This window comes from Ambystoma mexicanum, chromosome 2p (assembly GCF_040938575.1).
Source record: "Ambystoma mexicanum isolate Mex_15411 chromosome 2p, UKY_AmexF1_1, whole genome shotgun sequence".
NCBI classification, from domain to species: domain Eukaryota; kingdom Metazoa; phylum Chordata; class Amphibia; order Caudata; family Ambystomatidae; genus Ambystoma; species Ambystoma mexicanum.
The window spans coordinates 874971520-875043608 of NC_090923.1; positions in this window are offsets into that span (position 1 = coordinate 874971520).

Sequence of the window (72089 nt, forward strand, 5' to 3'; positions counted from 1 at the left end):
CAGCTGGATGAGCTTCCAGCGTGTTATCTGCAGCCATTTCGCGTTTACCCTTGCTTGAACGTCTGGTGCTAGGAACGATGCAAAGAATGTTTCTGCAGATGAGAAAAGCTTAAACTGTTGTGGGATTTTAGCAAGGAGTTCTGACGATTTGGACGAAATATAATTGGATCTTTTGCTGCGTGACAACTTGGTTTTCAAAGTTTCTTCTGACAATAGTTTGTATGCTGGGGGCTCTGTGATTGTCTCATCGGGCGCTGTCGATGGTTCAGCCGATTGCCCTGCTGCCGATGTGTCAGTCGATTGGCCTGCTGTCGATGTGTCAGCCGAAGGCCTTGCTGTAAACTGGACGTGGCTCTCTGGTATCACCATTAGTGCTGAGTGAAGTGTGGCTAGGGCACAAGTGCCCCTCCAGGATGCTGGGAGATGCAGGTAAGCTTGTTTGCCTCAGATCCAGTATATGTCCATTAATGCAGCAGTGCCTTTTTTCATGACTGGCATTATTAAAGTCTTATTGCACTGCCGCACGGTTCCCATGTTCACCTTCCCTTCTCCATGGAAGCAAAGTTTGTGCGGTATTTCCTTTTGAATCTTTATTGGTCTCTCCAGGGGTGTGACCCATGTCAGCATGGTGATATGCTGTGTCCAGATGGGGATGCACGTTTCTTTTGCCCACTCGTATGTTTCATCTGGCAGCATTCGAAGCCCCTAGGCTTTGCATTCAATCGTTTCATCATGCCACTTGTCATCTGCATATCCTGTGCCTTTTATAACGAAAAATGGCAGCTGGAGGCAGATTACTCCTTGTCATCTGCTGGTGCAAGTTTGTTCGTTTTCCAATTTTTCCATAGTGACTGTGTGTGCTTGAAATGTCTTTTTTATTCTACACAGCATCAGATGAATCAAACATTGGGCCTCAGACAAGGGTACTTCCTGTGGGATCAACCTTTTTGGGGTTCCAGTTGCGTGAGGAATAAGTGAGCACACGTAACAACCTTCGTTACTTGCTTGCTTTGCTGCGGCGCTCATGTCTGAATACCATTTTTTTGATTGGTCAGGGTGTCGGGGGTCCTCTATTTCATCTAACCCCAGGTTATGATAAATATCGTATCTGTTTTTTCCCACCCCCCTTTTTCTCCTCCTTCTGTTTTTTAATTGGGTACCAACTAGTGGATATTTCAACGGGAATATTCTAGACCATGCTTCATCTATGTAGTTCATTGTGACGTGTGTATATTCACTAGTGGTTTCTGGTGCAGTGTGTGTACGCATGCTTGTATTTCTGGAATCAGTTAACCAATAGTAATCATCATTTACATTCCATCCAAGCTCTATTTCCTTGGCTCCAGTATTATTCAACAATGGAATAGCAGTTTTGTTTACGTGCAATTGTACAAAGGGCAATATTATATTTTTATCATTCAATTCAATGTTATAAGTGTCCTTCAAAATAGCTGTTGCTTCAGTCCATATTAGTTTAGACCCTGGTTTTGTCATATCAGTTCTGCTCCCCCCTTTGTTCATTTCATTTGCCACATATAAAACAACATTATACCAAATAAGATAAAACATCATTATTGCAAATAGTATGGTAGCATATTTTATAAAATAGTTTCGAAAAGAACATCCAGAGGATATAATTTAAATTTCTTGCATTAAGGATTTTATTAAACCTAATGCATTTTTTGTTGTGTGAGTTTAATCACAAATTTATTTTGCACTCAAACAATTATTTATTTAACATAGTAGAAAAATTGTTAAAAGGCTCATCATAATTCCATAAAATTCATACTCTTGAATCATTCACACATTTGTCCTCAGTCATACACCATACATTTACCCATTCATACACAACATCCAAAAATACAGGTTAAAAACACATGAGAGACATCACAATTAATTGACATTCCAATTCTTATACAAAAAATATCTTATATTTTGAAAAAAACAACAGACAAAATGATCACAGTGATTCTTGTAAGTGGTCAGTGGTTCGGATAGGCAAAGAATGGAAGATCTTCACAAATAGCCTTATCCACACTTTCTCTACCGGTTTCGACGTGTTAACATTGTTTGTGTTACGTCTTCATCAGGAGAATTTAATACATTTTCTAAAAGTAAGATAGAACAAATATCAGAAACATCAATTTCCCTAAACAAATATGTAAACAGTGAAAAAGCGCAAATGTGTGAATACACCGTGCTCTAATTAGAAGTAGGTAGGGCTACTCTTATTCTGCATATACACCTGAATGTAAGTTTACATCCAGGGTACACAGAGGGCGTCATGTAAGGAGTGCCACCAAACGAAATCAGTGTCCCCAGGCTAGGCAGGACTAGATCAGGACTCGAAACCCACTAAATGTAATACATGAATTGCTGCATGCAAGGAGTGGCATCCCATGTTGGAACGTCCATCTAATTCTAAAACAGCCACAACTACTAACCTTGAGAGCGCCAACAGGAGTAAATCCGTGGTGTATTATCGCTGTCAATAAGATTTATCAGCCTTCAGGCAAAGAATCCTGCTTTTATGAAAGAGTACTCAATGCTTCAATCTAAGGGGTCAAAAATAAGTTGGGAGAATCAGAAAAGAATCACGGCTAGATCCTGTGTGTGAGGTCGCAAGACCCAAATCTTTAAGCCAGCCCAAGCGTCAATCATATACGAAATCAGTATATTTCTTACCCCAGCGGGTCAGATCATAATGGACCTGTTAGTGGTGCTGGTGGTACCCTTAGCTGGATGTTTGTTCAAAGTGGAAGCTGCTGCAGTTGCCAGGAGAGTGGAACCTGAAGGTGGCATATAAAAGAAAGAAAGAGCGAAGGGAGTTTTTTAGATAGTCATGTGATTGCATAATTACAATCTCTACCTATTTTGCAAAAGAGAGGGAGGGAGGGGACTCCTAGCCTAATTTGCAGTCATAAATTCGGGTCACATAATCATTTCCTAATAATAAAAACCCTAAAAGGATAAAGAAATAGCGGCATTATCCCGATTTCGGGCATAAATATGGATCTGGCTTACCTGAAACCGACAGCCAACAGCGTGCTGGACCTGTCCCTGGACTAAGTCATGCACACAGACTTTGCCCGACCTTCAATACGGACCGAAGAATCGCATCTGAAAGGCCACACTAAGGGAGCATTTAAATATCCGACTTGAACTTTTCACGTGATCACGTGTTGTGCGCGACGCTGTTTCGTGTTGCGTGCTGACGTGCGGTCCAAAACGTGTCAAAAAAACGTGTCAACAAAACACGAGTTCAGCGAAAAAGCGCTCTAAGTAGCTGGGAAAGTAAACGTTAAAGAAATAGCAATGAACCTCAGCTACCCCACAGAGCTAGATAAACTAGCTGTAGGCAAAAAACCCATTGCCAATGAAAAAAGGAGTTTGTTTCTAAACAAACATTAGAAAAATTCATGGAGTATTTTTCTAAAAGCACAGATATTAAATGCTACAACAATCATATATGGTAATGGTATACCGCCAATCTGCATGATTGAAGTCCGGAATATGGGCATGTTAGCTGCCAGAGTGCCAGGGTTCTATAGTGTTAAGCCCTTCTGTCAATGTTTTTAAATTAAAAATCCATAATTGTTCTTTATAAGCTAGATTTTTCGCAAGCTGTGTCGAGTTTTGACCAAATACCTTTTCTACACAAAACCATTCCATCTGGTCTGCTTTATGGCCCATTTCCACATAATGGATGACCATCGGAGCATTTAAGTTCCGTGTCTTTATCTTTGAACGGTGTTCATTAATGCGGGTGCTTACTTCCCTAGCGGTTTTTCCTATGTACATTTTCTTACACGGACAAGTGATTGCATAAATTACATTCTTACTCTTACATGTAGTAAAAGTACGAAGATTCCAATTTTTGTTTGCCATGAAAAAGTGAGTAGTCTTTTTTGAGAATTTGCACGCTACACAAGTGGTACATGGAAAATGGCCAATAACTGGATTTTGATTAAGATCCCGCACGTTAGATGATTTCATATGGCCTCTGCTGGCCCGAGTAATTTGCTGTTTGAGATTTTTACTCTTCTTAAATGCAAAAAGAGGTTTTTGCAATGCAATGCCAGATACGTTTAGGATGCGCCCGTTTTTTAGTATGATGCCTTTAATAATTTCACTGTGTTGGCAAAAGGTTGATACACAAACTAGTTCCTCTTTTTTCTTGACTTGAGTTTTGGGTTGCAATAATGCCTCTCGATTTGTGAAACGAGCTCTTTTTCTGCATTGTTTTATGAGCCTTCTTGGATAACCCCGTTCCAGAAGTCGTTTCTCTAAGATCAGAGCATGTTTAGTGAAGTTATTGATGTCTGTACAATTACGACGAAGCCGCAAGAACATTCCGTACGGTAGGTTCTGCAAAAGACTAGCCGGGTGTTGGCTCTCATATTTTAAAGTAGTGTTTCTTTCTGTTGCCTTTCTGTGTAATTCCGTATGGAGAAACCCTTCTTCGGAAAAGATGGACAAATCCAGAAAGGCAATTCTCGAGTTAGAATATTCAAAAGTGAAGTGAATGTCCACATCTACTTGATTTAGCCATTCTACAAAAAACCGCAATGACTGCAATGATCCTTCCCAAATCATAAATATATCGTCGATATATCGCCGATATATCAAGATTTTTTCTTTGTATGGATTGGAAACATGTAAGATTTTCTCTTCTTCGAGTACGGCCATAAAAATTATTCCTTAAATTTGAAGAAGCTGTTATTGAGAACCAATTGAGCTGCTTTGCATAAAAATTCTGTGGGAACAGAATGTGGAAGTGGTCGCTTATCCAAAATCGTCTTCAGACCCAAAATGGCCCTGTCTTGCGGTATATTTGTATATATAGAGCCTCTATATCCAAGGAGACCAGTATTTGTGTGGATGGATTGAAAGGTTTTAGTTCAACAAGGTTGATTACATCCCGTGAGTCCAATAGGAATGTGGGAGTTGCCATGGCCAATGGTTTTATAAAAAAATCAATATATTTTGATATAGGCTCTAATAGCGAACCACACCCGGAAACTATTGGTCGACCAGGGGGGTTTTCCGCATTTTTATGTATTTTTGGCAAAATGTAGAAAAGAGGTATTCGTTCCTCTGAAGAGTTAATATACTCAATTTCTTTTGTTGAAAGGAACCCTGCATGGTTGCCTTCATCAGTAAGGGCCAGAATCTTTGCCTTAACCGATTTGGAAGGGTCATTAGTGATTTTGGTATAGTGGCCTGGGATGGACAAGAGTCTCAGCACTTCTTGATCATATTTGGAGGCATCCCAGACCACTATACCTCCTCCCTTGTCTGCAGCTTTTATCACTATCGAGCGGTCCTCGGCTAGTGTCTGAATGGCTTGAAACTCCTGCAATTTCAGATTAGGGCCCGATTGGGTCCTCGAGTAACGAATTACTTGTTCAATTTCTTTAAGGACCATTTTTTCAAAAATGATCACCTCTGGGGGAAGGTCATTAGAGTTAGGGGTGAAAGTAGAGGGTCTAGACAGCCCAGAGATACTCGGTTCTCTAGGAATCTCATTGTTCAAAAAGTAGAAACGCAATCTCAATTTTCTTAAAAAACCTTTTATTTCGTTTATTATGGACATAGCACTAGGGTTTTGAGTTGGGACGAAGGAAAGCCCGCGTTCCAAAATCGAGATTTCTGCCGATGTTAAAACCCGTGAAGAAAGATTGAAGATGGGCAAAGTATAGCTAGAAATACTCTGTGGTTGATTATGGTTTACCACCTGTATGCACGGTTGCGAGTCTGGAAATCGCGGTGCATCATATCCTGTCCTGGGGGGGTCTGCAGGGGCATATTGTAATTCATTCGGCCTCGGGGGGCATTTCTGCGGCCTCTTCGGCCGCCCCTTCCTCGAAAAGGGTTCTCACCCAGGGATTGATTATTGGAATCATCATTGCCTGAATTGCTAGATGATGTGTCTGAAAAAGTCACCCATCTTTTTCTATTATTATTGTTCCCATTTGATCCCCCCCATTCCAATTAGCATTGCTCTTCCATGCAGTTTGGGGGTTAAAATCATCCGCCAAGTATGGATAGACTTGTTCCTTCTTAAAGAGGGAAACATCTTTCTTTAATTTTGCAGTCTTTTTTTCAATCGTTAGAGTTTTAAACTCTTGGAAGGATTTTTCTATCTGTTCCAATTTTTGTTTAGCCTCTGTAATTAAAGTGTTTGCCAGGAAGGTTTTTTCTTGTTCAGATAATGTTTCCAAAATCGTAGAGCTGACCCTTTGGGCAGTCGTGATAGTTAGAACTAGTAAATCACGGCTACACTTAGTGGCCACCTGACTAAATGCTATTTTATAGTCTTTGTCATCTAAAAAGAGACAGGGAATAATTTTCACTTGCAGTCCCTGAGGGATAATACTAGATCTTAAATATTCTTTTAATATATGCCCATGCATTTCAGTCCGGAACTGTTTCTTTTTTAGCCTCAAAAGTGCTTCGCCCGTAGACCCTTGACTCTGTGTGGGAAGTTGTAGATTATCAAAAAAAGAAGGTCCTTCTATAAGTTCCGAAATTTGGGCTTCCGTAAAGGAAATAGTATCCATTTCTGCCATGATCTAGAGCCACCAGCCTAAGATCCACCAAAAGACACCCAGAGTGCAATAAATGAAAAGAAACAAAACGAATTATATGTAGTAGTAACAATACCCTAAATCGGGTATAAGCATAGTATATTTTATAACACATTCCAAATTGTTTAATCTACTGGCCCTAGTGGCATCCCTATTTCTATCTAACATTTCAGCTTGCTCAGCCATTTCGTCGCATTGGCTCGTGTTGAACCTATGTGGGCGAGACAAATTTGTTAAGTCATATGAAAAGAAACATAATTGCAATTATTCACTCTTTTTCATTTCTCTACTCAGTTAGGCATTTAACAATTCCTTTTCATTTCATCATGGAATAAATGAGGAAAAGATAGAAAAAACAACACGATTTATATGAGAAGAAAAGAAAGAGAGAGAGAGAGACAAAATATGTAAAATCGTTGCTTTTCCCCTATACTTTCCCTGTCTAAGTTGCAATTTTCATCATGTCAACCTGTGCCAGTAATGGCATCCACACAGTCAGTTTTATTTTGGGGAGGTGTAACACTGTGTGCCCTTCTTACGTCTGAGAGGTGCACCCAGTATTTTAACCCTGTAACCTTAACTACAGTTGGGGTGTGTACACCACTGTATATGGACCATGAAATCTTGGTGAATTCCACCTTCTTACAAAGTTTCTGACAAGAATTTGCTCCCCCGGCATTAAAGGCCCCTCTGGGTTGTCTGCTGTCGGCATGGAGGTGTCTGTTGCTACATCTTCAGTGAATGGTGAAACAATTTGTTTTGCTATGCTGCGTACTGCGCGCGTTAGCTGTGTTAGGTATTCCTTAAACTCTTCTCTCAGCACTGTGGCAGCCCTGTGCACATCGGACGCCCTCCTAACAGGGGAGAGCGGCGTGTGCATTCTTCTTCCTGTCACGATTTCGTGCGGGCTTAAATGGTGATCCTTGCATGGTTGGTTTCTGAGTTGGAACAGTGCTAAGGGCAGACAATATACCCAATTTATTTTCAACGTGCTGCATAATTTCGATAAATTACTTTTGAGCAGCCCGTTGATTCTCTCCACAACTCCATTGGCCATTGGATGATAAATCGAACATAATTTTTGTTTCACCCCCAGAAAGGAGGTTACTTCTTTGAAGAGGTCATTCACAAAGTGCGTGCCGTTGTCTGAACGGATCACGTCACAGATTCCCCACCGTGAGAATACTTCTCGCACAAGGAACTTGGCAGCACATTTTGCATCAGGATGGGGACAGGCGCCCGCTTCCACCCACCGCGAAAAAGGGCATACCACCACAATCAAGTATCTTGCTCCGTTACATCTTTCTCCCATATCGGCGTAATCGATATGTAGTTCTCTAAATGGACCTGTAGGGCGTGGCAAAGTGCCACGCAGAGGTCACAATGTCATTCCTGAATTGTAAGTTTGGCATGTAGTACATTCAATCACAAATTTAGTCAAGTATTCGTGCAGATTAGGAACAAACCAACCCTCTTGAATATCTGAGGCAATGTGTTGTTTTGCAACGTGATCTAGAAAATGCAGTTGTTGGAATGCTACTTCTAATAATTCTACGGGCATCACTACCTTGCCTGTCGTTTCCTGTATCCAAATGAGATCTGTGGCTGATTGCTTACACCCTCGTTTGCCCCACAACTCCTGCTCTTCCGGTGGGGCCCTTCTCTGGAGTTCTATCAATTGTGCTATGGGCGTGTTATTGTATGCATCTGCTGGTTGTTCTGCTGTGGTTGTTTTTACAATGTACTCTGATGTTGGTGTCTTATTGAAGTACGAGGCTTCTTTCGCTGCTGCGTTGGCTGCCGCGTTCTCCAATGAGACGGCGTCTGTGTTATGGGTATGAGATTGGCTTTTAACCACCGCTACTACCGATGGTTCTGCTAAAGCTTCTATTAGTTCATTTAGCAACGTGGCATGTTGTACAGGGGACCCATCTGCTCTTCTGAACCCTCTCCTTCGCCAACGTGATAGCCCTGAGTGAACTGTGGTGGTAACATAGGTTGAATCTGAATATATGGTCACGGCACAGTCTTTGGCTGTGTGTAACGCGCTGATTAGCGCAGTCAGTTCGGCTGCTTGTGCAGAGTGGTGTGAGGGGAGGCGTTTTTGAACAATCACTTCGTATGTGTCTTCTTCCATGCGCCCTACCGCCATCCCCACATGTTTCTCTCCTGTCTCTGAATTTATGGATGCTGACCCGTATATGAAATACATTTCTCCTTCTGTAAGGGCGTTTTCGCTTGCTTTGGGAATGTCATTGCCCTCTCCCTCGTATGTGCTACAATCGTGTTCCTGTAAATCCTCAGTTGTGCATGGCTCTGTAATGAAGGTAGCTGGGTTCACTGTCTTGTATCTGACCACATGTACATTTGGACTTGATATTATTATTTCATAAGCAGAGGCTCTCTGTGTTGTGAGGGTAGATTTTGATCTTTCCAAGATAGCAAATAAGGAGTGTTCCGCATATAGCGTCACTGAACATCCCATTACGATCGTGGCACTTTTCTCAATGGCAAAGGCCGCTGCAGCGAGGGCCTGTTCGCAAGCGAAATGTCCCTGCATTACTGGGTCTAATATTCCACTGTAGTACGCTAATGGTTTGTGGCCTAGTGATGTCTTTTGTGTCAATACTGCTGTCATTAATATTCCATTGCTGTGTGAATACAGGAAAAATTCCCTTTCATAATCTGGATTTGCAAGGACTGGGGCGTCTGAAATAAGGTCTTTTAATCGAGAGAATTGAGCAATTGTCTCCTGTGTCCATTTTATTGGGGCTCTGTTCTTTTGTGCTTCTTTTAGTGCCTGTAGCATTGGCCGTGTGTATGCTGCGTAATCAAGGATCCACGCTCGGCAATAGTTACATATGCCAAGAAATTTCTGCATGTCCTTCACTGTTTTTGTTATGATAATGGGCCTCATTCCGAGTATGGCGTTAAGGGATAGCGGCCATCGGTAACGAGACCGGTGGCGGTGATCCCTTACCGCCATACTCCGAGTTCCCTTTGCACCCTCGCCCTTAACGCCTGCTTTGAGCAGGTGTTAAAGTTGAGGGCGCAAAGGGGCCTCCAAGCCAATAACGGTGACCGTAATGAACGGTCACCGTTATTTGCATCTTCCCCATTCCCATTTAGCCCTATGGGGGCTCATTTGGGAATGGGGAAGAGCCTTGGTGAATGGGGAATTACCGCCCCGCCAACCTTGGAATGGGGCGGTAATTCCGCCATCCACCAAGGTGCTGCCGGTCCGGGTACGGCGTCAACCAAGGCGTTAATAGCGCCATTGGTTAGCGCCGTACTCGGAATGAGGCCCAATGTGTCGAATGGCTGCTGCTCTTTCTGGTAGTATTCTTTTTCCATCTTTAGATATTTGCTGGCCAAGATACACAACGTCAGCCAGGCAGTATTGTAACTTTCCTTTGTCCACCTTGTATCCCTTGGCAGCCAATACGTTAAGCAGTGTTATCGAGTCTTCTCTACACTCTTCTTCTGTTTTTTAATGCAGACGAGTAAATCGTCTACGTACTGTATAATGGTGCTCCCTACATGTATGTTGCCAATGTCTTCTCATACTACTCTGTTAAAAATGCTTGGGCTCTCGCAATACCCCTGTGGGAGTCTGCGATGTTCATATCTGCTGTTTCCTAATGTAAAAGCTGTAAGGTACTGCGACTCTGGCGCGAGTGGCACAGAGAAAAAGGCATTTTTCAGATCAATGACGGTGAAGCAAGTTGCCTCTTTTGGTATACTGCACAATATTGATGACGGGTTAGGCACTAAAGGGAACTCTTTTTGGATGATGTCATTGAGTGGGCGGAGGTCCTGAACCATTCTCCACGCCCCTCCTTTTGCTTTCTTAATCGGAAAAATCGCTGTGTTGCATGGGGAAGTTGATGGCACTAAGATACCTTGGCTTAGGAGTGCATTCACTGTTTCTCTAATACCTTCCTCTGCTTCTTTGGATATTGGGTATTGTTTCACTCTGGGTGGGAGGGCACCTGGTTTCAGTTTTATTTTTATGGGAGTTACCTCATGCAACAATCCTACATCGTGTGGTCCTGTAGTCCAAATTTCAGGTGCTACTCTGGCATGTCTTCTTCATATATTGTCAGAGGGGCCTTTATGTTAGCCATGAGTGGGTTGTGTATTTCTCTGTATTGAATCATAATGTCACATGTTATGCTTATTTCCATTATTATTTCTCCATCCCCTTCGTAGTCAGTAAACAATTCTTCATCAGTAATATCTTTTAGCATTATGTTTGGCTCTATACATAGCACACCTCTCCACTCGCGTCCTTGCGTGTCCAGGGCTATGACCATAATGCGTTTGTTGGAAACTTGAACTGTCTCAATGTCTATAGACATAATTGTGCCTGGCACTACATCTGTTGGTGTGATTGGGCGGAATATGAAGTCGGATGGTATTCTCCACTCTTTTTGTGTTATTTCAGGCACTACTCGGGCTAATACCTATATTCCATAGACGAACATGTCCATGTCAATGGGAATCCCTCTTACTGCAACTTCCTTTGTAATCGTACTTATTAGCAAGAGTGCCCGTACGGGGCATACCCCTTGCGTCGAGCACACTATTCCTCTTTCAGTAAAGGCTATGGTAATGTTTAACTTACTGAGTAGGTCTCGTCCCATCAAATTGATTGGCGCGTCTTCGTAATACAATAATGGTGCACGCACTGTTTTTCCCCCCACTGTTACATCAAGATCTTTTGTATAAGGAACTTTTAAAATAGCCCCAGAAAACCCCTGCGTCTCCAAATTTCTTCCCGAGAGCTGAAACCGCCCTTCTGTAAGGCATGATTTTTCTGCTCCAGAGTCTACTACAAAGATAAACTGCTTGTTTCCTATCTCTGCCGCCACTAGTGGTTCCTCATTTGCACTTTGTGTGGTGGATAGGACTGGACACGCAAGTGCTCCCTGTGGGCTGTCCTAGTCTTGGTATTTTTGTTGACCTGGCATTGAAAAAACGTTGTCACCCACGACCGTTACGCCGCGGTATGGTGCAGGGGCACCGTTTGAGGCCGCTGCAAAAGGGTTATTGTTTATGTTCCCTACTGGGTTTTGTCTCGCCATGGGCTGTAATGCGTTTTGCGGTTGTGGCTGCTGCTGCTGTTGCTGCTGTTGTGGGGCTGGCTGTCTCTGTTGCATTTTGGGGTCATAGCAGTATTGATCCTGTTGTCCCCCCCTCCCCATTGGGGGGGGTGGACAACAGGATCAATACTGTGAATACTCGTGAATAATGTCCCCATCTTCCACAATTCCAGCATGACCCCTGTTGTCCTCCCCTTGGTCCTTGCCCACCATATCCTTTGTTTCCCATTCCTCAGTATCCTCCGCTTTGCCAGCGGTACCCACCTCTTTTTGGGCCGGCCTGTTCTGCCACTGCGATCCTTGGCATGGCTGTTCCTCTCCGTTCCACTGTCCCTGATCTTCTCCAACCCACTGCGCTGCTATCCCAACGGGCCTTCTTCCAGCATTTTCCTCTTCTTCCTTTCCTCTGTCTGCTGTTGCACTGGCAGTAATGGCGGCAACCTTCACTAATTTCTTCTGTACCAATTTTGCTTCGTCAGCCAGCCTCTTTTGCGTGACCTCCTTTTCCTTCTCTTTGATCCTCCTCCAGTGGTGTATAATTATGCTCTGAATTTCAGGCCACCCTTTGGCTTCGATCCCAGCTATTTTGTCCAAGGCCTTCTGCACCTCTTTTGGCAACCCCTTTTTAATGATAAAATAGAATAGAGCTGTTGATTGATTCCATGCCGTACCAGTTTCGCTTCTCCATAAGTCTTGCACTCGCAAAATGAATTGTGCAGGATCCTCGTTCTCCTCCATTGTACACTGCATCACTGCATGTAATCTGGAACGTCTGGAAATGCACGCCGCAATGCATCCCACACTTTCGTGTCTGTCACAGCTCATCGTTACTCCCGGGAACCCTGCCCTTTCCCAGATTGTGTCTGCTTGGTCCCCGATTGCTGAAACTAATAGACTTTTTACATCACCTATAGCCAAAGGCACGCCTGCCGTGTTCTTCTCAAATATATGTATCCACTTACCTGCCCCTCCCGTCAGCGGGGGGAGGAGTTTTGACAGGTTGGTTTTGTCCATTTGGGCCCATGGAATGTAATTTGGCCTACCTGCTCCTTTATGTATCAGTGGCATTTGTAGTTTTTGTTTCTTTCCCATTCTGCTTGTCTTCCCTTTTTTCATTTTACTTACCAATATGTTTCCTATCCTACCTGTTCGTTGTCTTAATCTACCTTGCCATAATGGGGGCGATAGTGTGTCTGGGTAACGGTGGTTTAGCAGTGGGGAACCCTCCGCGGCAACTGCCTCTTCGTATTCATCTAAATCGTCCCATATTTCTTCTATTTCTGACTCTAGCTCGTTATTATCCTCCCAGTTTTCCTTGGGTTCACTTTCTTGTCTCTCACCCTGGTCTCCACTTTGTTGTCTCTCTGGTGTATCTGGGCATATAATTCTCACTGGCTTGTTATTCAATTGGAACAGGAACTGTCCTGACTGCCACCCTTGTTCTTGCCTCTGCTGCGATGACGTCCCTTGCGATATTATAGACTGCCCTGGTACCGAGGCTGCTGGGGTTGCATTGCTTGCTGCCCCTATAGGGGGTGTGAGATCTGCCAGTGACAGCGGGGGTACCTTCCCTCCCCCTGGCAGCATTTGCCCTTTGTCACATAAAGCTCTTAACCATGTTATTTCCATTTGTGCGTGTGCTAGCTGACGGTTCAAATCACCTGTTAAACGTGCTATATCCACAGGAGGCGCACTCGTGGGGCCATACAGGCCTCCTTTGTCATATGGTGGAGGTTCGGGGGGCTGTTGCCCCGCTCTGGCCAGTAGTGGTGGGTGGTATATACAGGGGTTCACTAAACCCTACCGCTGGCCTAGTCATTAAGGGATAGATTTTTGTTACTTTGTTTTCGGTTGTAGTCGTTGAGCATTCCCCTTTTGGTGTCCCACCTACTTCTTCATGGTTTTTCTGCTTTTCTGTCATTTGGCTTGTACCTACCTCTGCCGTGGGGGAAACTTCCTCAAACATTTGCCATAAATCTAACACTTCTCTCCGGTTCTGTAACTGTTTCCCTTTGTATCGCGCTAGCAAATGTGTTGATACTAGGTCCAACACTCTTTTGTCAAATGATCCTCCTTCTGGCCAAATTGGTGTAACCCCGTCTCCTTTCATCTCAGTGATCCACTGATCGTGATACTTCTGTATCCTGTCGCTATAAAGTGGAAGGTGCTGGCAAATATGTGCCAGTGGTGTTACTCCCCCCATGGCAATGTTTCTTTTATTTCTTGTGTATTCCAGTACCTTTGAATCTCTTCCCACCTCTAACTTGGTATGTCAGTTACAATATGTGGAAATAATGCGTTCTTTATCAATGCTTACAATTACCATATGTCACATTAGCTTTTTGAGAGGTGTTACCTGATCATCCCTCACAGTTTATTTCTTCTGCTTTACCTTATATCAATCACATATTACTTGTGTTAAAATACTTTAGCGTGTTCAACAAGACATATACATAAAAGCACACCAACAAACATACAATCATGCAATATACACATGCACTGCCTGCGCGCGTTTGTTCTTTCCCTATTTCCGTTACTGTCCCTGTTTTTTCTTCTTCCTTATACTACCTGCTATTTCGCATTCACTCCCCACCTCTTTCACCTTTATTATTTCTCAAGATTTCTTACTTCACGGAAAAAGAATATTCTAAAAACTACTCAGAGCCTACACGAGACCCCTACTATTTTTCTCTTTATCTCTATTCTGCACTTGGTCGGGACAAATGCTACGCGGCGCCGCCTTCTACCCCCTACGGGTTAGGATACCACTTCTCTTCTTCTTCTCACTTCTTACAACACCTAATGGCCATATAAAAGATAGATCAGAAAAGCCTCACTGTCACTCACGCAGACCCTATTCTTGGCTACCTTCCCTTTGTTGCTAATTCCCTTCTTCCCGTATTTCCCCTTACCTTCCTTTGGGGTCTTTGCAACCGGGACTCCACGTGTTCAGTCAGGTACTCCGAGGGTCGCCGCTCACGGCCGGACCTCGCTCAGGTCCGTCCCCCAACCAAGCCGTGGCCTGCCTTGGCGAGCAGCTTTTTCGATCGGGTATTCGTCAACCGGGAACCCTTGACCCTTTCTTCTTGGTGTGCACAGTCTGGTCAACCTGGGGGGCGCCCTGGATCTCGCTGCCGGGCGGCGCGGGCCTCAAGGCACCTCTCTAAATCATGTCGTGGGGGTCACCAAAAATGTAGGTGCCTTTCCCCGTATTACTACGTGTGAGAGAAAAAATAAAATAGCAGACAACACCCCTTGTCGGGGAAAGAGGCACTGAGACCTGGCTGCAAGAGTTCAAAGGATGGTTTATTTCTCCAGCTAGGAAATAACCCAAAAAACTCTAACTCATTTACATCAATGCCAACCTTTATATTAGTTAAAGTAACTCTAACAAAAAATACTACATAGATCCGATTGGCCAGACGGTCTGGTGCTGTAGGTGTGGGTAGCATCTCTTCCTCCTGGTTGGCTGAGTAGCTGACGGACGTCAAACATCTTGTGCTACATGCGGGTCAGGGTCCGGTCACTGTGGTCACTACCTAAGCTAGTATTGTTACATACTAAATGACAAATTATTTAAAACATTTTATGCTACTTGTCACATTTCTACATAAGTTACACACAATGTTATTGTCAGTATATTTGGGTCATTTGTGGCTTTAATTGAAGGCCTTGACCTTTATTGTGCATGTAAAAGAATCAGGCTATGTTTCTCATCTCTTCCTAGGTTTCAAACTCATTAGTGCAAGTAAAAGCATATTTAATAATAAAAATGCTTAAGGTTAGTAGTGGGTGTGTTGGGTGGGTTTCGCAGCACAGGCAAGGGTCTGGCACTTGAAAGAAATACCTTACAGGGGGTGCAGGATCAGGATGGCAATAAATTGTTCTAATGGGGGTGGGTGGCTTGCACGTTTATGAGGACGAATCGAGCAGAAAGTGCTTAGCTCGTCCTGGTTCACATGCCGGTTCTCAAGCCAACAGTGATCTCAGAGGAAGAAAACTGTAGCATATTGATTGTTGCAACTTTCTCCAGCTTCAGCGTGAGAATGGAAGCGCAGAGCTTTCCTTCGCAGGGGGAGTGCAAGGGTGGGGGCCAGCCAGCTGCCTGCGCGCCTTGTGTGTGTGTGCCTCTGTCCTTGGCTGCTGCAGTGGAAAGGGGAGCTGAGCATTGCTGTACTATCGCAGTGAAGCCTGTTTACCCAAGATCGAGTCGAAAGGGGGCACAAAAGATGGATGCCTCGTGTCCTGCTCAGTAGTCCCATCTATGCAGCAGTCAACCGTGGTTAACTTTACATAAGGGCAAGGGGCAATACCACTACCAGAGGCACGCGGTCCAAGCCTTGTACTGAGGAGAGTACGATGCGAGGGGGCCCGAGGACCCCTCGCTCCCATACATTACCAAGGCTGTTTATTTTTCTCTTTTTCAAAGTAACCAGTTTCAATAGGGCTGAAAACCGCTTGTCGTTAATTTCTTATAGTATGTCCTGAGGTTCTGCATCATACCTATATTATCCAACGGTTATGTACCACAGGTAGGGATCAATCAGACTTCTTGCTCTGTGAGTCTATGGTTCCTATATACAAAAAGACAGTCCTATATTCTATACAGTGTCACTTTAGGTTCTTCCCATAAAAATGGAATTTATTATCACAAAATTTGTATTAATCGCTAATCATCAAATTCATAAAACAATCATAAAAATGATCATCATACATAAAACACATCCATCATGTTAAAACAACACAAGTAGAAGCACCATGCGTGAGTACATTACAGTGACTTTTCAAGGATCTCAAATGTGTATAACAAATAAATGAAATTCTTGATCCATAGGAAGTTGTCATAAAGACACAGAGCTTACCTTTGCAGGCGCGTCTGCCCTCCGCTCTTCATGGGAAACAAGCTAAGAGTGGCACGTGGCAGCTCCGTTCCCCTCCATTGTTGCTCCAATGGCCACGCCTTCCCGGGGGGTTGCCATGGTGCCTGGGAGATGCTGCATGGCGTCAGCGTCTGCTTAGGTCCACAAGGATCCCAAGGGTAGTCTGTGACCTGTCAGAGTCACGTGACACTCGCAAGCAGTAAGTGGCCATTTATTTTCTGTATAACCGGAGACCGCACCAGTACAAAGAGCTTCTCAACCTGTCTTGGCTCAGAGTCCCAGGTAAACTTATACCTGTGCTCCCAAGTACCAGCCAGAGACAAAAGAAACTCTATAGCCAATCATCTGACTGATCCATTTTGAACTATTACATGGAGCCTCTAAGCACTCTCCTCAAAGATCCAGATCTAGCCATCCACCGTTACAAAGCCTATACTCAGTTGTCGACTGCCTACCTCGAACGTAACCGATCCAAGACCAAATTTGTCCTCATCGGGCTCCCCGCTAAACAACAACTTGTCCAACAATGGCTCACTTATATGTGCCGAGAAGGATTTGATACGCAACTCTCTGATTCATCAATATCCCTAGGCTTCACCATTGACAACAGCCTGTCCTTCCAGAAACATATAGCAATGAAGGTCCAAATGGCCGGATCCAAATCTCCACCCTTCACAAAATGAAACCCTTCATTCTGCTCCAGGACTTCCAGACCATAGTGCAGGCTCTTGTGATTTTGCACATCACTGGGGGAAATGCCCCATGATAGTGCACCCTGCCACTCAGTAGGCTCCAATCGAAGTAATCCACCATGCTACAACGTGTCTTATTAGCGCTGCACAGAAATTGGACCGAAGCCCCCATGTCCTACGTAAACTACATTGGCTTCCTATCCAGGACGGAAACGGTTCAAGGCTGCATGTATCATCTACAAAGCAGTCAAGAGTAGCACACGAGCGTGCCTGGTGGCTAAGCTCCACATATCTGTGGCACACACTCCTTGCACAGCAAATCGACCTAGTGGCTTGAATCTCTACTCGTTCACAGGAGAGGACCTGCAAACATTATTTCTCTTGTTATGCACCCATCCCCTGGAACGCGATCCGGGTACCTGCTCTGAATGCCCCCACAATTCTCCAATTTCTCAAATCTCTCAAAACCTGGCTTTTTCAACGAGACATGACCAATGACTAATACCAATGAACACACAGACTGATGAACAGACTGCAACTGTGGTACTGTCAAAAGATGCCAACCCAAACGCTGGCTACCCACACCCTGTCCACACATGACAAAGTTCTCACTCTAGTCATATTTATTGTTATAGGTCCTGATTGTTTGGAATAAACTATCTATAGAACTTAACAAACGAAATTTTTGATCCATAGGAAGTTGTCATAAAGACACAGAGCTTACCCTTGCAGGCGCGTCTGCTCTCTGCTCTTCATGGGAAACAGGCTAGGAGCGGCACGTGGCAGCTCCGTTCCCCTCCATTGTTGCTCCAATGGCCACGCCTTCCTGGGGGGTTGCCATGGTGCCTGGGAGATGCTGCAGTGTGTCAGCGTCTGCTTAGGTCCACAAGGATCCCAATTGAAGTCATGTGACCTGTCAGTCACGTGTCACTCGCAAGCAGTAAGCGGCCATTTATTTTCGATATAACAGGAGACCTCACCGGTAGAAAGGGCTTCTCAACCTGTCTTGGCTCAGAGTCCCAGGTAAACTTATACCTGTGCTCCCAAGTACCAGCCAGAGAGAAAAGAAACTCCCTAGCCAATAATCTGACTGATCCGTTTCTATTACATGGAGCCTCCGAGCACTCTCCTCAAAGATCCAGATCTAGCCATCCTCCATTACGAAGCCTATACTCAGTTGTCGACTGCCTACCTCGAACTTAACCGATCCAAGACCAGATTTGTCCTCATCGGGCTCCCCGCTAAACAACAACTTGTCCAACAATGGCTCACTGATATGTGTCTAGAAGGATTTGATACGCAACTCTCTGATTCATCAAAATCCCTAGGCTTCACCATTGACAGCAGCCTGTCCTTCCAAGAACATATAGCAATGAATGTCCAAATGGCTGGATCCAAATCTCCACCCTTCACAAAATGAAACCCTTCATTCTGCTCCAGGACTTCCAGACCATAGTGCAGGCTCTTGTGATTTTGCACATCACTGGGGGAAATGCCCCATGATAGTGCCACCTGCCACTCAGTAGGCTCACATCGAAGTAATCCACCATGCTACAACACGTCTTATTAGCGCTGCACAGAAATTGGACCGAAGCCCTCATGTCCTACGCAAACTACATTGGCTTCCTATCCAGGATGGATACTGTTCAAGACTGCATGTATCATCTACAAAGCAGTCAAGAGTAGCACACGAGCGTCCCTGGTGGCCAAGCTCCACATATCTGTGGCACACGCTCCTCGCACAGCAAATCGACCGAGAGGCTCAAATCGCAACTCATTCACAGGAGAGGACCTGCAAACATTATTTCTCTTGTTATGCACCCATCCTCTGGAACGTGATTCTGGTACCTGCTCTGAATGCCCCCACAATTCTCCAATTTCTCAAATCTCTCAAAACCTGGCTTTTTCAACGAGACTTGACCAATGACTAATCCCAATGGACACACAGACTGATGAACAGACTGCAACTGTGGTACTGTCAAAAGATGCCAACCCAAATGCTGGCTACTCACACCCTGTACAGCACGGTGCTGCTCTTCAGCTAGGTCAGCGCTTTAAAGAATAAAATTCAATAAAAAAAGAATAAAATGATTCATGTCCTCTAAGCACAGGAGATGGTTCTAGCCTTATCCTTCCTGCGATTGCTGGGTTTTATGGCCTCATGAATTCTTTTAGTGCAGGAAGCCCGGCTATACCTGAGGTTCTTACAGTGGCTTGTCTGTTGTCAGTGGTCTCAGTTTCAGCAATATACCTCAGACCTTTTTCTTGGTGGAAGTGTCCAGAGAACTAGAGTGTTGGCCTCAGAGGGAAAACCTATTGAAAGGGGAATTGTTTTGGAAACCCTGGCTTCAACTGACACTGTAACATTAAGCATAGGGGTAGAGAGTTAATTCAGCCTGTAATGTGATACAGTGCATTGTGGAAGAATAAACTTGTATTAGAGAGGTCAAAAAGTAAAAAAAATGTTTACAGTATATAAATATCCAAATTGTGTAAGACAAGACATGACAGTGTAAATTAACAAATTTACTTGTACCTCCCAGCATCAAAGAGGAGCTATTGTTCACTGGCCACATTGCATTCAACTCTATTAGTAATCCCAGAAGAGCACCTGAAGGGGGGATTGCTGCCTGCAGAGGGGCCAACGCGTTTCCCCACAGTGCAAACTGAGGATAAGAGCTTGGTGCCCATGCAAGAGCCTCACACCTGGCTAGGGAAAGGACAATTCCAGCAACCCCAGAGAATTAAAAGATCGAATTACGTTTCTAAAGACTCTTCCACCTTGCTTGCTGAAATACCAGAAGAATATCAGCTTTTCAGCTAAGCAGAATCCTTTTTTGCTTCTTCACTCTTGCCGGGGGTGCAGGATGCAGCCAATGCAAAATGACTGCAGATCGTGAGGTGGGAACTGGTCCAGCTCACAAATGAGACAGAGAATGGGTTCAATGTGATCAAGGGGAGGTGCGAGCACTAAGACTTATGACAATGCAAAATAGATACATGCTCGATATGTTAACAGCAACGGAGGGCAGGGTTTGGAAGAAATGTGGCGATTCCTGTTGCATGTTTAGTGCACTGATTGGCTGAACATGACTTTTAACTGGGCCCCATCGTGGCTAGGAGCAATCGTGAAGATGTTAATGCCCATCATTGTGCTCATCCTGGTCATTTTCTGCATGTGTCAGCTGGTTCTTCGATGCTGTGCCACAGTGGCACCTGATAGCGCAAGGATGATGGTATCAATTGGGGGTTCAAAAGCACCTCGCCAAACAAAAAACATTGAAATACAAACAGATGTCCCACAGGTTGGCCCGAAGTATGAAATGTTCCCTATCCCTTATGGAAATGAAGCTTATTCTCTATACCACACTATCATTTCCCCACCCCCTGATCCAGAAAATTATATAGAGGTTTGGGTGGACCTGGCGGGGAGTGGAGATGCATTTACATGACCTGTTCATGTGACGAGTACACACATAGGGGAGAAAGTTTGCAATCACTCTGCAGGGCGTGGGTGCCAGTAAAGAAGAATAAGCCATATGTGGATGTAGAAACTGGGGAGTGGGAGCACAGAACTATTCCAGAATTCGTTACTGTAGAAGTAATGAAAGGGGGGAATGTTGGGAAGGGGGCAGCCCCATCCTAGGCACTTTAAGGTAAGACGAGGTGCTTTTGAGGTGCTGTAATGAGCAAAGGGGAAGGAGGGTCCACGAAAGGGATGGCTTCCCGTAGGACCCCATGCTAATATAGCCAATTATAGTGTAACCATAGCAAGGGCGGCATCACTATTTTGCATAGATTTTAACAATCATAGGTAGAAGAAAGGGCTTGCGCGATACGGGCAGCATTGCTTGCACTAGTCCCAAATCCATCAAGTTTCAACAGCCATGCCCAGGCTCCCATGAGAACAGTTTGCACCCCCACCCGCCACACTGTTTGTTCATTGTTCTTAAAAAGTGTTGCGAAGATGTGTCTTTCACCCAAGAGGAATGGGCGCACAAGGCTGTGATCAGAGGCCGGTGCCTGGTGTGCATGTTATCTCACTTTGGCCAAAGCATGACCCGGCCCATTCCTGAGTGACCACGAGTAATAGCCCATATAACTGACTGAACCCTAAAACACCCGAATTCCATGACACCAGGTGCCTTTTGACCACCAACCCCAAAGTAACAAGTTCTGATATGTTCAAAGAGGATGGACAGGATTTATCGTTGCAGCGAAATTTGTGTGATTTGTATTGCGAGGTGCTGGGAGGGATAAATTATAATGCAAAACGAGAGTGGAGACCTTGGAATTGGTGTCACAGAGGGAGTGAGTGAAATGTGCGGGTGAAGGTTAGAGTGCCTGGAACCTCCTGTGTGTTTTTTTTAAGCCTGCCAGGTACACGGTATGTGTGATAAACAAGCTGTATAGTAGGTGTTGTTGTCTGACCTTTGACGTGAGAAGAAGAGGAGCCCTGCACCACCCACATGATGGAAGATGGACGGACTGGGCTGGGACCAATAAACTGCCATCCCATATGGATAAAGGCAGCACCTGTATAGAATCAGCCGTGCAGGTTGTTACTGTTTGTATTGAGTCACTTATGGCAATGTTTTGCTTTAAATGTTTCTGTTTGTACCTCTCTTTGGCAGAACGTTCTTAGCAGCAGAGTTCTTTGCTGTTGCTCTCATCTACGCATGAGATTAAACTTGTTATCTTTACAAGATCAACTTGGCCTTTCTTCCCTAGCAGGTTGTATTCTCTCTGGTGTGAGCGTTCAGAGACTTGCTTTCAAGGAAAAGGATTATCTAAAAATTCTACCTACTGTTTCCCCATCTTACACCTTGCTTCAGAATCCACTATCCCTATTAATGTCCATATTTGGCCCTCGTTTAACCACTTCTTCACAAAAAGCTATTTTGAGACTGGACATTGTGTCTTTTACTTTGATCACGCAGTGCTAAAAATATGTCTCTTAGCCTCCTTTCATGCAAAACTACTGGGCCATTATTTTTCTGCGTCTGTATGACTTTCTCCCCCGCACATGCTTGAAGTAGGCAGACCCCTCCCCAATCAGAAGATGTAATACCTACATCCATAGCAACAGGAGAAGCCATGGAGGCCTTTATTGGTCCTTGGTCATATAAGCTTCCCTTCAACGTGAGACTGTCAATGCCCTGCACATCTGTTGTACATTGGAGCCTTAGATCTTCCAACCAGTACTGAATACTTATACAATAGACAACCAAATGCCTCTGTCGGGTACCAGAGAAATTCAACCTCACCTAATACGAGCAACGTCTATAATTATATCTGCACAAACCCTCGCAAACATGGAATATGTAGTGCTAAGTTAATAACAAAAAGCGGAAGCAGTGCTTCTGTGAAGAGAGTAGCAGAGCGAGAACAAAGAAGTCCCTAAGGTTTATGATTTGTAGATAAGGCTTTCAGTTTTCGTTTTTTATCGATTTTTAAACATAAATACAGATCGAAATCACTCTGCTTTCTCTCTGTATTTATTTATAAAAATGGGGAAAAAACGGAAAAACAGGTCTTTGTGTGTGATTCTCAATGATGTCACTCATACATCGCAGGCCAATCGTCAGGGACGTCATTTCACCAAAGTGCCTGGGGTAGCGGAAGTGACACCACATGACCCTTGAGCCCTGATGACATCACAGGAAGTGATGTCATTTGATCCCGCCCAAAGTGATATCGCGGGAAGCGATGGAACACAACCTTTCACCCGTTGACAAAACAGGAAGTGTCATCACATAACATTGTACACTACGAAAAATATGGTTATGATATCACTATAATGTGATGTACATTTCATACCAGAATGGATCGCCATATGTATCGTTGAGATCAGTGTGTATAGGACCATATTACCAAATTACTGTGAATGCAAGCAGAGGTCCATGACCAAATGATAATGATGTGTTATTATATAGCACTTACACTTAAGAGCCTTATATAGAATAAATATACACCCAATATCACCCAACCTCTGTTTGTACTCATTTATCGACGTCAGAAGGAGGAAAGGCTGAGTTGAGGCGTTTAAGAACAGACTAAATCAGTGACTCACCCCTTAAAGTGTGCCTGAAATAAACCTTTAATGAGTCTAGCAATAATTGTATATAATTCCAGAAAGACACATTATTTGGAATTCCTATTCTTTCTTATTTAGGGTCAGTGCTGAAAGTGTTAGACTTGTGGCACTCATGTTCTTATTTTTCTTTTTTTTTTAAGGGGCTTGAACAAGAAAGCCAGCCACTCCACAAGCAAAGAGCAACATGGTGCTGGCACTGCCCAGGAGCCTGCATTACAAAAAAAAAAAAAAGTGTTTCCTTTTTTTTTCAGAGGTCGCAAGGGAGACCTCAGAGGTCGCAGTTGCGACCTCTGGCAACCCCTAAATGACGTCCCTGCCAATCGCATTGCAGATTGGCAGCATGGAGAGTGTCAAAGTTGTATAAAAATAGCATTAAAGTTCTTAAAATTGCTTGGCATATGCGCTTGCAGGAGAATTGCTATGGGGTGGAAGACATGCCACAAACCTCGATTAGAGGTATGGTGGAAAGATCTGCAGAAATGGGCAGAGGCGGAAACCATGGTATGGCAAGAAGCCAGCAATGCTGGGGCGGAGGAGGAAACTGAGACCCTGATGGCCTGGAAACAGCTGATAGCAGAACTATTTGGGTCTGTGCCAGACTCGACAGACCTCACGGACAGGAACACCCCATCACAAGATGCAGAATAGAACATTAGCGGAAGTAGGCTCGTAACGGGGGGGTGGGAAAAGGGAAGCAGTGAGTGCGATTGAATAATGTAAAATTGATATGTTATTGTATACACTGCAAGTTTGGTTTGCATTGTTTGTTTAAATACTCAATAAGAATGTTTTTTAAAAAAAGTTCTTCAAATTTCTGACAGTATATATCTTAAGGCAGCAGAGGTTACAGGAGCAATCGTTTGTTGTTATGAAAAAAATGGAGCTAGAATGTCTTTCCTATATGGCTGCATGTGTTGCCTTTGCGATAAAGTTGCAGATTAGAGATTGCATTTAGTTTACTGCTTCTATACGAACAATATAGACTTTTCGTTTGAATGTATGGTTTCCAATGCGTTGATCTGGATCAGTTCCTTAACCTTATGCTGTAAAGGATACAGCTATCCTCCATGTGTAAGAAGGTAGTTCCACCCAGGGGTCAAGTCCTAAAAATGAAAGTGGGGGGACTCATCAACAAATGCAATGGGATTTGACGTCACCAGAAATTAGCTTATCAAGGCGAAGTACGCATATTTAATTAAATTGTTTTACAAAAACACCCAAATAGCACAGGCTGAATGGCATTTGCCTTTCTAAAAAACAACACACACACAAAACCGAGAGAGGATATTTTCTTATAGTGTTTTTGAAAACGTTAAAAAATGTGCATGTTTTAAACTTCAAGAACCAATACAAATGTTTTCCCTGGGACTTGCTGAACTGAAATGGGACATTTTACCTTTAGTTGTTGGTTGTTTTTTATCAGGTTATATAGAGCAGTGGTGAAGTGTACAAGCCTGACGACTGTGGTTCAATCCCTGTGGTCGCCTTTAGTCCATACATTCAAAGAGGGCATTCAATGTTTCTCATTTTAGCTGGAGGGGGGGAGGGAACTGAGTCCACACTCTGAAAAAAGTGGGTGGACTGCGTCCCCCTGTGTGTACCCTCGACTTGAGCCCTGGTTCCACCCTCAGGGTTAAATTAATACCTGATTATGCCAAAGTAAGTAGCTCTTAATGGGCATTATCCCAAAATACTGCCAATTTCAAAATGGCACCTTCCACTTTCTCAATGCCTCTCTATCTGCATAGGCAGGGCTGGGTGGGACCACACAGATTGTTTGGTGTGGTGTTGGGTGAAGCAGTATGAAATATTCATTGTGTTATTGATGTCTCCTTTTTTTTATTTTAGATCCACTTCTCCATTCTTCCGTGGTTAAAGCTCCACCACCAAGTCTCTTGTCCACAGTGAATGCAAGACCTGCACTTATGATACCACCCTGGGGCTCCGGCCTTCATCCAATTGCTGGGAGTGCTGCAGGGTACATGTACAGGTCTGAAGACATGCATGCATTCCATGGGACTCCAGGAAGCTCTCTGCACATGCGACAAAACCCTGGAATCCTTTCTAATTGCCCGCCACGTTATGAATGGGTGGCACCTGGTAGCCAACCCCATAGTGCTAACAGGAGACTTAGGTTGCTTGGAGAGCAGCTTCCCCAAACAAGGATGCCACCTGATGTGGTATACCCCCTTCTACCCGTGCCACAGTGTGGCGCATCTAAGCCAAGCAAAGTTAGTCCAGCCGATTTGACCAGCAGTCTCTACGGGCAGCTTCAGCCCAGTGCCAGCAGACAGATTTTAAAGATGCAACCTCCCGATATGATGCCAGCTTGGGACCCATGCACCCAAGGCCAGCAAGTTCCTTTCAACAGTGGAGCAGCTGTCTATGTTTACAACCAACCTTTACTGGGACAACTGGCATCGAGAGAGCTGGGCTCCATCGTGCAGCCATGCACAGTAGTCCCCTCTCTCATGGACATCGAAACAAGGCGTACAGTGGAACATGCTGCTCCACGCAATGGAGTGGTCCTGGTTTTAAAGGAGATTCAACAGACGAGGAGCCAAAAACCTTCAGCGCATCATCTGACTTACTATCCTGTGCAGACCCCATCAGGAGATCTCCGGGCAGATGACCAAGGAGTGATTGGGGTACAATGTAAGTGTTACAGTGTGGTATGAGTGTGGGCCTGAAGTGTTCTGCTTGCCTGTGACATATGAGGTATATCCTTAATGGAAAAAATGGTAGTAGTAGTGTAGTAGTAGTTGCTTAAGCGAGCCACTGTGCCGTCATCTGCCACCTCCAGGACGAAGCTACTTGAATGGAAAACGCCCTAGACTTTCATCCATATTTCATGAAATGTGGCTAGGGCTGTGCAAAGGTAGTCAAGTTGTTTTACATAATTCTTCTTATTGAGATTTTCTGAGCAAGGTAATGCACAATAATCTTCCAATACATGTCATTAGACACCCCTGTTTAGCTTTCTTCTGGGCATTCGTAGCCACTGGTGCGAGGGGTTGATGCTTTAAAACTGAGAGTACATGTAAATTAACGAATTTGGGTTTCATGTTTTGTCTGAAATTAAAAGTACACTATTGCAAAGCATTTTTCATATTGCTATATTGCTAAAAAACTAAATCATATACTTTGCAATTCTTTTTTAAACATATTAAATGTACCACCAAACCAGGGAATACATTGGGAATCTAGTAATGTTCCTAACTCCTCCACCTCCCTTCCAATTTGTGACATTTAAAATCTAAAGGTACCCCCCACCCCACCTGGATAAAGACATTTTAGTGTGGAAACCTCTCCGGTCCTGACCTTTCTTGTCTGCGGGAGCTGCTGAACTCCACAGATCCCTCGAGACTGTTTGATCAACAACTGTGTAAATTACCAGCTAAAGAACTAACACTCCCAAGGGAAAGGGGAAGTGGAGAAAATAAAAAACAACAGACTCTAACTTCTGAATGGCTGCCAATCTGCAGAAGGGAAGGAAAAAGGTTAATCAGAAAACAGCATAACCTCCAAAGTCTTTTATCCAAAACTATTTCATAGGATCAGTACCTGTTAACCATCCATTTACAACTTGGAGGATGTTATTTGTACTTGTAAGTAACTTTGGTTATTCTGATGAGTTCTTAAGATATCCTGCAATTAGACTTGGATTCTTATGAAGGGAAGTTAAGTTCCAAATTGCAGAAAAACACCTTATCCTCTCAAAAGGTGATTATATGACATTCCAACTCCACCATGTTCCTGTCTTGCGTGTAAGGGAAAGCGCATCCAGCAAAACCCAGATCTCAACTCATGAATAAACAGATCAACACCTGGAATCAACCCTGGACATAGTGCCTTTCACTTCCCTTTGAAAGTATTGCAGCAGAGTTCTTAAAATATCAATTAACCCTGTTGCTCTTGCACTGACTTTCTTTCTTTTAAAAAAAAATGCAGGTACGAATGTCTTCTTTCATTCACAGTTTTTAACCACACATTTCTACACTGTTGTAAGCCAGCATGACTTCTACTTGAAAGGATTCTTTGCATGCAGCTCAAATGTTAGGCTCAGTATTCATTCAACATGTATTTTACAGGATGATTTTCTTAGTAAGTATAGTTGATTTCCAGCAAACTAACACTTGACAATGTCTTTAAGAAGTAAACTCTTTGCAGCAACCTAAATACTCAACTCACTAGATACCTAATGAAGATAAGAAACTTGATGGAAAGGTAATCCTCTTTTCACTTGAAACAAACGCTGCGCTCCCCCCAGATTAACTGCATTGCCTGTCCCACATAGTCATTGATCAACTGGAAAGCAGATTTCAAAGATCCCTCTGCCAAATCTTCTCATAAAAACTTCAAATTGGGCCTAAAACCAGGAACTTAACAAAAGCAGAACCTTCCTGCGAGGGAATGAACAATGAAAGGCTGTTTAGAGTGTTAGTGCTGCCCTGAGGCTCTTCACTCCACCAATCAGTGAGCAGCTTCACTTCCACCATGATGACTTGGGGAACTCTGTAAAAGGGAGGTTAAGTACAACAACCAATTATGAATTCCCTTCCCACAATTAACCAATATGTTTACCTAACCCAGATATGCCAACTATCTTACTTCTCACATATACACCTGACAAAACCAAATGCACCCAGTATCCTGTCTCCTCCCATCTCGACCATGGTCCGCCCTCCACTCCTTCCTCAAGCATCCTACCATGAACCCCAAATGTTTCCAAACTTTTCTATCACGGTCTTGCCCCCCTTGGACAACCATGCACAGATCTTAGTCAATCTCCTAGACAACCCTAGCCAATCCCCTAGGAGGGTGTTGACCACTATGCTCCCCTACTTTCGTATCTCATGGCCTTTGTGCACTGTGTTCCTTCTAGATTACTCCTAGCATACTCCTATAGGCACAATAACATAAGACACAAAGAAAACACATGAATCAATTCAATTATAACCATAGAATACATTTATTTATGCACAGCAAAGCATGATGCGAACAATACTAAAACTATTGCAAATATCTAATTTGCACCTTTTATGCTTCTGGTGCAAATCTACCATGCAGTGGATAACGATATGCCTTACAGGCTTCTAATGCAAGCTATCAGTGTCTAATGCAATATACACATGGCAAGTGTCACATCAGCATTCCTCTCCATTCCACAACATACTTCACTCTCTCTATCTAAGACAGTCCCTGTCTGATTTCCCCTTTCCCAAACCCAAAGCTCTTTGTATGAGTGTCTGTTCTAATCAATCAGTTTAGGCCATGAACCATATTTCCCATTTGCTTCCCTTTGTCTTCAGCTCTGTGTGCCAGGGCCAGATCTCTCCTCTCCCGCTACTCTGAAGTCAGTCAGTCAGTTGCCAGGGCCAGGTCTAAAGGTCTGGTCACTCGAATTGCCTCAAGCCTTTGCCAAGCTCTCAATCTTTCCCAAGCTGATCTGCCAAGGCTGCATTACTGCCACACCAAAACGCCTCTCTCTCATTGAACTCCAACAACATGTAAAAACTCCAACAACTAGAGCCAGCTACTCCCCTCTCCCCTGGTTATACTATTCCATGACGTATACAAATCCCTTACTTAGGTTACTTAGTTCTCTAAGCTAAGAATGTCTCTTTCTCTGTCAGCATTTCTACAATGCCTGAAAGTCTGTGTGTGCATGTTCTTTACTTGCAATCACTCTGTGTTCTGGTTGTGTTCTGTCAGCGTGACATTTCAAAGCATATCTACTAACTCATGGCCTTCTGTGCAATGCAATACACCATCTATTCCTCTATATATCCATTCACTCCACTGTTAGGTTTCACGAAATCCTCTCTCTCAGATAAAAGGCCATCTCTCCTCTTATGCAAAAGCACACTCTCCCTCTATCCATGTGGCGCAGCCCCCACCTTTTCTGTCTCTGCGAAGCTCAGAGCCATGCTGATAAGGCTTCCTTCGCCTTGCACTCGGACAAGGTTCATGTTATCTGTCTCTGCCAAGCAAATGTTTACGAATACTTGTACACTGTTAACTCATAACAATCTTTCCGCACTCCGCGGCGCTCCTCTGTGTCTCCATCCAGAAAGGGCTTTAGGGGCCAGCTAAATAGCTAAATGCTTTCTAGCATTTACACTTTCTCTCGCAATGGCAAGCACTATCTAATGTAAACATATTCTAAGTGCACACTCAATGCATGGTGTCCCTACAATGCATACATGTGTACATGTAATTACAAAACAAAACATGTGTCTCTAAATGTCTCTACATGGCACTTCAAATATGACAGTGTTTCATTCTATAAGCAAATGCTAATGCATACAAAGTGGCAGTGTAATAATGTAATATGGATGGTATAATGATGCTACTTCTGCATGTACTAATCAGAACTAAACAGGATGCAATGATGGAATGATGGATAAAGATTCTCTACCAAAGAGTCTAATGATTCTACATTGATAACAGATCAGGCCTCTCAATTTATCAGTTTTTACAATCTCTCCTATTATCATTACATAATCATTCCAACTATATGTCATAACATAACATAGCAATGCGGCATGCTAAAACCAAGCAAAATTGCAAAGGGAAAAACAACATTCTATTTTATGATGCAAAAAACCCTTTTTAAAATGCAAGCATTTCACTCTATCAGCGGCAAGCTAAAATTCAAATGCATAGCTGCAATGTGTCAGAATTCAGAATAGCATAGCAAAAAGTCAAGAGTCAAAAGGTGTCTACAAGCCAAAAGTGTGAAAGTGTGTCTACAAGCAGAAAACGAAAATGCAATGCATAAAATCAATGCATGTGTACTGTGGATTCCGCTGTTTTTCATTTCAATGTGTCAAGCACAAAAATAACAATCGCTTTCACAGGTGTCAAAGCTCATTTCAGATGTCAGTAGCCAAACAGGCCAAGTCAATTCACAGATCAATGCATACGTATCAGTGTATACACCAGTGTATTGGTCATATAGGCCAATTCATTTATATTCCAGTCCAAGTTATTTCCAGGTTCTCACTCATGAGGTATGTGTGCCCTCACATATGCACACACTTCCAAGTCAGTACAAATCCAGTTCTAATGCAAAAAGTTTCAGCCAAGGAATGTCAACAAAGCATGTCAATGAAGCAAGTGTTCACAAATGGATCACAAATGTGTCACAATGATGTCACAATGAGCATATATATCTGTTCAGCAAATGTTTCAATGTACATCGCAAAGTTTTCCACAGCAACAAACGTGTAGCAGATTTTGCACAGAGCTCCAAAAAGGTAGAAGCAAACATCAAGCGTGTCGGTACCATATGTGCCCCATTTGTCCCCATGGGGTGATCAACATAGGTCATTCACTTTTCAATGGTAGCACCGGGAAAACCGTGTGTCAGAACTTTCAATTTGATGCAGAATTGATACAGCTCATACGCTCCCTTTTGTCTAGGCCTCCTTTCCCATTGTTCGATTTTATGTTGGGAACAAAGGCGAGTTTTTGCAAAACAATGCAGATGGCAACTCTCAAGTGGCAATTCCATGCACAGTGCAATTCCATGCACAATGGCCCCTCTCCATAGGCCAAACTCCAGCTTTCAAATTCTCTCCTTCCTTGCCAGGTCATGCTGTTGCCAGTTGTTGCCATGCCATGCAAGTTGCTGCCATGCCAGTCCCAGCTCTTCAAAATAAGGGACCAGCCAAGGATTTCAAAGCACCATGGATCAATGCTCAATCTCTTTCTCTCAAGAGACAAAGCTTCACTGCTGTTCCAACAAAGTCAGCAATTCAAATACTTTCAGAGCACGTCTTCCTGCTCATTCCTGCATTTCTCTCTTTCTCCTCAAGCCCAAACATGTGTCTGGTTCTGGTTCACAAGGTAAGGCATTCCAAATGGATTCTCTTCTCGCTGCAGATTACAAAACAGCTCACAAACAAATTCCCCCTCTCTTTGCTGAACATCTGTTTCACTGCTCTTTGTCTCTCTTGTGGCACAGAATGCTGCAAGGTGTATTCTCTCTATACAGTCAGTCACGATCTTCACTTTCCATGGCAATAGGTGTCATGCCACGAAGTCTGGTAGCAAGCAGGTTTTCTGGGTACATTCTCAGAGCACAGCCATAGGCACAGCCACACTCTAAGGCCTCAAATCGGTCGGTCAGCATTCCCCAAAACTGCTGCTGCAAAGCATAGCAAAAGTCAGATGCCAATGTCTTATCATTGCTGCAAACAAACAGCCATGATGCAAAGTCACAAGGTGTCAGCCATCATGGATCTCGAACAGATGGTCATCAAGGTCTGCTCGATCTGGTCTTGTCAGTATCATTCTGGTCATGCTGCTGTCAATCATGGTCTGGTCAATTCCTGCGATACAATCTGGTCTGTCATCAATGCGATCTCAGTCTGGTCAAGGTGTCTCTCCAGATGTCATGCAAAGAAACCAAAAGTGCAAGTATCAGTCTTCAATCAGATTTCAATGTTTTCAAAGCCAAAAACAAAACAGCATTTCTCATTGTGCGTTACAGTGCACATAGCCAGTTCTAAACTCCCCATGTCTCTCAAAAGACATCAATGCTAGTTCCTCTGTGTCTGCAATTCTAGTGTATCAATGTGTCAGTGCATCTGTCTAACTATGCCTGTCTCTCCATGCCGTTTAATGCATGCATGCTTAATGCATGACTCCTGCCTCCATCTCTATCTTTTTCAAAACAAAACAGCCAATTTCACATACTCCAAAAATTTTACATTAAAAAATGACACATTCAAATGCTGCACCACTGCATATCTCTCATTCAACTGCACTCCATATCCTGTATTTCCACGTCTTCTAGCCACACATTCCCCTTTTTTCATCATTAAGTATTCACAAAGCTGAATTACTCCATGTTGAAAAAACAAATCTATTTCATTCAAGCAAACACTGCCGTGTGTCATACAATTCAGATTCAAACAACAGCATGGCCAGTTGTTGCCATGCCATGCCAGTTCCAGTGGGTCTTTACATTCTGGGTGAGCTCACTATCATATATGTAGAAGGAGTGGGCACCACACCTAATTTACTTAGAGGTTCTTACAATGTATTTCAAAATTCAAATATAATAAGGAGCATCACAGGTAACCTAAGGAGGCCCGTCAGGTAAAACAAATGTTGTATACGACCAAAGAGAAACTCTTCAGTGCATGAAGGTTAAATAACCAATCAATTTAAAACACATCTTCGTAATGAATAAACCAAACGACAACACAGTTGCTGTATTTTCAAAAACATTTGTAATAAAGTCTGTAGCAACACAGAAGAACAACCCCATAAATACAGCTGAAGCAGACACATTCAATTTGGGCAAAGCATTTTTGGAAAGATTCCTTACTCAGGGACAATCTGTAATGCAATAAGGATAAACATAAATAATATAATATAATACCAATCTTGCTGGAGTGGCCATATATGTACTGTCTATACATCAAAATCCTACCTGTCTGCTTGATATGCGATGCTAGCGACATCTTCATTAGGAAACAAGCAACTTCAGAAAGGAAATCTGTAAAACTAACAGACATCAATCTAACACAGCTCAGAAAAACTTAATAGAGAAATGTATACCTGTGTAACTCTTTGAAAAGCGTATGCCCTGGAAGAGCAAATGCAACAAGTAAGCATGCACGTGGTTAGTATTCCACAGAGGAAATGAAACGATGCCAAGATGAAAAGTCCTGGTTTAAAAATCTGAGGAACTTACCAAGAAGTACGCCAAAAGCACACAAAGAGCTTGGCACCTGAACAAGTAGGTGTGCGATAGCCAGAATGGCTACCCAGCAATTATAAAACAATGAAAACCGTTAAGCACACTGGCACTGTGACCTCACAGAAGGAATGTGATTACATCACTGTGTAACAGTTGAAAACAAAGTTGCACAAGGAACTAAAGGCAAGTAAGTACAGATGAAAAAAGTAAACTTAAACAATGTGAAATGGTTAAAGCTAATGTGCCATTCATAACTAATATGAAAAATTATAATGGAAAATTAAACTAAAAAAATATATCTGAAAGAAGTAAATAATACATTTGAAAAAAATACTGAGCCAGATTAAAAAATGTAAATGGTTCATAGGGGAATTCAAAGGAAAAGTATCCTATCAAAAGAGCTCCTAAACCCTAGAGGCGTATATATGTTTGAGATATTAAACAATCCTTTGGAATTAGGAACCAAGAAGCTAAGACCAAAATCCATAAATACAGAAAATGTATATCCCACTGACAAGATAGATGATCATATCGATCTCAGGTTACGCCAAGAGGAATACAATTCAAAACACCAGGTTGAGGGCAAATACAGAAAATCTGGAGTACATATAAAGAAGGTACTAGCATTATTATATATTTACAGAAAGCATAATAGATTGCATTCTTCATTTATGCCTCCAGGGGCCACTGCATCGATTCTATCAATCGAAAATGCTTCTCCTCAGCGTAATGTCCTATTAATATCTTCATGGGGTTTGGCGGAAACGATATCTAATATTGAAAATGTATCTGCGATCAGGGGCCAAAAGAGGCCCTGGAAATATTTTTCAAAAGTGGCTCCATATTACACATTTTCAGCAAGCCCAACCCTTTTCCTATGGGAAAAATTGGAACTACCACACAAAAGAGGCCCAGGATGCAGAGGCCTACTGGGAAATATCCAGAACTCCCCATAGGCCAGTCCACCCCTGTCTGTGATAGCTAATGATGATGCTCTTAAAAATGTCTTGTGATTCTGAGTTCAAGTTCCCAGTCCGAATGTTAGATCTGTGTTCGTCCACCCAAATTTTCGGAGGTCTCTTGGATTGTTATGTTATGTTGATTTATAGCGTGCACCGCTACTACTCAAGGGCATTGCCCATGCACTCCCCCACATAGTATATTCCGTAGTGACACTTGATGAAATACATAGTCTGGGAAGTGCCACAAGTAGCACAATGTCTAAGAGAAATCCTTTTGCTTGTATAGGGATGGTAAACAACGTTGCCCTTGAAGATGTTATTGCAATTCACACAATGAAAATAAGGATAAGTAACACACTTTGGTAGATCTTGGCACTTCTTGTTACCTGCTCTTAGCGTCTGATTGTCTCACTGGTTCTGCCGGGGCTCTTGTGACGGTATATAGATTGACTCTGGCTGGGCGCTTGTCTCCGAGGCCCTGTATTGCTTCCTGCTCTGATGGTGGTAACTGACTGGACTGTCCCTTCTGTAACGGTCAGCATACACCACTACTTAGGATTTTCCCCAGTCTCATTTCATCTCTTTTGTGACAGGCCTGAGATAGCAGTCTCAGCGTAGTTGTTGGACTGCACGGTCCACCCACTACAATCCCACCACCCCAGTACACTCTTCGTCTTTTTGTTGGACTGGCTCCTGGCCAAATTTCAAGATGCTTTCTGATATCCGTTTCTTTCGCCAGGGAGTTATATCGACTATTCTCTGTCTCAGTCTTACTTTAGTCCACCGGACCCCAGGTTCTGCTGTTGTCATGTTGGGCGTTCTGCCTCTGAGCAGGACGCCTTCTCCAGTCTCTACTTCTGCTTCAACTGCTACTAACACTTAGCCTGTGAGACGTCCCTGTGCATTCCCTTGAACCACGCCCTCCACGTCCCTCTCCCAGCTTGCTCACTTTTCCCTGCTGCTGAACAGTTGATCTCGGCCTCCATTTCTGCCTCAATGTCTTCCTCTGTGGTTTCCTCTCACCCTTGCTCTTGCTCATCGTTGTTTGTTTCTGACATCTTGATATAGCGGGTTCCACCATAGCGTATGTATGGGAGGACTGGTCCAGGAGACCCCTCTCGCCTGCGTTTCTTCCCCAGGTGAGGGCTATGGCTCATTGGGCGTTCCCTCATGCCACCCGGGCCCAGGTGGTGGAGGGCTCACCCACTGGAGACATTGCCCACACGTATCGAATGCCCACATGTATTGATTACAACACAAATTTAGCTAGGCCCAGAAACCATTCTTTGCCCGGTAAAGATGGTGTGAGCTCAGCGCACTGTAGCGCGGCCCCCACCCTTGGAGAACATCCCTGTTGCCGCAACACCCTGGCAGATCCGCTGCGAGCACGTTCCCACGAACAAGACGGACATGAGCTAGCGCAATACGCTAACATTGTAACAGTTCACCTCCCGCAGTGTACTATCACTATCAGCATGACCCGGCCAGCAGGCCTGAGCAATGAGAAGAACGGCAAAATGGTCATCTGATGGCAGACAGTCTTTATATATATGTATATATTAATGTCAAGACCTCTTGCAAAGTATGCTTTCTTCCACAAAATCTCCTATATTACAAACGCCTGTAGAATGTATTAAAATGAGGAAGCATGCTCCCATGATATAAGCAATGGCGAGTTCACACCCTTGCAGGTGGATACTAATAATAAAGGAACGCTCCAGGGATCTGTTTGTTGCGTATATCACTAGGCAGCCTACCTCCCATGGTTTTGCGCCATAACTAAAGCTAATGCTGCTAGAATACACGAGAAAGCGAATGCAACTATACTTTGAACTCATGCGCGAGAATGCACTTATAATGTGTGTATGTCTAAGCCCCTTATGTGCCACTACCGTCACGTACAGTGGCGGGTCGTTTACTATGTACTCCACTGATCTAACTACTACCTCATTTACTGCGAGTGTATATGCATGTAACTAAAACACTGTAGCTGCTAGAATATAATGTACAAATCTGGTGTCCGGACTGGGTATAATCGAGACACATCCAGCAAAGGTCAAATGCATGTTTTGAAGTGATTTTAAATAAGTATTATAAGAAAGTATTCAAATGTTTGCGATGTCTTTACCTACATTCAGCAACACACGAGGGAGATACCTTTGTGAATGCGTACAAGGTCTCGATGTATCCCCCTCCCACCCTGCGAAGGCTGCCAAGACATGAGAACAGAGGCCCGCTCTGCGCTATCACGCCTCCCCCGACCCGACTGGAGCCGCTTCAAAGATTTGTAGCCCCACTGCAGCACCCAAGGCCGCGGCCAGCCACCTGCATTATTTACAGCACAGCAGTAAACCTTTGTCTAAACTCAAGCGCCCCCTCGTAAACCCCACAACCCACCGGACTGTCTCAGACTTATGGCCCTGTGCAATCAGGACACCCAACACTTTGACAACACACAGCGAAACATCCATAACCACTTCTAACAAGACAGAAAGACCTGTACCACCCGCCCCAGGCCCCGAAGCTTAGCCCTCGACCTATGGCCCCGGTCAACAGGTCACGAGTAACCAGGCCTCGATATATTACCTCCAGACCCCTCACAAGGTACATTCCTCCTGTGTTGCATTAACCTATAAAATAACCTATTGGAAGATTTACTAAAGAGAATAACACTGTAAATGACTGAATGACTGCGGTGTGCATGGCTGAGGGCAAGTAAGTCAGGAAAGGCATTCGTCTCTGCCACAAGCCGCCTTGGCACACCAACACCGCCCGGATGAACTCAAGCCGACCTGCCAGGCCCAGCCCAACCCACGAGGGTGACCAATGACGTCCTTCAGCCAAGACCAACCACGCCGCAGCAGCACCTATAGTTAGCCGTCGCCACCCAATCCCAATGAACTTGTGCCCCCTATAGTATGTAGGTTTTGATGACGTTTTTTGTAAATATATACGCCTGTCTTTGCTATTGTCAGACAGAGCGCTCTCGGAGTTTGCAGAGTTCTTTGCATGCCCAATTCTGATTGATAAACTCCCATTTACGCTCACCCGCACTCTGTCTTGGCCTTATTCCCATTTTGGGAGAGTCCTTCATTGTCTCTCATTGCGGGGAGGATCGTGCTGTTTGGGGACGCTTGCTTTCAGTGGTGACCCCGATAGCGTGATTTTTATTTCTTCCTAACTCCTTATAACCGTCCCCTTTTGGCACGAGAATCTCCGGTCGAAAAGGGATACGCACGGTGAGCCGGCTCCGGGAGGCTGCCCGCCAACGGCGACCGGTACACTAAGAAGTGCGCACTCAATAGAGAGGGGGTACGGGATCCCGGTTGAAAAATCCCCTTTGAGTACCGCTCGCCGGAGCCGGGGCTGACTGTTGAGCTGACGGCGACACTGCCTGGACGGACCCAGTTTCGGAGACTATCGGTTCAAGACGGGCACGTGAGTACTGAGTGCGAGCGATCTTAAAGGGAGCGGGGAGTGAAGTGTAGGACAGGAAACGAAGAGGGGGTACGCAGATCTACTAAGGATCATCTTAAATTGTCCTTGCTTTTTCTTTGCATATGGCCATTAGGATTAAGAGGTGAATAAGAGATAAAAGTGACGGGAACCTAGCTCCGAAAGGGGGTGGAAGGCGGCGCCGCATAGTGCTATCTTGACTAGTACTGGGAATATATGAAGAAGTGGAGTATAAAATAAAAGTGTTCAGCAAAAGGGGACACTGAGAGTACATTAGTGACCGCTATTACTTTTTTCCTTTCTTAAGGGTAGGGGGGGGGAGAATAAAGAACTGTGATTAGCACAAACTTAGGGAGACAGTAAGAGAAAAAGAGTCCTATTAGAAGGGGGAAAAACAGGTTAATATCTACATATATATATACGCATCTAGATATTTAAATAAGGCGAACAGGGACAGCCGGCTAGGGAGGAAAGGGAGGGCAGCTTGAATGGTGAATGGTGCCAAGAGGTGTGTGCACCTCGTATGTGATAGAAGAGATTTTGATGTTGTGAATGTGTGAGCGGTCATAAATGCATAATAGTTAAATGGTTATGATAAGTGTGGTCGGATAAAATTTTTTATAGTGAAGTGAGTGAGTACCTTTTTGATTTCCAGGTTGACTTTGTCACAATAAAGGATGGGTTGCTCTTGTATGTGCCCCTCAAAGAGAACAGAATAGACATTGTGTACGGCCAGTTTTGGATTGTGCAATCAGGGCGGGGAAGAGCCCAAAGGGACCCAACATTGAATGTGAAGTAAAATATAAAGAATAATATTGATACTACATTTACATTGTAGTTGCAAACACACTGAGACACACCAGCACTAGGAGGGCACAGAGATGGGGGCTGAAACACCCTTATCACATATTTGTAAGAATCTCCCGGGATACGCGGAGCGGATTAAAAAATATCACGACCAATGGGTGACCGAGCTAAAGGGGGAGGGGTTACCTCAGATTTGGCCCGAGGGAGGGTCGTTTGATAAAAGTGTCCTGGATACGGTGGCCACATGCATTTTTCTAAAATACAAAGGAAAGCAGCTGCAAAATAGGAGGGAAATATTGGATCTCTGGAGGTTATTTGAAGAGATACCACCGCCTAAGACACCAGCACTAAATGCTGATCTCCCGTCCACCACAGACAATCCATTACTAATACAAAGAGATGTCAAAGAAGGCTCAAGTGTAACGCCACCAGTAGAGGTAATAAGTTTGTACCCGATAATAAAGAAGCCTGTGCCCGCAGAGGGGTACAGTGACCCCACTTACATACCTCCCCCTAAAGATGATACACCCCACCGCCCCACGGCACCTCCGCCATATGAAAGCACGAGGGAGCGAGCCCAGGCAGGCACACAAAGGGTAGATGTAGAGAAGCTCACAGATGATTTAGAATCAAGACTGACGATAGCAAAGAATGAGCTCTCGAGGATAAAAGACATATGCGACCGAACAGCACTAGATGCAACTAGATCAGGGCGTACGTCCGGAGCGCCAGGTGAAAATAGAAAGCCCGAAGAGGGGTGGAAAAAGGGCGAGATTCTGTTCAGAATTGAGGAAGAACCAACTCGAATAATAGAAGTAGGGCCCAGAGAGGGAGATGTTGTGAGCGAAGAAAGGCTTGGGGGAATTAGAGAGGAATTGCTGTGTGATATAAGGGATGAAGTAGAAGAAAGCGACAGGTTGAGTATGGCGATGGGAGGGGGAAGCGAAGGAGAGGAAGGTACGTGTTCACTGAGAACCCTGGATGATGAGTGGACAGGGCGACTAAGGAACAGAGTGGGAAAAATGGCATCACTGGGAACATCAGCAGCCAAAACGGGTCCGGACGGCACGACAAAGGGAAGGCTACAGCTCCCGTTGATACACAGGGGAGGAGGGAGGCCTAACTATATCCCATGGGCGCAGATGGATAAAGCCAATTTATTAAAGCTATTGCCCCCGTTGTCAGGGGGGGCAAGTAAGTGGATATATGCCTTTGAGAAACATACTGCCGGGGTACCCCTAGCCATAGGAGATGTAAAAAGTCTACTCGTATCAGCAGTGGGCGATCAGGCTGAAAGGGTATGGGTTAAGGCCGGTTTCCCGGGAGTAACGTTAGACTGTGACCACCATGATGGGGCATCCTTTAACACAGTGCGTGCCAGGGTGTGGGATGCCTTACGCGAAACATTCCCAGACACACCGGACTTGCAGTCAGTGATGCAGTGTACAATGAATGACGGGGAGGAGGCTATGGATTACATTTTTCGGGTCCAAGAGATGTGGAGAGCAGAAACGGGCACGCCCTGGTATCAATCGACATCTTTGTTTTATTTTATTATAAAGAGAGGGCTCCCAAAGGAAGTGCAGAAGGCGCTTAACAAGATAGCAGGTATTGAAGCAAAGGGATGGCCAGAAATTCAGAGCATAATAGTACACCATTGTAAACGAATCAAGGAGAGGGAGAAGGAGGTGGCGCAGAAAAGATTGGCAGACGAGGCGAAGTTAGTACAGTCAATGTTAGTGAAGGTTGCAGCAGCAGTAGCCGCGCTCCCACACAGTAGAGAGGGAGATGATGAGGAGGAGGGGCTGATAGCACTCCAAGGAAGGGTGGCGACTAATTGGGCAGGAACAGCACAGCGGCAGTGGACTGAGCAAGGTGGAAGTCCGCAGTGGCAAGAGTGGACCCCTCGAGGGGGACGAGGTGGGTACAGGGGCCGGAGAGGAGGCGGACAGGGGTATGGGGGAATGGGAGGAAATGGATGGCAGGGTCCCAGGGGCCCCCAGGGGAGTTGCTGGAACTGTGGACGATGGGGACATTACTCCAGGGAGTGCAGAAGTAGATAAAACAATGGGTTCCAAGAGGAGGAGAATTATGGTCATCCACACCCGGGAAGCCCATATGGTCTCCCAATGGGACAGCAGCAACTAAGAAACCCCGGCCAGGGTACCACGGGCCAGCAACAGGGACACCAGTATAGGACACAGAACCACCCCCAAAACAATGACAGTATGCAATACACGCCAGGTAACCCTTTCACGACAACAGCAAACGGGGCCCCCGCGCCAGCACCTTACAGCGGCATGTCGGTAGTTGCAGGGAATGTCTTTAGTGAGGGAGGGGCGACGAGATACCCCGCATAGGACAGCCCACAGAGAACACTTGCGTGTCCAGTTCTATCCACCACCTACAATGCAGCAGAGGAACCATTGGTAGGGGCGCAGATAGGAGACAAGCAGTTTATATTCATGGTTGATTCGGGAGCGGAGAAATCATGTATCAGGGAGGGCCGATTCCCGTTATCTAACAGGAAGTTAGAGACGCAGGGGTTCTCTGGGGCTGTAGTTGAAGTTCCTTACACAGAAGCTTTGGATGTAACAGTGGGGGGTAAGACTGTGAAGGCACCCTTATTGTATTACGAACATTCCCCAATTAACTTGCTAGGGAGGGATCTCCTGAGTAAACTCAACATGACCATATCATTTACCGAGAGAGGGATAGTGTGTTCCACACCCGGGATATGCCCCTTGCGTGCGATGTTGGTAGTGCAAGCCTACACAACCACGCAAGAAATACGAGGGCTGCCACAAAATGAGGAAATGTTTATCAAAGGGCTGAAGACTCTGGCCCTCATAATTCCCGAGCTAAGAAGCATGGACTGGAGGATTCCGGCGGAGTTCCTCTTCCGCCCCATAGTATGTCCCAACACAGCACCAGGATCAGTGGCATCGTTAGACTTGCACGCTGTGCAAGTGTCAGCCAAGAGAATAGCTGTGATTGGAGTGGACGAGGAAGGGTGTGAGTGGCGCACAGTGCTGTGCACAAACGCCAACATCGCCCTGCGAGAGGTAACAGATGAGGATCTCTTTTCAGACACGGAAGGGGATGGTGAGATAGTAATGGAAATAGCGATGCCCTGTGACATTTTAATACACGCAAGGGAGACCCCCATCCAATTGATGACAGTGGTAGGAGCACCACCGTCCTTTTTTGATGATGACATGAGGCTCGTACCAAACAACTTATGGACAACAGGCCCCCATGATGTGGGACTGTTGCATGGAGTACAGCCTGTAGTAATAAAGCTAAAGCAAGGAGCAATTTTACCACGAGTTAAACAGTATCCTCTGTCTCGTGAAGCTGAAGAAGGGATAAAAGAGACAATAAATGCCCTACTAGCACAAGGGATAATAGTGCCTTCAAACTCCCCATGTAACACTTGTATTTATCCAATCAAAAAAGCAAAAGGGGGGTCTTGGAGGATGATACAGGACTTACGCCCCCTCAATGATGTAATTCAGAAGGAGTTCCCTCTAGTCCCGAACCCCGCATCAATACTATGCAGCATCCCGAAAGAGGCATCACATTTCACAGTAGTGGATTTGAAAAACGCATTTTTCTCTATACCCCTAGCTGAAGAGAGTAGATACCTTACTGCCTTCACACTGGGGGGTAAAAGATATGAACATTGCAGATTACCACAAGGGTACTGCGAGAGCCCAAGCATCTTCAATCGCGTATTACATGAAGACCTAGGAAACCTATCAGTTGAGAGCACCATTATTCAGTACGTAGACGACTTACTAGTCTGCGCACGAAACGAAGAGACATGCAGAACAGATTCCATAACATTACTGACTTTGCTGGCCAACAAGGGGTACAAAGTGGACAAGGGAAAGCTACAATACTGTCTGACAGAGGTCCTGTACCTAGGACAGCTGATTTCAAGAGATGGGAAAAGAATAATACCAGACAGGGTAGAAGCCATAAGATCAGTAAGAGAACCCACAACAGTAAAAGACATGCAGAAATTTTTGGGAATGTGCAATTACTGCCGAGCATGTATATTAGATTATGCGGCATACACCAGGCCCCTAGTACAAGCATTAAAGGTGGCCCAACAGGAGAACAGGAAGATGGAATGGACGGAAGAGATGAGTTCCTCTTTCCAGACATTAAAAGATTTGATTTCAAGCGCCCCAGTACTCGCAAACCCTGATTATGGACGCGAGTTTTACCTATTCTCACACTGCAAAGAAACACTGATGACAGCAGTTCTGACACTAAAAACGTCCTTAGGACACAAGCCACTGGCTTACTATAGTGGCACTCTAGATGCCGTGATGCAGGGCCATTTCGCGTGCGAGCAATCACTCGCTGCAGCCGCGTTTGCGATTGAGAAAAGTGCCACCATAGTAATGGGTTGCCCGGTAACATTGTTTGTGGAACATTCATTATTTGCAATACTCGAGAGATCAAAAAGCACACTGACCACACAGCGGGCGACCGCCTATGAGATTATATTGTCCAGTGCCAACATCCATATAGTGAGATGCAAGACAGTGAACCCCGCCACATTCATTACAGAAGCGTGCACGCTCGAAGACATGCAGAACCACGATTGCGCAACCTACACAGGAGAAAGAGGGGAGGAGACAGTGGTATGTGAGAACGCTCTAAGCGAGGGGGAAGTGTACTTTGTGGATGGGTCCACATCAATTGACTTGGACACGGGAGAGAAACACGTTGGCATGGCAGTGGTGAGGTTAGAAGACGGTGAGTATGAAACACTGGTACAATACCGTCTCCCATCACATTACTCCGCACAGGCAGCAGAACTGATTGCGCTCATAGAAGCACTACATGCAGCAAAGGGTTGTGCAGTGATGATATACACAGACTCAGCTTACATGACAACGACAGTACATGGAGGACTGGCAAGATGGGGGCGTAGGGGATTTAGGCGGGCAGACGGAACACCAGTACAGCATGCAGAATTGTTGAAAGAGTTAATTGAGGCCCTGCAAAACCCTACTGCAGTAGCAATAGTAAAGTGCCAAGCACATACATCCAACACAGATGTTGTGTCTTTAGGGAACGCGGCAGCGGACGCTGCCGCCAAAGAGGCTTCCTATTTTCAGAAAAATGACACAGGTGAGTACATGCTTAAGGACAAAACAAACGAAGAGCCCCCAGAGGGATATAATATGATGCCCATACCACAAATAATAGAATTGCAGGAAGGAGCCAGTGCAGAGGAAAAATTAATGTGGACAAAGCGAGGGTGTAGCAAGTCAGGAACAGACCTGCTGTGGCGGCAAAATAACTCGGGGAAAGTGGTAATGCCAATACAGCTATTAGAAATTGCATTTCAACAGCTACACTTCCCTGCACATAACACCAAACAACACATCCCAGCAGAAATACAGGAAGAATGGTTCGTGCCCTGTCTCCAGGAGCATGTGTCTCGATTGGCAATGGAATGTACAACATGCCAAATATACAATTCAGGGATGACATTACGCACTCTACGGGGAACAATTCCTAAACCCATTGGCCCATTCAAGGAACTGCATATAGATTACGCAGACATGGGGGAAAGGTGTAATGGCGCACGGTACATGATCGTGGTTGTGTTCCCATTCTCAAGGTGGGTGGAAGCAGGACCTTGCGCACGACCGGATGCCAAGAGCGCCGCCAAGTTCCTAGTAAGAGAAGTATTCCCACGCTGGGGAATTTGTGACGTGATTCGCTCAGATAACGGCACTCATTTTGTGAATGAGCTTTTTAAGGAAGTCACTACATTATTGGGAATAAAACACAAATTATGTTCGATTTATCATCCTCAAAGTAATGGCGTAGTGGAAAAGATGAACGGACTGTTGAAGGGCAGGCTATCAAAACTATGCTTCTCATTAAAGAAGAATTGGATTTACTGCCTACCGCTTGCGCTATTTGAGTTACGAAATCAGCCAAGCAAAGACCACCATTTGTCCCCGCACGAGATCGTGACTGGGAGACGGATGAACACAGCACACTCGCCACTGCGCAAACACTCAGACGCTCACAGAAGCGCCGCGATATTGGGAGATGAGTTCACAGATTATTTAAAGAAATTGACAAGGGCAGCGCGCGTGATATCAAAGCAACTCTCCCCACCCTTCACTAGAGAAGAGGGAAATGTAACAGGCGCTGTTACAGAGCCGGGGCAACAGCTACAGCTGATGCCAGGCGACTGGATTTATGTCAGAAGCTTTGTACGTCGGTGGAATGCACCACGATTCCACGGCCCATACGAAGTAATATTTTGCACGCCCACGGCAGTGAAGGTCAAGGGATTGAGGTACTGGGTGCACTTGACAGACGTACGGAAAGCATATAACAACGTACAAGAGGAGGTAGATGGGGAGGCACAGACAACAGCAAACAATGCGACTGAGCAGAATGACTGAATATGAACTTATGTGTCTGTGCTGGTGCTAAACTTGAATAAGTGCACAACTGATAAAGATATTAACTTTTACCTGGTTGAGTGCATATATAAATATATATATATGTATAGTTAATGGAATGCCAAATTATAGCCTGTATACACCCTTGTCTGTGAATACCCCTCCCCGTTTCCCCACCCCTTTCCATTCCCCGTCACATGTATATTGGCACTGATGGTGCTAACAAAATGTTTACATGTATGCACTCAATGCACTTTTATATCTTAAAACAGGAGCTTCCATGGCATCTAACGGGCGGCCTGCAACGGATAGATTTACTAGAATTAGAGAGTGGTTAACTGTGAAATGTATATATTCGTATGAATGTGGACTATCTGCGTGCATTATATTGTTTTTTACATTATTATTTGGTCTGGTTACATACTGGTTCATAGCGTTCATCTCTATCGAGATGAACGAGGGGGGAGGGAGCAACACAACTACTGGGACCAATACAACTGCAAGTGTCAATGCAACTACAAGGGAAGGTGATTTTTTGATATGGGACGGAACTAAACTTGTGTGGGGCTACTATACTACGTCATCCAATGTTGTCATCTCACAAGATGGAGGGCCAAAGGGTAAAAGGCAAAATAACACACTGTCCCCACCTGAGATGTCTAATTACAATGCTCACAGCTTAAACGACCGAAACCCCTCTGCTATATCCTGGTTGTATAATACCCCCACCAGCCAACCTGCCCCCATGGCCATAGACAATCAAAGAATGAAAGCAACACATGAAATACTATATGATGACTGGGTGAAGGGGGGCGGGAAGGGGAAAGGGGGGGTCTGTTTTGCCCTTCGTTCAGGAGGGTGGGAAACGCCAAAGGAACAATAATAACAGACGGAAGAGGGAAGCAGGGAGGAGGAAGTATGATGAGTACTATGGGCTAGGTCTAGATAATATGGAAGACCCACGACACCCCCACCAAACAAATAATGCATGTATGCAGACATGAGTGCCACAGCTAAACAAACAACAAACGAGAGCTGTTATGTTTGCTCCCTCATCCCTCACGCATCAGGTACACCCAAAGTACTGTTACCCAAAGAGTTGCCGATTATAGATGCCCAGTGTCTCCTTCATCTCACGTTGTGCAGAATTAAGAACACCTTCCAGGCACATTAAGTGACTTTTCAAATGCTGCAGAACGAGAAAACGTGCTACCCAAAACCGTCAGGGGTTGTATGTCTGAAAGAACCATTTTATGCAATCGAAGGGACACTTTTTTCTGATAACAAGTGGAAGAACGAAGAAGTAATGTGTAAAGCTGAAGCACTGAGGGGTGTGGCACCGGAGAAATTGCAATGGATAGAAGAAACGTGCACACCCGTATGGAAGGAACACATTTCAAAACTAACCTGGGTTACGCCCATCGAAAAGCCTTTCAAGCTGCAGAGTGAAATAGACTATGAACTATGTTTCAAAGGAGAGGGGAGAACGTCCATGGGGACGAACAAGAAGTGCAACAAAACCCTCACTATCCCAGACCTAAAAAAAGGGACTGCGGCCCTTATGGACACGTACTGGGTATGTGGCAACCAGGCATACCTACACCTCCCCCCGTCGTGGAGTGGCAGCTGCTCAATGGCCACTCTGCACTCAGCTCTAATGGTGATACCAGAAAGCCACATCGATGGAAGCAAAAGGACACAGGAACGCACACAACAGAGTGTGGCCCAGCCAACTGCAGAATCACAAATGTATGTCCTGTCTTCCGGAAGCAAGGGAGAGGTGTTAACCCGTTACAGACGAGCATCAAATTACATCTCACAGGCATCATCAGAACTATTGGCTCAGATCCCAGACAAATATCGATTATTCAGCTCAGCAGAAACATTTTTTGCCTCGCTCGTATCAAGTGTCCAAGCAAGGGCTAACGCAAAATGGCTCCAGATAACCCGTTGGGAATTAATTCAGCTGGCGAACGACACTGAAGAAGGTTTTAACATAATAAAGGTCGAACTAAGAGCCTTGCGACTGATGACCATGCAAAACAGGTATGTCCTGGACCTGTTGACGGCGATGGACGGCGGTGTTTGCCGAAAAATAGGAAGTGCCTGCTGCACTTTCGTACCTTCTGAAGACGCAGAGAACGGCTCCCTGTCCCATGTGATCGAAGCAGTCCACAACCTAGGAGAAAAAATGAAGATGGAAGGCGTAGCAGAAGATAGTACATGGTTCGATAACATCTTCTCCTGGGTCCCCTCATGGCTTGGAACAACGATGAAATTTTTGATGCCAGCTGTGGTGTTCCTCCTTTTGATTTTCTGCCTATGCCAGGTGGGTCTTCGAGTCTGTGCTAACGCAGTACCAAATGGTGCAATGATGATGGTGACAATGGGCAACTCACACGGTACAATAAAAACGATGCAAGAAGCACAAGTACAAACAGGGGTAGACAACATACCCAGGTACCAACTGGTGCCCATGTACCACGACAAGGATATTGTAGATAAGCTGTGGCACACCACCATCAAAGAGCCCCGCATACTAGAATGGTACGAGGAAGTATGGGTAGATTTGGAAGGAGATGGTGGGTGCATATATCTTACGTGTACTCCAGATGAATACGCCAGGAGAGGTGAGAGCTTAAGGGGGGTGTGCAGAGCATGGATGCCTATCAAAGGAACTCCTGCATGGGATGAGGCAGTGATGGATGAAGCAGAATGTAGGAGGATAGAGGATTTAAAGAATTCGTTACTTAAGTAACGAAAGGGGGGAAATGTAGGGGAGGACTGGTCCAGGAGACCCCTCTCGCCTGCGTTTCTTCCCCAGGTGAGGGCTATGGCTCATTGGGCGTTCCCTCATGCCACCCGGGCCCAGGTGGTGGAGGGCTCACCCACTGGAGACATTGCCCACACGTATCGAATGCCCACATGTATTGATTACAACACAAATTTAGCTAGGCCCAGAAACCATTCTTTGCCCGGTAAAGATGGTGTGAGCTCAGCGCACTGTAGCGCGGCCCCCACCCTTGGAGAACATCCCTGTTGCCGCAGCACCCTGGCAGATCCGCTGCGAGCACGTTCCCACGAACAAGACGGACATGAGCTAGCGCAATACGCTAACATTGTAACAGTTCACCTCCCGCAGTGTACTATCACTATCAGCATGACCCGGCCAGCAGGCCTGAGCAATGAGAAGAACGGCAAAATGGTCATCTGATGGCAGACAGTCTTTATATATATGTATATATTAATGTCAAGACCTCTTGCGAAGTATGCTTTCTTCCACAAAATCTCCTATATTACAAACGCCTGTAGAATGTATTAAAATGAGGAAGCATGCTCCCATGATATAAGCAATGGCGAGTTCACACCCTTGCAGGTGGATACTAATAATAAAGGAACGCTCCAGGGATCTGTTTGTTGCGTATATCACTAGGCAGCCTACCTCCCATGGTTTTGCGCCATAACTAAAGCTAATGCTGCTAGAATACACGAGAAAGCGAATGCAACTATACTATGAACTCATGCGCGAGAATGCACTTATAATGTGTGTATGTCTAAGCCCCTTATGTGCCACTACCGTCACGTACAGTGGCGGGTCGTTTACTATGTACTCCACTGATCTAACTACTACCTCATTTACTGCGAGTGTATATGCATGTAACTAAAACACTGTAGCTGCTAGAATATAATGTACAAATCTGGTGCCCGGACTGGGTATAATCGAGACACATCCAGCAAAGGTTAAATGCATGTTTTGAAGTGATTTTAAATAAGTATTATAAGAAAGTATTCAAATGTTTGCGATGTCTTTACCTACATTCAGCAACACACGAGGGAGATACCTTTGTGAATGCGTACAAGGTCTCGATGTATCCCCCTCCCACCCTGCGAAGGCTGCCAAGACATGAGAACAGAGGCCCGCTCTGCGCTATCACGCCTCCCCCGACCCGACTGGAGCCGCTTCAAAGATTTGTAGCCCCACTGCAGCACCCAAGGCCGCGGCCAGCCACCTGCATTATTTACAGCACAGCAGTAAACCTTTGTCTAAACTCAAGCGCCCCCTCGTAAACCCCACAACCCACCGGACTGTCTCAGACTTATGGCCCTGTGCAATCAGGACACCCAACACTTTGACAACACACAGCGAAACATCCATAACCACTTCTAACAAGACAGAAAGACCTGTACCACCCGCCCCAGGCCCCGAAGCTTAGCCCCTCGACCTATGGCCCCGGTCAACAGGTCACGAGTAACCAGGCCTCGATATATTACCTCCAGACCCCTCACAAGGTGCATTCCTCCTGTGTTGCATTAACCTATAAAATAACCTATTGGAAGATTTACTAAAGAGAATAACACTGTAAATGACTGAATGACTGCGGTGTGCATGGCTGAGGGCAAGTAAGTCAGGAAAGGCATTCGTCTCTGCCACAAGCCGCCTTGGCACACCAACACCGCCCGGATGAACTCAAGCCGACCTGCCAGGCCCAGCCCAACCCACGAGGGTGACCAATGACGTCCTTCAGCCAAGACCAACCACGCCGCAGCAGCACCTATAGTTAGCCGTCGCCACCCAATCCCAATGAACTTGTGCCCCCTATAGTATGTAGGTTTTGATGACGTTTTTTGTTTTTGTAAATATATACGCCTGTCTTTGCTATTGTCAGACAGAGCGCTCTCGGAGTTTGCAGAGTTCTTTGCATGCCCAATTCTGATTGATAAACTCCCATTTACGCTCACCCGCACTCTGTCTTGGCCTTATTCCCATTTTGGGAGAGTCCTTCATTGTCTCTCATTGCGGGGAGGATCGTGCTGTTTGGGGACGCTTGCTTTCACGTAACATCATATTAATTGACTTCAGCTTGCTGAGTATTTTCCCCACCTAACTGTAGTGTTCGCAGGCTTGCTCTGGTCCCCGTACATATCATATTCAGATTATCTAATCTTGTACAAAAACACATGGTCTCTGATATGAACCCAGGTGTAAAGGAGATCTAGATGATGTTTTTACCTTATGGGGTCAAGTTTTAAAGGGGCCGGTTCCTCGACTTGTGTCCTTGTCCCCAGGAAGGGAGTTCCTCTAAATTAGGTCATCCTGCTTATTTCCTAGTCCTAGGGAGGCTCTAGGTTAGCGGCAGCATCTCCCAAGCCTCATGGAAAGGGTTTCCCCCCCTGCTGTAAAGTGACGCTATCTAATGGATCACCACAGTTGTCATCATTGGCTTTGGCTGCTCTGATTTAGCATTGCTCATGTTGGTTCCTTTGAGGCGTGTCTGGGGGCCTGAAATATTCTGCCACTCATGTAGGGCTCAGGGGATTTAGGATGTTGCTTAACATTTTTTCATCAGTAATCCTCCCTGTGGAATCTGGGATTTTGAGCTGCTCTTGGTCAGAATTTGGGCCTCTTTCTGCTATTGCGAGTCTAGAAATTAATCTATGTTAGAGGCTCTGGTGCTAACAATTTCAAGGTTGCACACTATTTCTTGGGTATGTTCAACTGAGAGGCGGTTGACGCACAGCCTTGGATGACTTGTGTGTGAATTTCATCCAATGTGTTGGTAAATCGCATAACTTTGCTATGTGTTGGACCCTCACATGATAGCAGTCAAGTGATTTGTGTGGCATCAGACACACTTGGTTGAGTTTGAACCTCTCAAAATCTGTGTTAGAAATGTGCCATAAAAAGCCTTGGTTGCAGACCCCTCATCTTCTCTGCCAATCTTTGCTAGAGACACGAAAATGTCCTGGATATCTTTGCCCATCAGGTGCATGAACGGCTTCACTCGCTGGCCTGTCTACCTGGTGGCGAAAACCACATTTCCCAGTGTGGATCAAGTGACAATGCATCATTGTAAATGACAACGGCATCGGCTACAGGCAGGGTGGAGATGTTGCATGGGCGATCAGTCATTAAAAGTGAATCAGGCATGGCGCTAGACCTGCTGTGGCCCAGGCCACGTGGATGCCTGTCAGATCAGACAAGCCTCAGGCTAGGTTCGAGACCTTGCTTGGGCTTATCCTCATTATGAGTTATAGTCCACACTCTCGAGATACATATATTAAAAGCACTACATTGCTTAATGTAGGTGTATGTCACAGAATGCTGAAGAGTGATTGCTACTGGAAACTATTGCCTCAGCCCTCTGTCCAAGCATGGGGACAGGTCTTTTATTTTACCGTGAAGTGAAGTCACACCATCACCGCCTGTGCATGGTGCATGCCGTACGAGTGAGGAGCGTGTGAAAAAGCAGTGCCTTTGTGAAAGAAAGATGCTTAAGCATTGCATATAACAGGTGTCCAATGAGGTCTAAGTCTCCATTTACACCTTGTGTTTTGCAACATTACACTCAAATTAGATTAAAGCCCCAAATACTGTGCTTACTATGAAACATACGGACGAGAGGTCAACCCGTAATCAAAAGCATCGACTTTCTCAGGCTGACAAATGTTCTACCAGGTGGACTCTATGTGTGAATCGATATTAGGAATATACTCATTTTTAAAGTGAGTATTGGTCAAAATTATCTTGTGATAAATAGTTCTTGAATTTTGTGGTTCTAAAAAGAGAAACTTTGAAAATTCTGAAAGCTTATTTTTGAAAAAGCATTTTAAAGTTAATATCAGTTAATGTAGTCAGGCCCTAACCCTGGAATGCCAGCCTGCACAAGTGTGCAGAACATTGAATAATAATCAACTATACAGAGCACTTTTAAAGCCCAGGCAGCAATCATATGGCTGCCTTTTCACTGGAGAAATCACAACCGACTTTATTATTCAAGCCAAATGTACCTATGCCAGTAAGTCATGGGAAAACAAATATTGATTAAAATTGATTCATAGCTATCAAAATATTCCAAGCCTATTAACAAGCATAATCGTGTTTCAAAATAAATATCAACCCTGTCTTTTATACCCCTGTTCTTTAATAAGTCTAGCTTTGTATAGGCTTCTTTAATAAGTCTAGCTTTGTATAGACTTGGGATACGTTAGCCATCTGGTCTGCTTGGTATCTATCCAAGAGGTTGGTGGTGAACCGGTTGAGGACTCGGTCTGTGAACCCCATTGTATTTGCAAGCAGGCTTTAAAGTTGGAAGTGGACGATCATGTCTGGCGTGGAAGAGAGGTCAAGGAGGATGAAGAGGAAGGAGTCACCTTTATCCGTGGTTTGGACAGCATCTTCTGTGAATTTAATGGTGTTAATTTTCATGCTGCATCTTGGTCTAAATCAAGATTGGTAATCATGGAGCAGGTCACGTTGGTTAATCAAATAGTATATTTGGTTAGCCACTGCTTTTCAATAATTTTACCAAGGAAATGGATTGTTCATGATCGTCCGGCAGTTAGCAAGGTTATTTGGGTCTTGTGGTAAGACCAAGCAGTGATAGACATAACACTAGGACAGGCTTTGAGAAACTCCTTTGTCGAAGGTTCTGTGAAGAAGGATTGGAACAAATGTTTACAGGTCCTTTGGGTGCAATGTGCAACAAAAAAAGGGAACAGCGTAGTATAATGTGACAGGATGGAACAACATAAAGTCGGGTCTGCTTCAGATGTCACATACCTTTGGCAAGTCATGTCCAACAGAAAATTAGAAATCTCATTGTGTTCTTGGGACACCCTATGTCACAAATTAAATGTTCAAATGATGTGAGCAACAGACAGTCTTCAAACCTAGTCTTAGGGGTCCTTAGCCTCCGGGCTACCTTATGCTGCAAGACAAAATGGGGCAAGGTTTGGCCATCACATGAGTCAGTAATGCTGGTCTACAAATGCCCAGCCCTCAACAATAAAAAAACAAACAAAACTCTTTTCTTCTGGGAACGCTTTTTCAGATTTACTCACAGTCGGGACTCTTGGTAGTCTTCCTGCTGTCCCCAGCTCACTGACTGGAAACTTCTCCCAGGTATCAGGTTTTGCATATCATTGTATCATGTTCTTGGGTTGTTTGTGTTCAGTTGTATGGCTCCTTATATCAGGTTCCATGGTTATAGGCTCTCCATCTGCCTTTGCTCCCTTCAAGCCCTCAGTTAGCAAGGTTATTTGGGTCTTGTGGTAAGACCAAGCAGTGATAGACATAACACTAGGACAGGCTTTGAGAAACTCCTTTGTAGAAGGTTCTGTGAAGAAGGATTGGAACAAATGTTTACAGGTCCTTTGGGTGCAATGTGCAACAAAAAAAGGGAACAGCGTAGTATAATGTGACAGGATGGAACAACATAAAGTCGGGTCTGCTTCAGATGTCACATACCTTTGGCAAGTCATGTCCAACAGAAAATTAGAAATCTCATTGTGTTCTTGGGACACCCTATGTCACAAATTAAATGTTCAAATGATGTGAGCAACAGACAGTCTTCAAACCTAGTCTTAGGGGTCCTTAGCCTCCGGGCTACCTTATGCTGCAAGACAAAATGGGGCAAGGTTTGGCCATCACATGAGTCAGTAATGCTGGTCTACAAATGCCCAGCCCTCAACAATAAAAAAACAAACAAAACGCTTTTCTTCTGGGAACGCTTTTTCAGATTTACTCACAGTCGGGACTCTTGGTAGTCTTCCTGCTGTCCCCAGCTCACTGACTGGAAACTTCTCCCAGGTATCAGGTTTTGCATATCATTGTATCATGTTCTTGGGTTGTTTGTGTTCAGTTGTATGGCTCCTTGTTTCAGGTTCCATGGTTATAGGCTCTCCATCTGCCTTTGCTCCCTTCAAGCCCTCAAGACAGGGAGCTTTGCCACACACTACTTTCATTCCTCAGGTGTCTCCATGACCTTGAATTTTACAACTTTCACTTTGGTAGGTCTCTTCCATGCCTTGAGTTTCACAATTTGACGTCTGTAAGGTCTCTCCCAGACAATGGCCTCTACCAGCTTCACTTTGGTAGGTCTCTTCTAGACCTTGAGTTTCACAATTTGATTTCTGTAAGGTCTCTCCCAGACCATGGTCTCTACAGTTTAATTTCGGTTAGGTCTCTTCCAGACCATGGATTGTTGAGCTTCAATTCTGTTCGTTCTTTCTCAGACGATGGGCTGAAAGGGTATTCTCTCTCTTAACCTCCCATTCAAGGTCTCTGTCAGGCAGGATATCTTAGACAACCTGTTACAGTGGGCCACCCAGGACTTCCCTTGGCTCAGTCTGCCTGGTCCTTTGCAATGGAACCTTCCTGAGTCCACCTACTAAGTCATCTGGTCCACAGCCAGACTCTGTGTTAGCCCTCCTGGTACGGGTAGCGTGGTCCTGTGTATCCAGAAATTATGTGAAGGGGTCAGCGTTCCCCTCTCTGCTCCTTCTCTTTCTTCACCTTATCCTCGTTTCCATTCCCTTTTTCAATGCCTGAAGGGATGTGGCACTTGGCCGAGCCCATGGAATTGGCAGGAATCAGCTATTTGATGCCTCTAATCCTTGGATTGATTTTGAACTTCTAGCGGTTGCAACTTCATTGCTTCATTGGGAGAGTCCTCTCACCTATGCCATCTCTGTCTATGTTCACAAGTTGGAGTTTCGCTGCCATCTTGGAATTCCTTTTGGGTTGGCATAGGCATCTGACATGCTCTGTAGCACTAGCTGTGTTAATCTGATGCTTCTTCATTCCGCAAGCCTTGCAGACCTCCAAGCTCTGCTGTTTGAGTTTGCAAGTCACCAGAAACATTTCAGCAAATGCCGCAGCAGCTGCACCCTCACACTCTGTAAGTAACTGTGACAATGACACACTTACACATTTTGCTGTGATTGGCATGAAGTGGGCTAGTGGGGTGAATGTAACTGTCATACAAAAGTCAGTGAGGGCTGATTTCCCTAAGCAAGGCTGACTAAGGCTTGGGAAGCTAAAGCCCCTTTCTGGGTGCGGTACTGCGCGTTGATGGGGTAAGCAAGCCTGTGGGATTTTGCACCTTCCACCCTCTGGGGGGCACATTTGTAAGCAGCTGGACATACCCAGTCACTAGCAGCTTGCCTGCCTTGTACAGAAAGATCGGAAGCTCTTGAAACGCACCACAGTCTAAAGTGTTTTTTTTTAAAAAGAAAGTGCATGGATTACTTCTGTTTTAAGCAAAACAAAGGGGGGTCTGGGAATCTCTCTACCAGCACGAACACAGCCCAATGACCTGTTCTTGGGTGAATAACCCCTGGGAGAGACTCTACCAAGTCTTTAGCTCACTGTCCCTTTCAGAGAAGAAATTTCCCTGCATATCAATCTTTGTCCTGCCCAGGGGCAATCCAGCACCGAAATGCTACGCAATTCTCCTCTGAACAAGAGCACCAACACCAACCCCATACTTGTGTTTCAGCCTTGTTGGGCTTCATCAGTGAAGTGAAGCTGTGCCTCTCTAAGAACAGTGAGCAAGGGGTCCACGTCTGGATTGCTCTGGTAACTTAGGGATTGACCCAATGTTAATTTAAGCAAAACAAAGGGGGTCACTTATAACACAAGCATGCATGCAGTCATAAACATATTTTAATAATAAATAAACATACAAACACACACATTTACACAACATACACAAACAAGATGCACACAGCAAGCAATCTTTCATTCACACAAGCACCCATCATGCACTCACTTATAACACAAGCATACATGCATCCATACACATATTTAAACAATAAACATACAGACACACACATTTACACACTGCAAGCACTCTCATTCACACGAGAACCCATCATGCACTCTCATGATATGATATGATATGGCATTTATAACACGCCTATAAACAAGTGTTTCAAGGCATGACAAGGTAAGGGAGGGGGAACAGAGGAAGGACAGAGACAACAATCTTACTAGGCCAGGTGAACATTGAGATCGCGCAAGTGCAGGGGAGGGGGGGAGGGGAAAAGTGCCAGGGGAAGAGGGAGGGGGCAGTGCTGTACATGGGATCAAACAATAACAAGAGGTGAGGCCAGCAAGCGGCATGTGCAAGGGTAAGTGCAGACAGCAGGTGTCCAAGTGCAGGTAGGGGGACAGTAGGGTTACAGATACAGACCCAACTTCAAGGGTATCTGGGAGGCAGTGCAGGAGTGCAACTGGGTGGGCAGGGACTTGGGCCCAAAAATCAGAGGGAAGCCAGGTGACCAGTGCTGTATCACACAGGAATCAGCATGGGACAGGAAGAGAGAAGGCAGAAGCAAAGAGGAAGGTCTTCAAGTGCTTCCGGAACCAGAGATGGTTCTCCTCAAGTTTCAGAGAGGCAGGGAGGCTGTTCCAGAGGGAGGCTTCAGCCAAAAAAAAGAGATATACCACCAACTCATTGTTTGGAGAAGCGACTGACCCTGAGGGAGTTGGAGGTGGAGGAGCGAAGAGCTCTAGTAGGAAGGTATTTACAAAGAGAGAGTTGGAGGTATTGGGACCCTAGGCCCCAGAAGGCCTTGTGGACAATGCAGAGGGACTTGAGACCAAGGACAAGTCTAGCAGTCCTGTTCTGGATAAGTTGCAGAGGCGGAGAGTAGAGGCAGGCAGATTTAGAAAGAGGCTGTTACAGTAGTCCATTCTAGAGAGAAGAAGAGCTCTAGAGACAGTGAGCTTCTGGGGGAAGGCGAGGAAAGGAAGAATACCTCTGAGGAGGTGCAGTTGGTAGTTTGACTTCTTAGAGGCGTCAGAGATGTGAGGAGTGTTGAGTCGAAGATGACACAGAGGTTCCTAGCCTCACAGGTGGGAGTAGGAAGATTGCCAAGGGAGGCCAGCCAGAGAGTGACAGGAAAGGAGAGTGAAGGTGTGCCTGTGAGGAGAATCTCCATCTGAATGGCATTAAGGCAGAGATTGTTGGCAGCACACCACTCCTGGATAGCAGACAGACAGTGAGAGATGAGAGAAGGAGAAGAGGTGGCAGAGGGGAGCCGGAAAATGAGGTGGCGGTGGGGGGGCCAGAGGTAGGGGGTGAGTAGAGGTAGGAGGAGCAGAGGAAGAGAGGGTGGACAGGATGCATGCATATACATATCATAACATGCATCATAACACAAACATACAGGCATCCATACACAAATAATAAATAAATTAGCAAACAAGCACACATTACAGAACACACACGCAAGCGAACACTCTGTTTCATTCACAGGAGCATCCATCATGTACTCACTCATAACACAAGCATACACACATTTAAATACTAAATAAATGAACATACAAACACAGACATTTACACAACATACACACAGAAAGCACTCGCTCATTCACACAAGCATCCATCATCATACATTCACCTTACACAAGCATGCACGCATCCATACACATAATTTAAATAAAAAAAAATAAACATAAACAAATGTACCTTCTGCCACGGGTCCGTAGGTTCCAGTGCTCCAGCCCCCTGAAAGCATGAACAGGAATCGGGAAACTTCCTGGTTCCTGTACATGCGTGCAAGGGGCCTCAGCGTGAGTCCGGAGATGCCCCACTACAGCCTCCTCTGACTGTATGTGCGAGGAGGCGCTGGAACGCCCCCTTGCACATACAATGTGCAGTAACCCAGCCAGGATTTCCAATGAGCCATGTGAGGCTGGGGAAGCAAAAGCCCACAGCCTTGCATAGCTCATTGAGCTTGCGCGGCTGGGGCTATGTTACTGTGATAGGGAAACAGAGTTTCCCTTTCACAGTTAAGAACACTCCCGCAGCTGAAAAAAACAGCTGAGGGAGTACTCATATTTTACTGGGCTGGCTCCTCCATAATGAGTGAGAGGGGGCCAAGACCCAGTGGGTCGACGCCCCCTCGCACATTTTGGACGAGCCACCCCCTGTAAGGAAGATAGGGATAGCAGCATGGTTTATCCAGCCAAGTGGGCTCGGGCTGAGGTATTTTACCAGGGGAGATGCAGAGAAGACGATATTGAGTATGTTTCCTCTGATTTGTATGGGGTCCATCACATCATGTTGTACGTTCATGGATTCCGTACGATGATCAAGGGCATCCTTGCTGATTTTGGTCACTTGGTTTTCCAGTAAGTTGAGCTCACCAAGGAAGATGATTGTTAAGTGTGCGATTGACGTGTGGCCTGCCTGGGGTGATCCTTTTGTGCCGTACGTTGAAGTCTTGAAAAAATTGCCGGAGTTCTTGGCTGGTTAAGGGGGGGCCATTGTCACTCTTGATCTTGGATGGGATGCTGTGTATTACAAAGATCTTCTCCAGGGCTAGGATCATAGTCTCTGCGTTGGTGGACGCGACATGTTCGACCTCTGGGTATCGGCTGAATTCGTCCACCAGAACTAGTAGGTAGCCTTCTCCTGCGATGGTGCAGTAGTCTATGCTGACGGATTCCCACATTTTGTTGCTCCTTTGGGCATTGGAAATGGGTTATATTACCGTGCAGGTCTCTACCAGGTCCATCACTCGCTGTTGGATGTGGGGCATTCACATCCGGGATTTCAGGTATGACGTTGTCTTTACGATTCCCTGGTGCCCACTATGGGCCAACTTGAGCGCTCTCTCCTCCAGTGCAGTTGGTAGTACAATACGGTGCCCCTTAAGTATCAATCCTTCGGGGGCTACAGTGAGTTTGTGGTGGATTCCGAAGATGGTGTCCAGCTTTTCTGGGCTGGCTTTGTGCGCTGGGCGGTTGTGGCCAGAAAGTTCATCCAATTCCCTGATTGGATGGCAAGCGTGGTGTGGGCTAGGATGATGTCCGCCTTGGTCCCTTCAGCTACTTCTTGTAAGGTAAGGGCCCGCAGTCGTGCTTATGCGACTATGTGACAGATGTGTTCATCTATTTCAGTAGCGTGTTGATGTTCATGGTCTGTAGCAGGCCGTTGGCGGCGGGACAGATATTCTGCCGGGTTATCCACTCCGGCCCGATACTCCACCTCGGTATTGTAAGGCTAAAGTTGTTGCATCCACTTTTTCGATGCGTGCTGGGGGTTGTGGTGCAGAGCCCGTCAATATGGGGATGAGGGGTTTGTGGTCGGAGAACACCTTTGCTTGCTTTCCCAGTAGGTAGACTTTGAAATGTCTGCATCCCCAGAGGATTGCCAAGGCCTCTTTCTCAGTATGTGCATAGTTTTGTTCAGTTTTGGTCAATGCACAGCTGGAAAATGTGATGAGGTGCACGTTGCATTCTGTGTCAATTTGGGTAAGCACGGCTCCTAGGCCTACCTGGCTTGCATCGAAGATGAGTTCTGTGCTTCTTTCAATGTCGAAGAACGCCATTGTTGTGGTTGCCGATAGCGAGTCTTTGATCTGTTGGAAGGCTTGCTGGTGGATGGGCAACCATTCCCATTTCTGGTCTTTCTTTGTGAGCTCGCAGAGTGCACTGGCCTGCTAGAGTGGCGAGGTCCGGGATAAATCTTGCGAAGTAAATCGCCATACCCATAAAACTCCTTACTTCAGTGGCGGATTGCAGGGTTCTGGTGCTTTTGATGTCCTCCACCTTTGCTGGATCAGGTGATACTCCCTTGGGGTTGAAAATGTAGACAAAGAAACAGACTTCTTCTTTGCCGAATTCGCATTTCTCTGCGTTCAGTGTTAGCCCGACGTCTTCAAGTCGTTGCAGTACTGCTGGCAAGCGTTTGTGGTGTTCTTTGTTGCTGGTCCTATACACAATGATATCGTCACTGATATTTGTCGTCCCTTCTAGGCCGCTCAGGCACTTTCTGATTTCATGCTGAAACACTTCAGCGGCCGACGATATCCCAAAGTTCAGGCGTTTGTATCTCCTCAGGCCAAGGTGGTGATGTACATCGACTCCCTTGCTAGTTTTAGCTGGTGGTATCCTGACCTGAGGTACAGTTTGCTGAATATCGTCGGTCGTGTTAGGTCGACGATGAGCTCATCTATGGTAGGCGTGATGTGTCGCTCCCTTCCGATGGCTGCATTCAGGAGCCTCATGCCAATGCAGATTTGCACTGCATTTGGTTGTTTAGGTTTCTACGCCACTACCATAGCGGACACCCACAGGGTTGGCCCTGAGGTTTTTTCTATGATGCCTGCTCTTTCCAGTTTCTCAAGATCTTTCTCCACGGCCTCCATCATGTGGAACGGTACTCGGCGGTGTCGCACTGCCTTCGGTTCCATAGGGGGGCCTATGTGTAGCTTGATGGACCTGCCTTTTAGGCAGCCGATGCCTTGGAAAACCTGTTGGTGGTTCTGGAGTAGGTCGTTGATCTCTGTGTGTTGGATGCTGAATGCAAAGTGGATTAGTCGCAGTTTTTCCGCTGTTCTGCAGTTTAGAAGAGTTTTGCAGCCGGCATCAACCACGTAGATCCTTGCTCGGCAAGTAGTGGTGTTGTGTGATAGGCCAGATCTGAAGGATCCTTGCACTGGTACTGGGTTCTTTCATCCATATGCGAAGAGTCGTACTTTCCTACCTTGGAGCGCCGGTCTTGGATTAAGCTTGTCAAAAGCGGTCGCTGGCATGACATTGACGGTTGCTCCTGTGTCGATGACTACTTGTATTGGTCTTCCGTCTGAGATGACTTTGCAGGAGGGCCTTTTCCGTTGTCTGGACCTCCTGGGCTCTACCGCTGATATGAGATGTACATGGTGTGCTCTCTTGGGTTGCGTCTGTCGGACAAAGGTGCTCCCTTCGCTTTGCTCGCTCTCAATTATGTCTGAGGATCTTTGCGCGTGGTCTATGGCCCTTGCTCTCTCTCTTCTATTCGGTTGGTGGGTGGTTTCCTATGGAGTGAATTTCTTCCGGTGTTCCTGTGTTCTTTGTGGTGTCTGTTCACAGTCTCCTCCTGGTGGATGCAGACAGACCGCTGCATAGTGGTTGAGGCGGTTGCATTTTCAGCAGGTCGAACCCCACGCAGGGCATGTTTCTCCTCTCTGCCATGGGCCACCACACCATTTGCAGGAATTCTCCCTGCCTTGAGGCATGTGAGATGTGGATGGGTTTGATCATCTGCCTCCCTCTTCTTGGCTGTTCTTGTATCTCTTGATGGTCGCCACTTCCTTGCTTTTTCTTGTCCAGCGGTAGACGTTGAATTGTGGCCTCAATGACTGTGTCAGGCTGAGAGATATCCTGTGTCCGCGGAAGCTGCTGAACCCCCGACAATCCCCCTGAAATGTAATCCTCAGAACCAGATTATATTCGGCTCTGTTAACTACACCCCAAAGGGAAAGGGGGAAGTGGATAACCTAAGAAACACCATGCTGGCGAAGACTAGACTAGCTGATGCGGAACCTGCAGTGAATACATACGAACACACAAATCCTCAAATTATTTAACTACCATTCTTTTTGCTTTGAAAGTCTTGAAAATAACAGCAACTCTTTTGAGTAATGTAGCCTTAAGAACCTTGACTCATGCCTTTTAAAATTGTATAATGTTCCAGTTATGATGGGCTTAAAATGAATCCTGTTCTTCTTTCTTAATAAATAAAGTACATAGTCTCTTTAAGAACTTGCAAACTTGTCCAAAGTCCGTAGAAACCTTTTCACGCACACGCACAAAGATTTACACGTGCAGAACACGCGCTGAAGAAAATACGCGCCGGAGAAAAACACACGCTGAGGAACACACGCGCTATGAAAACACGCGCTGAAGAAATCACGTAGCAGTCTTTTCTTGCGCTCGCGTAAACGCCCTATAAACACCCGCGCTATGAACACACGCGCTGTAGAAATCACGTAGAAGTCTTTTCTCATGCTCACGTACACGCGCTATGAACTCGCGTGCTGCAGAAATCATGTAGCAGTCTTTTCTCGCACTCGCATACTCGCGCTATGAATACACGCACTATGAACACACGCGCTATGAACACCCGCGCAGCAGAAATCACGTAGAAGTCTTTTCTCGCCCTCGCGTACACGTGCTATGAATACACGCGCAATGAACACACGCGCCATGAACACACGCGCTATGAACACACGCGCTATAGAAATCACGTAACAGACTTCCATTGCTCGCGCGATTTTAAGAATTAAACGTTGAACTATTAACAGTGTAACATCACAATTCTACTATTGAATTTACATTTACTTTCTCTAAAAGTCACTAATGAATCTGAGCAACAGATTTACATATCCAAATAAAGTCACTTAGCTTAAGAATGTTTCTTTTCCAAAAGAACTTCCGAAAACTCTCCTGTGAAGCTGAATACTTCTCCTGAACAACCCCGAATAAGTAGCCGCTCGACTGCCAGGATTTGAAAGTTCAAATCCACTAGGCCCAAGACTTCAGCAGGAGCAGCTACCAACACGTCCTCTCAGCTGGGGTTACGACGATGAAAGGCAGAGAGTGACGGTTTAGAACGTTCATTGTTGTCCTGCAGTTCTCTCTAGCCAATCAAAGCTTCTATTGTAAAACTCCATCTTGCCTTGGGCCAGAGCCAGGAATCTGTATAGAAAAGTCAAGGCCAAACCAACTGCAGTAGAAAACTTCTAACCCACACAGAAATAAAGGGGAATAATTAAAGGAAACCTGACAGACTGCCACCTGGTCATCTATGCGTTCACGGAGACGCCCCATTTCCAATATTCGAGAAAGGGTTATGTTCTTTTCTGATAGGATGGCCCTTCTCAGCTTTTCCAATGAGATCCCGTTGATTATTTGGAGCCAAATGTAGAACTCCTTGTTAGGAAATTCACCGCCAACTGCCATCTCCCGTAGGCGGGCATGGAAGTTGTCCACCGTTTCGTTTTTGCGTGGCCTCGCCATGCAAAAATGGAATCGTTCATAGTCAGGATTGAGATCTGGCTTAAATTTGTTTGTGAGCACCGCCTTTGCAGTGTCATAGGGCCTCATTAGGAGTGAGGCGGTAAGGGGTTAACAGCGCCGGTAAAGGTGCTGGCACCATTAACCCCATACCGCCACATTACGAGGTTCCCTCGCGGGACCCGCTCTGGACGTCTGTTCAGACCAGAAGTCCTTTGTGGGTCCCGTGAGGGGACCAGCATGCTAACAACAGGCCCGTTATAAACGGGCCTGTTGTTAGCATGCTCCCCATACCCATTGAGCCCTATGGGGGCTCAAATGGGAATGGGGATGGTCCGGGTTCCCTGATGGGGAAATACCAGGCCCTCCAAAGTCGGAATGGCCCGGTATTTCCCCATTTAGGGACCACGGACCCGGACCCAAGTTGGAGGCAGCCATGCCCTTATGAAGGGTGTGGCTGCCTCCAAACTCGTAATGAGGCCCATAGTCATTCGCATCACCATTGTTAGGGAGAGTGTTGAAGAGGCGTAGTGTTGAGCAGAAGGAAGGTGCGTTTTTTCCTGCCGGCAGTGATTTCTCTGGCGTCAAGATGCATTTCAAATTGTTGTTGCCAGATTCTCCAGCGAATGGCTGCCCCGGTGGCAAATGGGTCGAAAGGCGTCATGAGTGTGGTGAGCGCTGGGTCTGGGTGGTCTGGGTTGACACTCCTTCTCCTTGATGGACTTGTGCTTGCCCTCGAGGGGCTTGCGTTCGTGCTGGTCATGGCCGAGCTGAGGTGCCGTTAATGCGTGGGAAGCAACTGTTACCTTCCGGTGCAGGTGCAGTGCGTGCTTCTGGTGGTGTCGGTGCGTGTGGCTGTGCAACGTGTGCTCCTCTCACCAGGTGCTATGGTAGGAAATCACTCGGAGCTCATTGCACCTCTTTAGGTACACTTCACTGACTTGTTCCCATGTGCCTGGCGCTTGGGGCTGTTTCAATCTTGTGTTTTGGATGCTGGAATACCTAATTTCACTGTACAGGGGGTGAGCACGATGCCGGAGTGATCTCCTGCCACATGGAGAGTCGTATGCCTTTGATAATATTGCTCGCTGTTGTATGCAAGGGCAGGGAAAGAATGTTTTGTAGAGCGCGTAGCGCAACGTATCTTGCGGCTGTTGCTTGCAGCGTATCTGGTGAAACCAGGCCATCGGATTCCCCATGGAACGTTGGAGGCCTGAAGTCGAGGCTTGCGTTCCGCGCGTGACTTTCCGACATGTGCGCTGGAAGGCAACTTGTTACTTGTTCCGTGGAACGTTGGTGGCACGAAAATGAGGCTTGCACGCTCCTGTTTAAGGGCGGACCGTGCGCCAGAGCAGGAAGTGTGAGCAGGTAAGTCTCTGATATGCTTATGGTTACGGGTCAATGTTCCCACTGCACCCGCTTGCTTTTGCTGGCCGTTCTTACCGTAGCAGTAACGTTTCTAACGGTGCTCCGGTTTATAAAGCGGCGGTGTGGGAGATCTGCATTTTGAAGTAATTATAGATGTTTATAGATGGGCGTGTGGGAAAAGCGATGTCCTCGTCGCCAGTGTGATATGGGGGACTCCGTGGTTGCGGAGTCTCCACTCGGTGCACTGGCCAACCTAGGCCTTGGGCATAACGTGGACCTGCAAGAAGACACAACCACTTGATTTGCTGCACAAACACGGACTGTCGCCCAATGGCCAGTTCCGGTGATTACTTTATTTTCGGCTCTCGCCCACGACACGTGACCCCGGTCTCCCATGACACATGACATCACAGCCGATGTAATGAGATCAGAGATATCAAGGAATGACCCAGACCTGTCAGGTGGATGATAGATGGGATGAAAAGCGGTAGTCTGTGTGATAGTAGGAAGTGGCAAGTGAGGTGCTCCATGGAGTTTGTAGGCTTCCATTGGCACAGTGAAAGTCCAGTTTGCTTTATGGGTGACTGCCACACCTCCCTTGCCTTGCTCATAAGGTTGGCATGATAGATGCTGTACCTGGGTGGAAAGAGGAAATCACAGATGTGGAAGGAAATGGGAGAAAGCCATCTTTCGGAACTAAAGATGGAACCCCGCTCATGTGTGGAATGAGATCAGCAAAGTCAGTGGCTTGAAGGACAGTTGAATGACCATTGATTAGTGTCAAGTGAGGAAGAGCACAGCGGGTGTGGGTGACGGTGTGGGTGATAGTGGTATGAAGGTGTGGGTGATGGCGCGGTGACGATGAAAGGATTGTGGATGAAGTTTCATGGATTCACAGAGTGGGTTGCCTGTGATTGGGGACGGAATGGGCATTGGGAACATGGCAATGGTATCTGACTGTATGATACACATTGTAATGTCTCCCTGATGTTGAAAAAATGGGAGTGGTCTGGCCCTTGGCCCTGTCCAGGCCATAACAGGCACAAACAGGCGAGAACCTTGTCTTCGTCCTCAACTGCTTTGTTTTGCTGTAGCAGTCTGCTTGTTATGTGGGAATTAAAAATGTACTGGACGGAATTCATGAACTCTCAAAATTCAATTTTTTAAAATATATACTTACAAATATTGCCCAGTTGGCACTATTTGAAATCATTATATAGATGAGCGACACCAAAATTGAGGCTTGGCTGCCATAATGCTTTCACACTGTGACCCAAAGAGTGGTTGTGTTGCAGATTTTCTTCATAAAAATATCGTAACCTTAAGCTTTGGGAGTGGTCCTTCTTACAAAGCATGTTTTATGAAGTAGCGCAAAGTTCTTTATTTTACCACTAGATGGCGCTCAATGTGAGGTGCCTTGAACTGGAGCGCCTGGCCGTGAGGACACTCCTGTCGATTTGGCAGGCCTGATCGTTGGCTTTGAGGCTGGTGCTTGGCATACAATAGCAGCTGGATTCAGCCAGGGCTGTGGGTCCAGAGCACGGATTGTCTGCAAAGGAAGGCACTAATGCCATTAAGCAGAATCTAGGTAGGTTGCTTCCGTCTCTGACAGCTTGATCTGTATTTTCATTTGTTTCCCTCTAGTTTTAAGTGACCCTTGTCTGGAATGTCCAGTGCAAGCACCATTGGCACTCATTGGCACTCATTTTTGTTAAAAAATTGCCTCTTTCTTCGGTTGACCAATCAGTCTCCTTTCAACGGAAATTTTATTTTTCACCATGGTTCAGAATAACCCAAACAAATATGCCAATATTTCAACTGAACCTCGTTTTTGTGTATGTAGTTCTTAGCTATATTTATTGTGCAGACCCTAAATACAACAAGCACGTCCCTAATGTCAATGCAAAACGACATTTAGCTCAACTTTAAAAGACTGTAGCTCATACATGGCAACATTCCGAGGCACCTGGGAGGGAAATTTCTTCAGGGAAATCGGGAGAGAACAATTTCCCCATAGGAATGCATTGGGGAAAGTGCAATTTTAGACGGGTGAATGTGAAAAATAAAAGTATTTTCCCCTGAAAAATCGTGAGTCCCGCCTATATCAGGAGGGTTGGCATGTATGGGAGCTATGCCCTCCCTCCTGGTCATTCCTGATAGTCTGATATAATTGTCTTTGTTTCACTTGAACCATCTCCCTGCATCTGTGAATCTATTCATGGACTATCTGTCCCTACCTACCCCTCCGTCCCAGCCACCTAGTGAAGGCAAGCGTCCCCAAACAGCACGATCCTCCCCGCAATGAGAGACAATGAAGGACTCTCCCAAAATGGGAATAAGGCCAAGACAGAGTGCGGGTGAGCGTAAATGGGAGTTTATCAATCAGAATAGGGCATGCAAAGAACTCTGCAAACTCCGAGAGCGCTCTGTCCGACAATAGCAAAGACAGGCGTATATATTTACAAAAAACGTCATAAGAACCTACACACTATAGGGGGCACAAATTCATGGGGATTGGGTGGCGACGACTAACTATAGGTGCTGCTGTGATGTGGTTGGCTTTGGCTGGAAGACGTCATTGGGCAGCCTCGTGGGTTGGGCTGGGCCTGGCCGGGTGGCGGAGTTCATCCAGGCGGTGTTGTGGGGCCATCGTGGCCAGTGGCAGAGATGAATGTCTCTTCCTGACTTATTAGCCCTATGCCATGCACACCGCAGTCATTCGAGCAGTTTTAGCATTATCTTCTTCAGTAAATCTTACAATAGGTTATACAACAGGTTAATGCAACACAGGAGGAATGCACCTTGTGAGGGGACTGGAGGTAATACGTCAGGGCATGGTTACCGGTGTCCTGTTGACCGGGGCCATAGGTCGAGGGGCTAAGCTTCAGGGCCTGGCACGGGCGGTACATGTCTTTCTGCCTTGTTAGAAGTTGTTATGGATGTTCCGCTGTGTGTTGTCAAAGTGTTGGGTGTCTTTATTGCACAGGGCCATAAGTCCGAGGTGGTCCGGTGGGTTGTGAGGTTTACGGGGGGGGGCGCGTACGTTCAGGCAGAGGTTTACTGCTGTGCTGTAAATAATGCAGGTGGCGGGTGGTGGCCTTGGGTGCTACAGAGGGGGTTACAAATCTTTGAAGCGGCTCCAGTCTGGTTGGGGGAGGTAAAGCAGCGCGGCGCGGTCTCTGCTCTCATGCCCTTGGCAGCCCTCACAGGGTGGGAGGGGGAATGGCCTTGCAAGTATTTCACAAAGGTATCTCCCTCGTGTGTTGCTGAGTTAGGTAAAAACATTAAACATTTGAACATTCTATAATACTTATTTAAATCCTTTTTAAAACATTCATTTCAACTTTGCTGGATGTGTCTCGATTATACCCAGTCTGAACACCGTATTCGTACACTATGTTTTAACAACTACAGTATTTAATTATATGCATATATATTTGCAGTAAGTGAGGTAGTAGTCGGGTTGGTGGAATACATAGAAAATGACTCGCCACTGTACGTGACGGGGGTGGCCCATAAGAAGCTTAGACATACACACATAACAAGTGCATTTCTTGCGCATCCTTCACATGAGTTCCACAGTCTGGTTACATTCGTTTTCTCGTGTATTCTAGCAGCATTAGTTCAGATATGGCGCGAGCCCATGGGGTGTAAGTTTCTCAGTAATACACGTAACAAATAGATTCTTGGTGCGTTCCTTTATTATTAGCATCCAACTGCAATGGTATATGCTCATCATTGCTTATATCATGGGGGCATGATCTCTTTTAATTATACATCTTACAGGCTTTTATATTATAAGGGATTTTATGAAAGGAAAGCATCCTTTGCAAGTAGTTTAAACATTAATATACGAGGATTGTCAGGCCTGTGACGACCATTTTACTGTTCATTTCATTTTGCCTAGGCCTGCTGGCCGGGTCATGCTGGGAGCGATGATACGATACACTGCGGAAGGTGACTGTTACAATGTTAGTGCATTACACTGGCTCATGTCCTTCTGGTTCGTGGGAACGGGCTCGCAGCGGATCTACCAGGGTGCTGCGGCAACAAGGATGACTGAAACCCTCCAAGGGTGGGGGCCGCGTTACAGCGCGCTGAGCTCACACCATCTTTACCAGACAAAATGGTGTCTAGGCCTAGCTAAATTTTAATACGTGTGGGCAATTAATACGTGCGGGCAATGTCTCCAGTGGGTGAGCCCTCCACCACCTGGGCCCGGGTGGCATGAGGAGACACCCAAGAGAGCCATAGTCCTCACCTGGGGAGAAAGTGCAGGCGAGGGGGGTCGTCTTGGACCAGTCCTCCCCTACATTTCCCCCCTTTCCTTACTAAAGTAACAAATTCTTTAAATCGTCTATCCTCCTACATTCTGCCTCGTCCATCACTGCCTCATCCCATGCCGGAGTTCCTTTGATGGGCATCCATGCCCTGCACACTGCTCTTAAGCTCTCACCTCTTCGGGCATATTCATCTGGAGTACACGTTAGATATATGCACCCACCATCTGCTTCTAAATCTACCCAAACTTCCTCATACCATTCTAGTATACGGGGCTCTTTGATGGTGGTGTGCCACAACTTATCTACAATATCTTTATCGTGGTATATGGGCACCAGTTGGTACCTGGGCGAATTATCTATCCCTGTTTGTACTTGTGCTTCTTGCATTGTTTTTATTGTACCGTGTGAGTTGCCCATTGTCACCATCATCATTGCACCATTTGGTACTGCGTTAGCACAGACTCGAAGACCCACCTGGCACAGGCAAAAAAGTAGAAGGAGGAACACAACAGCTGGTATTAAAAATTTCACAGTTGTTCCAAGCCATGAGGGAACCCAGGAGAAGATGTTGTCGAACCAGGTACTCGCTTCTGCTCCACCTTCCATTTTCATTTTTTCTCCTAGGTTGTGGACTGCTTCGATCACATGGGACAGGGAGCCATTCTCTGCGTCTTCGGAAGGTACGAAAGTGCAGCAGGCACTTCCTATTTTTCGGCAAACACCACCGTCCATCGCTGTCAACAGGTCCAGGACATACCTGTTTTGCATGGTCATTAGTCGTAAAGCTCTTAGTTCCACTTTGATTATATTGAATCCTTCTTCAGTGTCGTTCGCCAGCTCAATCAGTTCCCAGCGTGTTATTTGGAGCCATTTTGCATTTGCCCTTGCTTGGACACTTGAGACTAGTGAGGCAAAGAATGTTTCTGCTGAGCTGAATAATCGATATTTGTCTGGGATCTGGGCCAATAGTTCTGATGATGCCTTTGATATGTAATTTGATGCTCGTCTTTTACGGGTCAGCACTTCTCCCTTGCTCCCAGAAGACAGGACATATATTTGTGACTCTGCAGTGGGTTGAGCCACACTCTGCATGCGTTCCTGTGTCCTTTTGCTCCCATCGATGTGGCTTTCTGGTATCACCATTAGTGCCGAGTGCAGAGTGGCCATTGAGCAGCTGCCACTCCATGACTGGGGGAGGTGTAGGTATGCCTGTTTGCCGCACACCCAGTACGTGTCCATGAGGGCCGCAGTCCCTTTCTTTAGGTCTGGGATGGTGAGGGTCTTGTTGCAGTTCTTGTTTGTTCCCATGGGGGTTCTCCCTTCTCCTTTAAAGCACAGTTTATAGTCCATTTCGCTCTGTAGTTGGAATGGCTTTTCAATGGCAGTTACCCAAGTTAGCTTCGAAATGTGTTCTCTCCATACTGGTGTACATGTTTCCTCTATCCACTGTAATTTATCCGGCGCCACACCTCTTAGTGCTTCCGCTTTGCACAGCACTTCTTCATCCTTCCGCTTGTTGTCAGAAAAAAATGTCCCTCCTATCACAAAAAATGGTTCTTTCAAACATACTACTCCTGCCGTTTTTGGGTAACATGTTTTCTCGTTCTGCAGCATTTGAAAAGTCACTTCGTGTGCCTGGAAGGTGTTCTTAATCCTGCACAGCGTGAGATGAAGGAGACACTGGGCATCCACAATAGGCAACTCTTTGGGTAACAATACTTTGGGTGTACCTGATGCATGGGGGATGAGGGAACAGACATAACAGCTTTCGTTTGTTGTCTGTTTAGCTGTGGCACTCATGTCTGCATACCACTTATTTGTTTGATGGGGGTGTCGTGGGTCTTCCATCTTATCTAGACCTAGCCCATAATACTCATCATACTTCTTCCTCCCTGTTTCTCTCTTTCGTCTGGTGTTCTTGTTACTCATGTACTTCCCAACCCCCTGAGCAGTGGGCAAACTAGACCCCCCTTTCTCATTCCCGCCCCCCTGGGCCCATTCATCATATAGTATTTCGTGCATTTCTAGTAGTTTTTCATTTTCTTTCCTGACGCTATCTGGCAGATTGTTTCTTGGAATGTGGGCAAGTTTACTGGTGGGGGTGTCATACAACCATGATATGGCAGACGGGTTTCGATCGTTGAGACTATGGGCATTGTAACTGGATACCCCTGGTGGAGACACTGTGTTGCTCTGCATTTCACCATGTGGCTTTTCTCTTTGTGCGGTCACAACACTTGATGGTGTGGTATGATACCCCCAGACAAGTTTATTTCCGTCCCATATCAAAAAATCACCTTCCCTGGTATTGACATCTGCAGTTGTATTGGGCCCGGTGGTACTGTTAATTGGTCCAGTAGTGTTATTACTCCCTCCCCCCTCGTACATCTCGATAGAGATGAACGCTATAAACCAATATGTAACCAAGCCAAACATTATCATAAAAAACAATGTGATGCATACTGACAATCCACACTCATACGAATATCTACATCTTTCATATACTAATTCTCTCATTCTACTAATTCTATCCGTTGCAGGCTGCCCGTTAGATGCCATGGAAGCTCCTGTTTGAGATATAAAAGTGCATTAAGTGCATGCATGTAAACGTTTTGCTGGCACCATCTGTGCCAATACATTTGACGGGGAATGGAAGCGGGTGGGGGTGCGGGGGAGGGGTATTCACAGACAAGGGTGTATACAAGTTATAATATTATTATTTCACTAATTATACATCACTCGCCTACATAAAAAAAAAGGAAATCACACACACACACACCCTTCTTTTTTTTTTGTGATATCCTTGTCAGTTATTATTTCGTTCAGTTCCAGTGCTGACATTATTCCATTCAGGTCCAGTGTTGACACACACACTCACGCAAGTCGATATTTAGACATCTTACTCATTTGCATCGTTTGCTGTTGTCTGTGCCTCCTCGTCTATCTCCTCGTGTACATTGCTGTATGCTTTTCGTACGTCGGTTAAGTGCACCCAATATCTCAAACCCTTCACCTTTACTGCTGTGGGCGTGCAAAATATTACTTCGTATGGGCCATGAAATCGTGGTGCATTCCACCGACGCACGAAGCTTCTGACATAAATTGAGTCGCCTGGCATTAACTGTAGCTGCTGCTCTGGCTCCGTGACAGATCCTGTTACATTTCCCTCTTCTCTAGTGAAGGGTGGGGAGAGTTGCTTCGATATTGCGCGCGCTGCCCTTGTTAATTTTCTTAGGTAGTCTGTGAACTCATCCCCCAATATTGCGGCGCTTCTGTGAGCATCTGAGTGTTCACGCAGTGGAGAGTGTGCTGTGTTCATTCTTCTCCCAGTCACGATCTCGTGTGGGGACAAGTGGTGGTCTTTACTTGGTTGATTTCTCAACTCAAATAGAGCCAGGGGTAGACAGTAAATCCAATTTTTCTTTAATGAGAAGCATAGTTTTGATAATCTGCCCTTTAACAGGCCGTTCATCTTTTCCACTACGCCATTACTTTGTGGATGATAAATCGAACATAATTTATGTTTTATACCCAATAACGTGGTGACTTCCTTGAAAAGTTCATTCACAAAGTGAGAGCCGTTGTCTGACCGTATTACGTCACAAATTCCCCAGCGCGGGAACACTTCCCTCACTAGGAACTTGGCGGCGCTTTTGGCATCAGGTCGTGCACATGGTCCCGCTTCCACCCACCTTGAAAATGGGCATACCACCACGATCATGTACCGCGAGCCATTACACCTTTCCCCCATGTCTGCATAATCTATATGCAGTTCTCTGAAGGGGCCAATGGGTTTGGGAATTGTTCCCCGGAGTGTGCGTAATGTCATTCCTGCGTTGTATATTTGGCATGTTGTACATTCCATTGTCAATCGAGACACATGTTCCTGGAGACAGGGCACAAACCATTCTTCCTGTATCTCTGCTGCGATGTGCTGCTTGGTGTTGTGTGCGGGGAAGTGTAACTGTTGAAATGCAACTTCTAGTAACTGTAGTGGCATTACCACTTTCCCTGAGTTATTTTGCCGCCATAGTAGATCTGTCCCTGATTGGCTGCATCCCCGTTTCGTCCATGTTAGTTTTTCTTCTGCACTAGCTCCTTCCTGTAATT